This window comes from Taudactylus pleione, unplaced genomic scaffold, assembly GCF_031769625.1.
Source record: "Taudactylus pleione unplaced genomic scaffold, aTauple2 ptg000089l, whole genome shotgun sequence".
NCBI classification, from domain to species: Eukaryota; Metazoa; Chordata; class Amphibia; order Anura; family Myobatrachidae; genus Taudactylus; species Taudactylus pleione.
In genome coordinates this window covers 14070801-14142889 of record NW_028284491.1, presented here as the reverse complement: position 1 = coordinate 14142889, position 72089 = coordinate 14070801, and the positions used below count along the sequence as shown (strand labels likewise).

The following is a 72089-nucleotide window of genomic DNA, read 5'->3' as shown; positions in this document are numbered from 1 at the left end:
GATGGCTATTCAATTCAACCGTTCGCTCTTTGCGGTCTGTTCACGTCTCTATGTCTGAACGAGCGAACAAAACTTGCGGTCGTTTTTTGGACAACTACGACCCCTGGCCGCTCGCATCCTACGTCATGTCCGCTATTTATTAGATTAATCAAGTACATCGACCAGGGTATGAACTGCTCGCTATTCTGGTTGGTTGGTTTTTGCTACCACAATTTTGCGAGCAGTTCTGGCTATAAAATAACCCAGTGACGTGGTCAATGACGCTGCTGTTTTAATTATGCACACCCATAAAACGCCCGTTTTGACCTTTAAGCACGCCTGCGTTCGGATCTCCACTCCCCGTTTTCAAGCACCTTCTCCCGTTACCACCCACATACGCCTACTCCTGTCACTCAAATTATCAGGCATTCGCTATTTTGCGAGCACATGAATTTCGGCCGCACTGACTGGTTCGCGCATGCGTATAACGATCCGTACGCATGCGCAGTTGGGCAAACATCACTCGGAGTGAACGAGCGGCCGCCTACGAGCGGCTCTGAATCAGGCCCTATATCCTCTCGCGCTTCCACATTTGTAAATATTTGCTATGTTATCAGCTTCGTGGTGGTGTAGAAAGACAAAAAACTACTATATTACAAAAGATCAGTGCTATAAAATCACCACAAATAATTTGAGAATACTAGGAATCAAAAGATCTCCAGAGAATTCTTCCTCATATTAAAAAAAAGAAGAGATAATAATTATTGTTTTTTATGTACAAAGGCAAACTTAATTGATGCAAATAATTCAATCAAAATATATGGATTCAGGAAAAGAGAACTTGGTGAATAGGAAGGCCTAAAAGACTAATATAATGTTTAACTAGCAAATAGTTAATTAAAAACCCACAAAATTGCTAATTAGCAATCTATAAATCTGTCCTTAATGTGAGAGTTGCCATGATTTTTTAATAAAGCTGAAAATGACACAAAATATTTGAGACAATTGTAAGTTAATAGAACTGCATTAGATATGAAAGTCTTTAAATCAGTTTATATTTTCTGTTTAGTCTTTAATGACACCTCAGTAGACTCTCAGGGGCAGATTTACTAAAGTTTGTAAAAATGAAAAGTAGTGGTGTTGCCAATAGCAACCAATCAGATGCTAGTTATCATTTGTCTATTACATTCTAGAAAATGATAGACAGAATAGGATTGGTTGATATGGGCAATACCTCCACTTGTCTGTATTAGAAGCTTTAGTAAATTTACCCCTGAGTTCCATGCTCCATCTGTAGGATGACATTACACAAACCAGCAGTGCTTAAAGGGATACTACATCACGATCACTTACCGAGGAAAGGGGGAGCCATGGATTCAAGCTAAATACAGTTATTAGAAGGGAACTATGCAATTTCTAGTAGTATAATAACCTGTAGATTTAATTCTGTGTATACTTTAAATTATACTGAAAAGTGTGTGTGTGTGTGTGTGTGTGTGTGTGTGTGTGTGTGTGTGTGTGTGTGTGTGTGTGTGTGTGTGTGTGTGTGTGTGTGTGTGTGTGTGTTAAGAGTTCCAATCAAACAATAAAAGTACATTTACTTGATTCCTGAACAGTTTTGACCTTGGAGTTCCGTATAGATTCCACATGTCATAATAACTAAATTAAGCTTTTTCTTCAGGTGCAATCCAGTGTTACCTATTGTAATTTTATGTCATGACTTTTGGGTCCTCTCCCCTCCAGTAGATAATGGAGGATAGTCCCATGTGTCAATTGCAGAGTGCCATGACCACCATGGCATAATACCACAGAACATACAGCCAGGATATTGTAATGTTCACAACACAGATGTTAACAGACTTTAGTAGCAACATCAATAAAAATAGAAACAAAATTTATATTTAAAACATGCCTCTATAAATCAAATAGTGCATACATTCAATTATAGCTTGCAGATCTTATTTTAATAGACCAACTAGGCCTATGTTGCCAACCTCTAAATAATGCCTTGCCTGCCACAGCATCATTGTACTGACTATGTCATCATGCCGCAATGGGTAAAGCATGATGCCAATGGCACCATCATACTTGTTTTTTTTTCCCACCACTTCTCCATCTGGTCTGCCTTCAGGGAGACTGACGGACTCATTCAGGAGTCTGGGAGATCGCCCATAATTTTGGAAGTCTCAAGGTCTGTATCCACTGGCAGACTGTGAAACGACTGCACGACTTCGACATTGTAATCGTGCAGTCGTTTCACAGTTTGTGCTGTCCCTACACTGAGCGATCAGTCATTCAGTGCAGGCACTCTCCCTCATCCCCGAACATGGGCAATCTGTCGTTATCAGGCGACTGACCGTCATGTACGGGTGATGATAGATGTCAAAAACGACCGGCAGGAGTGCACCTCGCTGGTCATTTTTGACATTAAGCTGCCCAATTTGTGCTGGATTAACAAGCGTTTGAACGATAACGATGTCGTTTTCGTTCAATCCCTCTGTTTAATCGGGTGGTGGATACCCGCCTTCACAGACATGAACAAGAACCGCTGGCAATTTTACAATTAGCCGGCCCTTTTTCTGGAAATGAGGGTGATGGTATGGTACTAATGTCTACTTGCTGCTTTTCCAGCAGATTCCGCACAGTAAAATGTAACAACCCTTGTTTGTTACAGTCTCAATATAAAGTGATTGAGAAATGCATATTAAAGTTGTGCCTCAATATACTTGTTTTTCTCTGCACACTTTGATAAAAATAAGTATTTGCCAACATAACAAGCCTGCAGTCCCTCATCTGAGCCTGGACATCAGCTACGAGATTCTTTACAAATGTGTAAGTCGGTTAAGTGCAGTACTTAAGATAATCACTTGAGGGAGACAAAAGACAATTATTGCGATTCCCTGTACACAATTGTGAATGAAGTGTAATTTAATAGAATGGAAATACAATGACATTCATCTTAGGCTTATGGATAAATATATAGCACAGATATAAACAAGGCACACTACTGACATATAACATCACTGTGGCTTCAGTTGCATATTTTAACTGTTTGCTAATCAAACCTATTGGCAGGCGTGCATGTCCTATCTCTATAACATCTCCATCAGTCTCACTAGAACAAAGAGAAGCAAAATGGAGACTTTCATGCAATGTTCTCTGGGTAAAATATTCAAATAAGCCTCTACAAACTAAATACTGTACGATTCATATGGTAGGGAGTAAATATTACACTCGCTAACACAAAACATCAACCTCAAGCGGTATAAAATATTGTGGTTCATATTCATGGTTCTTTACAATGCTAGAGCAATCTGTCCTGTATTTGAGTACTTATTGCAGTTTGTCTTCCCCTATTATGATAAACTATTACCCACTGGCTTTGTTGTGTTAAATGCAATCTCAGAAATGACATGATATGCGGTGGACATTTGCATATGCTTGCTGGGGTAAGTAAATAAATAAAGCAGGCAGAGCCAGCAAACAACGCCGCAATTTCAGATGAAAGCGCAAATGCTAATGGATATGAGGACACTGGATCCAAGTGGGAATGTTTTATTTTCACATCAGTGGGTACTACACTTTATAATCCATAAAACTCCTATGATAATGCACCTGCAATGATTACTCAGCTGAATTACATACACAGCAGTGTCTTGACAAAGGACATACCGCCATGTTATTTTTATTTATTTATTTATTAAATGTTTCTTATATAGCGCAGCATATTCCGTTGCGCTTTACAATTGGAAACATAAATAGAAAAAAACTGGGTAATAACACACAGATATATAGGTAGGAAGGCCCTGCTCGTAAGCTTACAATCTATAGGGAAATAGGCATTGATACACAAGGATAGGTGCTATATATTGCAATTTCGGTCCAGCCAGAATGGAGAGTTTCTTGGTGGGCTGCATGATCCATTCACACAGGAATGTCGGCCAAATATCAGGAGGATGTGAGAGGAAGACAATGTGTGAGGTTATGTGTGGACTGTGAAAGGGGATGTAATTAGATATGGAAGCTATGAAGGTTATGTGAGCGGTTCTGGAATCTGATAAGCTTGCCTGAAGAGGTGAGTTTTCAGGGAACGCTTGAAGTATTGGAGACTAGAGAAAAGTCTTATTGTGCATGGTAAGGCATTCCATAGAGTGGGTGCAGCCCGAAGAAAGTCCTGTAACCGTGAGTGGGAGCAAGTAATGCGTGGGGATAAGAGATGCAGATCTTCTGCTGAGCAGAGAGGTCGGGTTGGGAGATATTTTGAAATGAGTGAAGAGATATATGTTGGCGTGGTTTGGTTAATAGCCTTATGTGTAGGTAAAAGTATTTTATATTGAATACGGTAGAAAACCGGCAGCCAATGGAGGGACTGACAGAGCGGGGCAGCAGACGATGAACGTTTGGCAAGGAAGATAAGCCTCGCAGCTGCATTCATAATGGATTGTAATGGCGATTGCCAGTTTTTGGGAAGGGCAGTAAGGAGACTATTGCAATAGTCAATGCGGGGAATAATGAGTGCGTGTATTAGAGTTTTAGCAATGTCTTGTGAGAGATATAGTCTAATTTTTTATATGTTTTTTAGATGTATGTAACAGGATTTAGAGACAGATTGAATGTTATAAAGCGTACTGGGAGGTTTATTGGCTTCTTACAAAATGGACCTTAATGTATAAAATACAGATTTTTCGGGTAGTCCTTCAGACCCCTGGTAGAGTGAGTGGTTCTCTAGCATCATCGCCCACTTCCTAGTAAAGTGGGCAAAATGGGGAGATAATACCGGGAATCATGGTCCCACAGGGAGGATACGATTCTGAGAATTGTATTATTGTAGCCCCACCCCCTTGCTGCAGACCCTCAATTCACCACATTTTGCTGCAATGGGGATGGGGCCTAATTATGTGAAGCACTCAATCCCGCCCCCGGAGTGGTCATATGCATCTTTTCTCCAGGCTTACTCCCGGAGAGGAGAAAAACAAGTAGGTAAGTATGCACTAATGTGTGTGTAGTAGGGACTTTAGACTGTTAGTGCCAATGGCACAGAGACCATTGAGAATTATTGAATAGAACAGGAACTGAGCATGCCCAAGATGGCTGCCTCATCTGCTGCAGCAATGCAAAGTGCTTTGTGTCCTATTGAGAAGAAGGCACTATATAAATAGAATTATTATTAGAAATTAGACACTTTAGTTAAAAACACACGTGTACTGAGGGCAGTGCTGGCAGCAAGGGTGCCAAGCAGGTGGTGAAGGGGATCCAAAGTGCCCAGGCTTACCTTGGAGGATCAGTGTAGGTGGATGGTGTTTGAGCGCCCAGCTCTGGCTCATCGATTAATCCACTGCCCATCTCAATCAGATTTGAGGCAGGAGAAATTATTTTGGAGTAATAGCCCTATGGTACATACACGTAGGATGCACATGCCACCCCAGCTTTTGCTGAAGCCAACACAGGTCGTCCTGGTACATTTTAGCTCACCCCAATATAATATTTAAAAAGATAAATTGTTGGCCAAAGCGTATTAACATGAATGTTTAGAGAGGATTGTGTAGCCTGCAATGCAGGGTTACTAAACCACAGTAAATTTCAAACTTGCATTGATTTTCCAGGTGAAATTTGCTTTTTTGGGGGGGCGCATCTCTCTGAGCAGATGAAAAGACAGGGAAACATCTTTATTTCAAGGTAAAATTGTCAGGACACAGTGCAGAACCTCTGGTGCACCCCTTCCAATGGATAATCATGCACTAGGAGGGGTTTAAATACCATAATTTGTTAAATAAAGACACGTCAGTTTTCAGGTGAATTTCTGTAAAAAGCTTAATAATGGGGTAAAAGATGTGGGGACAGGTTTGTGGAGGTGTAATGATGTGGGACAGGTATGTGGAGGTGTAAATGATGTGGGACAGGTACGTGGAGGTGTAATGATGTGGGACAGGTATGTAGAGGTATAAAAGATGTGGGACAGGTAGGTGGAGGTGTAAATGATGTGGGACAGGTATGTGGAGGTGTAAATGATGTGGGACAGGTACGTGGAGGTGTAATGATGTGGGACAGGTATGTAGAGGTATAAAAGATGTGGGACAGGTAGGTAGAGGTGTAAATGATGTGGGACAGGTATGTGGAGGTGTAAATAATGTGGGACAGGTAGGTGGAGGTGTAATGATGTGGGACAGGTATGTAGAGGTATAAAAGATGTGGGACAGGTAGGTGGAGGTGTAAATGATGTGGGACAGGTATGTGGAGGTGTAAATGATGTGGGACAGGTATGTGGAGGTGTAAATGATGTGGGACAGGTATGTGGAGGTGTAATGATGGGGGACAGGTATGTGGAGGTGTATATGATGTGGGACAGGTATGTGGAGGTGTAATGATGGGGGACAGGTATGTGGAGGTGTATATGATGTGGGACAGGTTTGTGGAGGTGTAAATGATGTGGGACAGGTACGTGGAGGTGTAAATGATATGGGACAGGTACATGGAGGTGTAATGATGTGGGACAGGTATGTGGAGGTGTAAATGATGTGGGACAGGTCTGTGGAGGTGTAAATGATGTGGGACAGGTAGGTGGAGGTGTAAACGATGTGGGACAGATATGTAGAGGTGTAAATGATGTGGGACAGGAATGTGGAGGTGTAAATGATGTGGGGCAGGTATGTAGAGGTGTAATGATGTGGGACAGGAATGTGGAGGTGTAAATGATGTGGGACAGGTAGGTGGAGGTGTAAATTATGTGGGACAGGTAGGTGGAGGTGTAAATGATGTGGGACAAGTATGTGGAAGTGTTATAATGATGGAAAAAGGTTTTTTGAAGTTGCAGATGTGAGGTAAAGTGTTTATTCTAACTTTTTACAAATTTGTATAAAAACACTGAAAAAAATTACTATATAGTCATTTTTCTGTTTAAATAATGAGAATTTTATGAAAAACACTTGATTGCTGTCATTTTTCTCACCATAAATAAAAAAGTGCAAAAATCATCCTTTTAAATACCTCCACTACTTTTCAGGGCCTCTAACAGCCTTCTATATGGTTCCGCTATCTCAGTTGCCAGGATGGTTTCCCAACCTTTTCATGCACTTCTCCCAGGTCGTATTTTGTACAGCAAATTGGCATTTCAAACTGAATCTTGATTTTCTCAGGTCCGAGCATTCGTGTGATGTCTGCATATTTCATGAAACAAACTCACTTCTCAAACTCGCTCCTAATTGAATTGACCTTGGGGACAATTCAATTATCCACAGGATATGCCCCACTTCTAATTGATCGCGCAGTGCGGGGAAAGGTTATTTGATTAATTAGCCTTTTCCCCGCACGGTAAACCAGGGGTTAACATGTGCTAACCCATTGATTCTTCATAGAGTGCGTAATCAATGGGTTTTCCCAGCAATTTAAACTCCAGAGGGTGCCTTTTCTCACATACTTTTCGTCGCAGCTCCTGAAGCTGAGGAAAAGACCACTTCTGGTTTCGACATGCGGGACGAAAATGTATACCCCACTCATTGAAATGGCTGCCGGGGGTAATTAACCACGGGGCATATCCCATTGCTAATTGAATGTCCCATGATCCATTTATAAAATGGATGTGAATGACCAAGCAGTGCCAGGGCGAGGTTCCTAGGCAAAGCTTCACATTATCGCCCCTAATTCCCTGAGCCGGCCAGCCGATTACACAGACTACGCAAGTGTGTAGGGCGCCATGCCCTACACACTGCCACCCTGCCAGCAACTCTCACCGTTCTCCCAGTCACAGCACAGAAGCTTTCCTCGCCTTCCCTTCTTGCCTCCGGGTCACTGTGGAGTGAGGGGAGAGGGAGGGGAGAAGGAGGGAGGAGGGGTTCACAGGGAGGGAGAGGGTGATCAGGAGAAGACCTGCTTACCTGCTGGATTCGGGTCTGTCCACCCCTGCTAATTCCCCAATACACTCTTCCAATCTATTTACATAAAACCACACTTACATGTTTATCAAATTCTATGTCAACGGTGTGAGTAATTTTTCATATGCATATCCTGTCTGTAAATGTATTACACTTTTTGTTGCAGAACCAACACCATTTACCAATTTACCCCCACTCAGCATCCATTAACTTTCCCCCATTAACACATTCCTCTACAAGAATCCACTAATTCAGAGGTTCTTAAACTCCACCATTATAGTCCAAGTTTTAAGAATATCCATGCTTGATTACAGTTGACTTAATTTGTATCTCCGTCAATTTGATTTAATCATGCAGATTAAGGTATGGATATCCTTAAAACCTGGACTGTAATGACGGAGTTTGGGAAACTCTGCATTTATCAATTCACCCCCACCAGCACCCGTTAACATCCCACATCCCACACCCATTCACCACCAGCACCCAGTAATCCAGTTGCCCCACACCCAGCACCCTTTAACCATTCCCTCAAGAATCCATTAATTAATTCACCCTCACAGCACCCATTATGCCCACCCTGTCAGCACTCTCTGTACCCATTAACCCCCTCACAGCACCCATTAACCTTCCCCCCCCAATACACTCACTCCCAGCCCCCATTATTCCCTCTGCACCCATTAATCCATGCACCTATTAACCCCCTATCTAGCACAATACATTTGCATGGATTAATGCACCCATTAATCCACGCCTCTTCCATTACCCCCCTTAGTTTTTCTTACTTGGGCCATGCCCAGTGCTTCTTCCAGTCCCTCTCAATAGTGTATGAATGCTGTAAGCAATCTTCGCCTCCACCAGGGACTGTCCTGTGGGTGGGAAGACGAGACAGTGCCCAAAAAGTGGGGCTGTCTCTCCAAATTTGGGACGGTTGGGAGGTATACATTGCTCCACAGCACCAAGTAAACAATTCATCCCTCCCCTCAGCAACCATTAACTCAATCACACACTAAGAAACCATTAACAAGTTCCCTTCTCTGTCTAGCTCCTGCTTATTTTGCTCCACCTTCTTGTATAACATGGGCAGTGGAGTTTGCATAATTGGCATGAGATGGGAGGGGCATTCATGTTGCCTGCCTGCTGCACCACGCACACACAGAGGCTGGCTGGCAACTTTTAACCTGGAGGGCAAATGCAATCGAGTGGCCCCAGGATTTCTAACAGCACATGGCAACGGCAAAATGGATGTGGCAAAAAACTACAGGTGTGATTTGCGGTTTAAATGTGTAATGAAATATATGAAAAATCATTAGGTCACAAGAGGGGTCTTGAGAACCTAGAAACCCATTTCCCCCCCCAGACCAATCTCCAGAGCCACATAGATTTTTTTTTGTGAGATGGATAGCTTTGTCTCTACCTACTAGTTAGGCCGCACTCGGAGCTTCAAACGAGACAAAATTGGAGTTGCCTCGCATAGGTGCAAGCTCCTTGTACTATGCAGGGAGATGGCCAATGCCATGGTAGCTACTGACTGGCATGTACAGCAGCTCCTCCTAGCTCCCATGGGCACTTGTGCCGGACAGTGACTCACTCAGCAGCTCCTCCTCAGCTCCAGTCCAAGGAGAGCAGGTTAGCCCCCATACACACTGCTAGCCCGAAACTGCCTTCACATGGCTCCTAGAAACTATCCACAGTCATTGTTTCTGCTGTCACAGACTGTGACCAGATGACCTTGCTCCTCCAATGTTTTGATTCACTGATCACAATATACCCGTCCCTGAGCAACCGGAGTTGGCCTACTTCACCACTCCTAGGGATTCCCTATCACGGTCAGTGACCACCTGTTACTGATTCCTCCCACTGCCTAGTGAGCGCGTACTTTGCTCCTACTAACAGCACCTGGAACCACCTACTTCTAGATATGTGTGCAACACTTCCGGGATAGTGTCAGCTAATTCCCACTTCTCCCTTACTGTGGATTAGTCAGCACAGGTAGCTGGCAGAGGGTTTCAGCTTGGAGACACTGGCTCAATCTAGAACAGCCTGAGAACGTAATAGCGTTTTGTGCTATTCTGGTGGTCACAGGATACAAGCAGATGTTTTGCCTTAAGGCAAGATGTTTATTGCTCTATGTTTTGAAAAAGACAATTACCCTTGCTGAAGGTGCTCAGGGTAATCACAGCATACAGATATTACAGAACTACAGTCCTTCCAGATTTTCAAAGGGTACACACTCTCAGGGCTCGTAGGCCATTTTTAGCCTGTTCCAATACCACAGAGGGTATGTCTGCCCTGCGTCTTTTTACCAATCAAGCTAAGTGCTTGTGCCTTGCAGTACCTGGAAATGCATATAATTAGCATAGTCTCTAATGGACAGTGGGGAGTGTTCACTCCTCTGAGCCTCAGCCCATCTGGACAGATACTCACTACCCAGTGCCCTGGTGCAGGCAAGTCTATAGTGAAGGGATAATTTCCTCCAAAACTTTGCTTCCAGGATTCTACTAGGGGGATTTTTTTACCTCCTCTGGTCATATCTGAGCTCCAGAGACAAGCAGACAAGATTCCCAGCCTGCAGTCTCCTGGCTACCGCGTGGAAAAAAAGGTAAGAGCATTTTACTTTAAACACATTTAGACCATTTTTACATTAAATATAAGAAATCAGGCTTTACACCTTTTAAAATACATTATACAAGTACATTTTAATTTTAAATACATTGTAAAAATACATATTTTGGGCTTAGTGCCCTGCAACAGGTTGTACACACCACAGCACTGCAATTCAGGATCTACGAGTATGTCCCGCTTACATAAAACATTATTCAGCACACACTTTTTTAAACCTTTATATATTTCTTTGTTTTCATATACGGCCCTGCAGTGCTGGGGCTCTGTGTTTTCCTACAGTGCGGCGGTTAACATACCGAATCGGCTCATTCCAGCCTGCAGCCCTCTCTCCTGTCCCCCCTCAGTGCCGTTATTACCTATTGCAGCCTGTTTGTCCATCTTTGGCTTCTGATTCTGAAATAGGAGATATTTCTTCCCAGAAATTGGGTTTATACCACTTTTTTATAGGCATACTGGTTGTTTACCCTTTTTGATCCTTACTTCACCCTCTGTTCTTGACTTTGTATTCTAATACACAACCCTACACCAAACTCAATCATTTGTACAAAAGATGTACTGGTCTGTTTACCTTTGTATTTTTCCTCCGTACCCTAAGCTGGGTACACACTGACAGATGTATTGGCCAATCAATTAATAGACATATTACATTGGCTATGCAACGCAGCCGATGGACAGATATATCAGCAGACATATCTGTCCATCGGCAAGTGTGTATGGGCGGTTTGCCGACCACCCGTACACATGCAGGGGCAGCCGCAGGGAGCGGACCAGCCCCCCAGCCAGCGGGACTCACGACTGCCTGGAAGATGATGGTCGTTCAGTGTGTATGAATGACCATCATCTACAGACATCTGCAGATCATTCGATCTGCAGATATATCTGCTAGGTGTGTACCCACCTTTAGTCTAGCAAGGTCATCGCATTGTCTGTTCTTAGTTCTATAATTCTTCAGCCTGTGGAACTTTCACTGTATCCAACAATAATACCTCCCACTGCTCAGTTTTGTAGTTTATCAAGTTTTTGTTTGGGAGTGTAAACAAATGCTTTGCACCCAAAACCTCTGATTTTATGCTATGTTTCTTACCATGCCACAGTTCACATAGAGTTTTCTCACCCAGGTCGGGATGTACTAAGCATCATATCTGCATTTTCGGGGTTTTACTGCATATTCCCCTTTAGTACATCCCACCCCCATTCTGGAAAATAATATTTTTTTCAAGTATATAGCAGTCATTAATGCTTCACCCCAAAATGTGTGAGATAATCTTAAGTCTATTACATACATATAATTCAGGGTTCAGTTCTTCCTTTCAGTTACTCCATATTGCTCTGGTGTGTATGGAATGGTCTTTTGTGCTCCCTGAGGAATGAGTTTTCTATTTTATATCCTGTAAATTTACATCCCTTGTCACTGATTCTAATGAAACGTGTTACCTTTCATTGTTACATAGTGCTTTAATTTGTCCAAAACTTAATCTTTGTTCTTCATTAGATAAGTGACTGTATGTCTTGGCTAGTCATCTGTATAAGTCACTAAAGGGCATATCCAATTACCCGCAGGACTTCTCCCGCAAGTAATTGAGGGGTGAAAGTCCTGCGGCGCGGGGTTAAGCTATTCAATATAATAGCTTTTTCCCCGCGTCATAAAAACAGGACTTCCATGCGAGAACACACTGATTCCGCGAGAACTGCGGAATCAGTGTGTTATTCACGCTCGTGCGAGGCCGAATAGGGCGGCCTCACGCAGATGTTACCTCGCACCTACATGAGGTGCAAGGTAAAGCCTGACAGCAGGGACTCGCGCGTGGAGTCCCCGCTAATTGAATCCTGACCTGCGCGATAATTAGCCGCAGGGTAAACCCCGCGGCTATTTGGATATGCCCCTATGTATCGGTTGTACGCAGTAGCAATTTCATAGGACCACAAATGTCACGGTGTAAAAGAGCGAGGGGTCATGAGGCTCTGCTCCTATTTTAGGAATTGTTTCTCTTGTGGATTTAGCTTTTATGCACCAATCATATCTCATCATTGCTAGATGAGCTGATAGTATGAGTTTGTCTGGTCCTGCCTTACAAGATCCTGTATCTTTTCCCAGTGCCTATGCCCCAGTGTGTCGCGTTACATATGAAACCAATTATCAGAACCGTAACTAGATTATTTTGGTGCCCTGTGCCAGAGAGACCATTGGCGCCCCACCCCTCATTTTTTAATAGGAACATAAGATAGTGCACCTGAAAAAGGGCCATGGCTTCATGGGGAAGGGCCAAGGAAGAGATAGGTGAGGCCAGGAGATGCTGGAGACAAAAGAAGAGGAAGCTACAAGTGAGAATAATAATAGACAGAAACACTGCCAGGCCCAAACAGCACCCCCTGCCCTGCAGTGCGCTGTGCCATGGCACAGGTCGCACTACCTTAGTTACGGCCCTGCCAATTATTGTGTCACTATGTGCTTAGACACACCTGGGACCAGTGGCATAACTAGGGTTAATGGTGACAAAGGCTAATACAAAGAATGGAACATCTTGAAAACTGTTCTTTAACATTCTGTCTGAATTCTTATATTAAGCCACAAAATACTCACACTGGAAACACAAACAAAAGGAAAAGTAAGAGCAAGGCAAACTGTCAAGAAATAATGAAAATCATGTGCACAAAATCTGACACAGAAATAAATAGAGCAAATGGCAGGCACCACCCAATCATGTCTCAAAAGCATCCTCTTCGCCCTCATTCCGAAAGCCCAGCAGTACTTCTGAGAACCTTTCAATTCTTCAATTATTTCCATATCTCCCTTTGCTGACACATGATGCTGCCTTACATACTTGAAACTAATCACTTACTCTAACCTCTTCTTTCCAAACAAAATTGTTGGCGTTACTCTTCTCTGCATTACACCATCACAGGACTCTTTCCAACAATTACAAAAAACAAACAAAAAACACCACGTAGAACTGTACAATTCTAGGGAGCCAATCGGATTGGGATTTGCACCATCTTCTTGCATCTCCCCACAAGACAGATTCATGTAAGTGTGACAGTTCTGTTAATTTTCTTATAAATAAAAAGGAAATAAATTATTTGCATAAGAATATCTTTGTATGTCCTTATTAACTGTTTTTGTGTTAAGCATTGTATCTTTTGCACATTAAACTTAATTTAATAAGATTGGTCCTGATTCTTATCAGCCTGTGGATTCAGCTTATTCTGTACTACAGGTACATATCTATACTACAGGTTATTATTTGGGCAATGATAACCAACTTAATTGTAGTTATAGGGAGGACTAAAGGCTTCCTATTTGGAGTAACTCTTGAAAACAAACTTAAGTTGTAACTTACAACTTAATATTGAGATGGTAAAATACTGGGGAGTGTAATCATATTCAGTACCAGTCAAAAGTTTGGACACACCTTCTCATTCAATGGTTTATTTAAATTACTTTCAACATAGTAGATTAATACTGAAGACATCAAAACTATGAAAGAACACATATGGAATTATGTTGTAAACAAAAAAAGTGTTAAACAAATCAAAATGTGTTTTATATTTTAGATTCCTCAAAGTAGCCCCCTTTTGCTTGGATGACAGCTTTGCACACTCTTGGCATTCTCTCAATCAGCTTCATGAGGTAGTCTCCTGGAATGGTTTTCCAACAGTCTTGAAGGAGTTCCCAGAGGAGCTGAGCACTTGTTGGCTGCTTTTCCTTCACTCTGTGGTCCAACTCATTCCAAACCAGCTCAATTGGGTTTAGGTCGGGTGATTGTGGAGGCCAGGTCATCTGACGCAGCACTCCACCACTTTCCTTCTTGGTCAAGTAGCCCTTACATAGCCTGGAGGTGTGTTTGGGGTCATTGTCTTGTTGAAAAACAAATTATGGTCCCAGTAAGCGCAAACCAGTTGGATGGCATGGTGCTGCAGAATGCTGTGGTAGCCATGCAGGTTGTGTGCCTTGAATTTTGAATAAATCACCAACAGTGTCACCAGCAAAGCACCCCCACACCATCACACCTTCTCCTCCATGCTTCACAGTGGGAACCACTCATGCAGAAACCATCCGCTCACCTTCTCTGCGTCTCACAAAGACACGGCAGTTGGAACCAAAAATCTCAAATTTGGACTCATCAGACCAAAGTACAGATTTCCACTGGTCTAGTGTCCATTGCTTGTGTTTCTTGGCCCATATAATACTCTTCTTCTTGTTATTCTTCCTCAGTAATGGCTTCTTCACAGCAATACGACCATGAAGGCCTGATTCACGCAGTCCCCTCTGAACAGTTGATTTTGAGATTTGTCTGCTACTTGAACTCTGTGAAGACTTTATGTGGTCTCTAATCTGAGGTGCTGTTAGGTAGTGGTTTCTGAGGCTGGTAACTCTAATGAACTTATCCTCTGCAGCAGAGGTAACTCTTTGTCTTCCTTTCCTGGGGCAGTCCTCATGAGAGCCAGGTTCATCATAGCATTTGATGATTTTTGCAACTGCACTTTAGGATACAAAGTTCTTGAAATTTTCCGCATCGACTGACCTTCATTTCTTAAAGTAATGATGGACTGTCGTTTCTCTTTACTGAGTTGAGTGGTTGATGCCATAATATGGATTACAATAGTAGTCAAATAGTGGTGTCCACTGTGTACTAACCTTAACTCTGCACAACACAACTGATGGTCTCAAACACATTAAGAAGACAAGTAAATCCACAGATTGACTCTTGACAAGGCACACCTGTTACTTCAAAACCATTCCAGGAGACTAACTCATGAAGCTGACTGAGAGAATGCCAAGAGTGTGCAAAGCGGTCATCAAAAGGGGGCTACTTTGAGAAATCTAAAATATAAAACATATTTTGCTTTAACACTTTTTTGTTTACAACATAATTCCATATGTGTTCTTTCATAGTTTTGATGTCTTCAGTATTTATTCCATAATGTTCAAAATAATTTAAATAAACAAAAACCATTGAAGGAGAAGGTGTGTCCAAACAGGCAGGTTCAAGTGAGTGCTGATCTTGACAAAGTTACAGACAGCAGTTAGATTGGTGTATCTTGGAACTGGGTTTGTGGCAGCAGGTGTTCATCTGCTTTGGCTCTGGCTATCACCTTTCTTACATTCAGGATAATACACTTGCATATTTGAATCTTTTACTAGCCATGTACCTTATAGAGAAGAGGCCATTGTGCTATATGGTCCTGTTTGAAGCACAGCTCTGTCATTCATATTGAGCAACATTCCTCCAGCTGTTCCAGTTTCTTGTATCCAAAACATGGTCTCATTTCCTTACTGTGTGACTTCATATCTGTAGGTTTAAGGGCCATTCTGGGTATCTTTCTAAGGCTGAGTACACACAAACAATAAATCAGAAAGACAAATCGGGCATATCGTTAAGTGTGTATGCCCAATTTGCTCGTTCCCACAGTTGCAATATCTTCTGGAACACCATGTTGCACAGTCAAACAGAAGATATCGTGTACAAAGCCATGCTGCAGAATGTAGCATAGCATCGTACATTATGCCATTGCCCCCTGCATCGTGCAATCACTTGCCGATGCAGTGTCCCGTCGGAGCATCCGGTTACACATCGTTCTGATGTGTAGTCTGCTTTATGCTGCCATGTAGAAGTTATATTCTAAGCCGTTCATGCATAAGCCTGGCTCTCACAAAGTTTAGTATTCATTCCACTTCAGGCCTTGTTTTTAAGTGCACTGTTGGTCTCAGGTAGACTGTAGCCGCTCACCCATTGATCAGAGCTGTGCTACAGTCTCTAGCCTTCCATGTATGTGCTCCTGCATGCCCTTTCTTTTCCAAAGTCTCTTTGGTATAGTTTTCTCAGTAGCAACCACTTGGAGGCTGTTGCAGAGTTGAACACAACGTAAGTATAGGCGATTCCAGTCATACACAACTCTGGGCCTGATTCAGAGTTTACTACTATGCAAAAATATGCAACTGTTGCTGGGATGTTATTGTGCAGCCCACCGTAGCTTTGCAAATCCAACATTTGCATATAAAAAACAACAACACAGAATCGGTCGCAGATCATTCACTTTTCAGTCCTGAGTGAGCCTACGGTCCCACATAATGGCAACAGAATGCTGGAGCCTTATTTCTTGTGTACGGTATTGCAGACACAGGGTGTGACACTCCCCCAAACCGGTTGTGACACGTCTGCGTTCTTTGCTGCCACTCCCTATTACCTCCCCCAAATGCTCCCTGTCTGTCAATCATTGGGAGTGACCATGGTAATGTACCTCGATGAACCAGGCCCTCAGTTGCATCTCCACTTGGGGTTGTAGTGGCATTTGCAAATAGGCAAAGTTCACTGAGGCTTATTGATGGAATTGTGGGTGATGCAGATGATTTTTCAGATGAACCGTTTGAACCATGGATAAAATAGGTGCAAGTGTGCATTGAAAATGACGGGCACGCGCTGCCTTTCGAATGATTGTTGCATTAAAAATTGAAGCAAACTTGCCGGAATTGCGCCTGAACCTGCAATACGCAGGCTAATAAATAAGGAACTAGTGTTTAAATTGGACCTTTCAAGCAGCTTTTGGAATGTATCCCCCATGTCCTTTGCTGAAGTGGTCTGAGGATTTTTTTTCTTTACTGAGGGTGACACCTCATACCCCCCAAGTGCAGGGCCCATATCAGCTGCACCACTTGCCATTATGTTGCTTCCTTGTTTTAAATATAAACAATTCCTCAAATGCTTCAATTTGGGTTAGTCAGTGTGTGTACTAGTATTTTTAAAAATGTACATTTCATGTGTATATGCACGCTGCTTAGCAAAAGGCACAACACATAAATGGTACAGAAAACAGGTGCATATCTGTAAACGAACCCTATCTCAAGGGCATTTATTAAAAAAGACAAAAAGCCATAGGGCGGGCAAAAATAGTTTGCACTGGTGACAGGGCTATGCCAGATACAGGGCGGAATTCAATTGATTCCAGCCCCTATCGCGCCAGACGGAGCTATTCAATTCTTGCTCCTGTCGGGCACGATGAGCTGCCAGCGCTACATTTCAGCTCACAGACCCTGGGGGATGAGAGCCGAAATATGCGAAAAGTGACATGTTTGGGCGCCCAAACATCACTTTCGCAATCGCGCCCAGCACTTTGGTCGGGTTTAGCTGCTTTACGCAGCTAAACCTGACCTCTATGGGCGCGATCAGCATGAAAATCTGCAACAATTGCATAGCGGCCCGCGATCTCCTGTCACTTTAGACGGGAGACGCGGGCCGCGAAAACAATTGAATACCACCCATTGATGGATAAGAGCATGGGCAAGTGTAAACAACAAGTACTGTAGCTGCACAATCAACACAATACTTGTTCTGCTATCAGCATCGGAGTATTGCTAGAATAGGAGAATTACAGAATAAAAAGCTTTAATACAAATAAAACATTCTTTTATCAATAGTTATATTTTTCTTACATATTTTAATCCATAAAGTGGAACTGAAAGGCTAAATCTGCACTTTAGATCCAATGCACATGTGTGAGAGGCTAGCCAGGTCAGACTCAGGGTCAACGTGGTAGCAAGTTAACTCTTACCACCCCAGGCCAGTTACTACTGAGACAGCAGAGTATTGCTCCACTGTTTGTGATATTTTATTGATAAAATGGAGCAGTAGGTCATTTTCTATCGCCACATATTAAATAGACCCATGAGAGAACAAATTTAATAAGTATACTATTGTTATGAATACTTCTTGTATTACTGAGTTAAACCCCCAGATTCTTCCTTTTTAATGTAGCTCCCTTAGTTAGCATTGCAGCATTAGGATAGTACATCTGTTAATACAGTTGTCAGGAACATGACTGCTGTATTTCAATTATTAAAGATAACGGCTATGTAGTACATAGAGGAACAGCTAATGTTTGCTGGAAATATGTCTGGTATAAGGTTTTAAATTATTACAGCACTTCCTTTAACATAATTGTTTCCAGATAAACACAGTCTGCTTCCTGTACAGGAGAAGGCAGGTGGAATGCCTAGATTTAACAGGACACTTGTCTCTGCAGGGGGTGCATGTCGGCTGCGGACGGTGCAAAAGAAAGAATGGAGACAAAATGGGATGAAGCTGGGTGACATAGGCAGAAGGAGTAGGTGGTAGGTAGGGGTCCGTGCACAGTGTTAACACTATATAATACCAGCTTAAAACACTGGTGTTACAGCAAGGGGGGCATTATAATGCAGGTGACATACTGAACAAAAACAACTTAAAAGCACTATTTTGAGAATACACAACAGTTAAGTGAGGGTGAGCTACATGTAGTGTCGTGGAGGTAGTGTGTATAGGGCTACATGTATGTTGGAGATATATGCATGATTACATGGCCACAGTGGTCAGTAGATACACACAATGCATGTGTTGGGGTACATGTATTCATATTGGGGTACAATCTTCATAGTGTGCTGGGGGTAATGTGTATACAGGGTATAAGGCACATATATAGTGTGTTAGAAGCATATAAGTGTAGTGTAGGATTAGCAGGCAGTGTAGAGACCATGTCAGTCATGTATGCCTGTCTTGAACGGTTGCCATAGACAGTTTCCTGTTTTCTCCCTATGAGCGGGATTCAGAGTTGGACACAATTTGCATCCAAGAGCAAAACAATATGTGCCCAGGGCAAGATTAGCATTTTGCTGCATATGCAGAGGTGGCCTCAAACATGAGATGAAAGCAACTCTGCATAGGCAGGAAACACACCTTACTCTCCATGTACAGAGGAATACCAACTGACGGATACAGAAATAAAATACACACATTTGCTTTTAATTCACTTTCCTATAATAATAATAAAAACAAAATGTAGTCATTTGTAGTACAATGTTTTTGTCACGTGAGGAGGTATAAACAAACTAAATAGGTATTTTCAAAAAATTCTATGTTTTCTGGAAAAAAAACAAAACTAATTTATGTGGATGCTGCATTAAAAAAAAATAAAAAAATAATCTGATGTTGGGTTGTGTCCAAGCTAAAAGGTGCCAAAAATAGGCCCAGCAAAGTGGTGAGAAAAGACTATGGTTTGGGACTCCAGTGTGAGTTTCTGTATTGATGCAATTTCCTTGGTTATTTCAGCTTCTTGTGTGTTATCCGTATAACGCCGATTAAAGAGATGGATAAGGTTTGATTTATTAGTAAAAGATTGTTCCTGGCTAGACAAGGGTGAATCTTCCTTTGTAAACCCAATGGAAGTTCCATGCATCCAAATGCAGCAAGGTATAAGCAGCATTGGGCTGACTAGGTCGCTACGCTGACAACATTTAATGTTAGCGAGCGAAACAAAATCACAATTAGAAAGTGAAAGCAACTGGAAGACATACAGTACATATTGTCATGTCATTTATTAATCATTGTAAAAGTTTCACCTTGTACAGCATTTTCATTGTCACAATGAGGCACAACTTCAGTACTGAAGAGCTGCTTCCAGGCTACTGTGTAATTATAGCAGAGACTCCTGTTCCTAAACAATGAACATCTTTAAGACCTAGCCTGCTACGTAACCTTGGGAACTGGGGCTGTGCTGCCCAGATACAGCCAGGTATACATGGCACACATTGTATTGGTCCACTTGGTTATATTAAACAATTTCAGTTTATATATATAAAAAAAAAAAAAAAAAAAAAAAAAAAAAAAAAAGGAGTCTTCTGTTCCCCATCTGCCAGTGTGGAGTACAGACTAGCTCTCATAACATATTTGGGCCCGGTACATGCAGTGCAAATGACAGTCATCTCAATTGGGTATGTCGCTATGTGCTTAACGTCCCATGGAGTGGAATGGGCAGCTGATGGTGAAAGCTATTCCCCGCTTTAAAGATCATGAATTTTAACTTGCAGCTTCCAATGATTATGTGATACATGAGTCTGTGTTAATGCAGCTTCGTGGCCCTTCCCTAAGAATAACATATGGTGACAATTTCAGGGCTCTCATGTGTACTTCATTTAAGCTGTTCTGCCGTTCTTACCAGCAGGACAGGAGCATAGTCACCGACTGTTCACACATAATGAACCAGTAACACATTATGGGGTTAGGTACTTTAAATAGAGGCTTTCCAAGTAACAAGGCATAACACACCAGTAGGACACTTCAGTGCCAGGAGCTATTGTCCCGTACTGGAGGTAATACACATTAGTGCCACTGCCCTAAAAACACAGGGGTTTTAAAAATAGAAGATTGGAGACAAAGTGGGACAATGGCAACCCAACGCATCACAAAGGAATGAACATGTCCTGGTACAGAAATAGCAGCTATCGTAGCAGAGACCACTTGATCTGCTCTTTTGCAGACTGCAGCACCTGAAAAGAAACAAATCAACACGGTTACTATTCTCATACAGGAGCCCCCGCTCATTCTATCAAACCCTTTATGGCTAGATAAGAGACCAAGGACAAATAAGGAAAACATTTCAATTTAAAGATTGGTTTCTTCTAAAAGGTCTGCGATGACTGGACACTAAACTGTATGCACGGCATTTAAACAGTAGAAATTAGGTGTGGGTATGATAGTATATGCTTTAGGGTCATGAAGAAGAGGTGTTGTTCTCAGGACGGTGCAGAGCGCAGATGGGGATTTAAATCAATTTTTTCTTTTATTTGAACACAATTGTATTTATTTAAGCTTTGTAAAAGGTGTGTGATCACGATGTAATGCACACCTCACCTGTGCACCTCGCTGTATCGAAGTCTCTTGCAATGACAAGGTCTTCACATTGAGACACCATGCCGTTAGTAGACCTTTCCACACATCTATAGTTGCGAAGGTGCAGAGAAGCCCTGGGCAGGGTATTTCCTGACTACTAGTGCCATAAACAAGGGAAAACTTGCCCCTGGTCTTGTCCCAATGTTGGAATGTTTTTGTGTGTGACAATATCAATGCAGTATCTCAGTGGAGAAATGCAACTTCAAGAAGGATCAGAATGAAGTTGATGAAAGGCACCAGAGGCCAACATCCCAGTCATGCAGTAATGTGTCCCGGGGCTGCATTCACAGGATGTAGAGGACTACATGGCACCTTTCACTGGATATCAAAACATTTCTACTAGTGATCGTACAATTCAGAGGTCGCTCACTGTATAGTTCTGTTAACGTCCATCCCACCCAAACTGCAATTAATAATTAGATGTCCCTGTTAGCAGTGAGTTACACTGCAGTGAAGAGAAGACATCCCATCATCTAGAATACAATTACTATATACATCATAGTATTGGTCACTGTTAGTACATAACAAAAAGGGGTTACTCAACAATAGCAGCTTCTAACCCAAACAATTGGAGCCATGCAGTCACATAAGAAAGGCAACCTACCTGTGAGACCGTTTGTTCTGTGAGTGGAACATCATCACCCTGAGGAAAAGAGAAATGTCATGAGCTGAAGATTAGCTTCCTTAGTAATATTAGAATAAGGGGATTCTAACGTTTTTCTAAATAATAATTATAAAGTTCCCTTTCTAGGTCTCTTTATATTAACCTCCACACTTCCAGGCACCCTACTGATCTTTGCTGTACTGTAGCCCACTGACACCTCTTCCATCATTCTGTAGCTCTGCAGGTGGCTCTGCCAGTAGCTGGGCACAGATTCCTAAGAGCACAGCAAACACTGTAACAGCATGCTAATGGGGCCCATAAATCTGCCTTCTCAGCAGGCATTCACAGGGAGCTGTGTGGAGGACCCAGGGGACAGATGCTGGTAAGAGAAACAACATATGGTGATACTGCACTTAACTAATTCACCACTAGCAGAAATACACTGCACACTCCGATCAAGCAGCTTCTGTGTTGCTCAGTAAGTGTCTTTAATGATAGCGGACTTAACTGCTTATTGGATGTATTAGGGGGGCATCAATATTGTGTATACTTTCTCTTATGGTAAATTCATCAGCTTTCTAAAGATAGAAAAGTGCACAAGTATATAGTGGTTTATGGTGTATATAAAGGTCATAGACAGCAGAACCGCAGATGGTATGACCAGCTCTTCTACCTCGGGTTATATAGTATGATTGTTTTCACAGTGATGTACACACATAATTGTATTAGTACTACAGAGCTAATATTGCTCTGGATATCCCAGCAAGCCTACGGCAGACCCCGTGGGTGATAAAGTAAGCAAAACCACCAAGTGAGACCTGTCTGCCTGTTTTACAGGCTCAGTGTCTGCACATACAGAGGGCCTCAATCACCAGGCTAATTAGATGCCCAGTGCAAAATGCCATTGTTCGGCACTACCGCATCTAGACGGTCTACTCAATAGTTAAAGGTCCATACTGACTCGCCGTTCCATAGGGCACCTAGGTTTACGGAGAGGCAGAACCACCTGAATAGGTGGCAGTGTGCAGAAGTGTGACACTTCCTACCCCTTTACACTCACCCCTTTCATTAAACTAAACTTTTCCAATTGTCTGCACAGTTTAGCCGCATTGATGGCTATAATTATTCAACAGAGTGAGGGAACAGTGGGATAAGTCTTACTACATGTGGACATTATTTTTGTTTTATATTGAGCAAAGTGAGAGTAGAAACAAAGTTCTCCAGTGAAATGCCACAGCAAGTTATTAACGTCATGTAGCCTAACAAAGGTCGTAGCAGTCTATTTGCAGAGTGCTAACAGCCTTCTGCAAGGAAAGCTCCTAAAATGTGCCCCTACACTCCTCTCACATGCTCTGCACCCTGGTGTGCTTACGCTGTACTCCTAGGGGACACCCTCATGCAACCTTTCTCCTCTCATCAACTGGTGCAAATGTAATCACCCTCTTGCACCACAAACCCATGTACACAGGTGTATTATCAGCTGCATGGCACCAGCGCAAACAACTTAGTCTAATGGTATAAACATCTTGTCTCTATTCTGTGCTGGCTTTCCTGTAACTATTCCCCCAATGAAGTAGGTCTAAAATACAGCAACTAAATCCACTGCGCTATAGTATTCTATCTCCATAGAGCATTTAATGTGGGAAAGCAATTAAAGATAAAGTCATTTCCACATACCCTCAAGGCAACACGATGAACCACTTGCTGGGGGTCACTCTCCAGGATGACACTGCAAAGAGGGGTAGAGGAGAATGGGGTTAAATGAAATGAAGGTTATCGTTTACCAGTCATACTAGTAAAGTCCTCCAGGCTCAGGCGAGTTAAAGAAAAGCCAATTGCTACATGTCATTATAGCTAGAGCACAGCGTCTCAATCTGCAGAAGCCTATGATGGAAGCATTCCTAATGATGTCATTACACGGATACATAGCAGCACTTAGATGGTAATGACATTGTTAGGAGCTGTTCTCCTTACAGAGTCTCTATGGTGGTAACTGCTGCGCTATCACAATTCAAACAAAAACAAGCACAGACGGGAAATGTACAACTTCCAGATTAACACTTCTATTTACAATCACAGGAGGATTTTACGGTCTTCATTGTGAATGCGAATTGCCTTGTGTTCATGCTCGATATTAACCACTACAGTGCTAGGAACGTATACAGACAATACCACGGCTTATTAACAATAGTATTTTAGTACTGAACAGACTTTATCACCTAATGCAGGTGAGAGGTTTTAGATGGTACTACAAAGTAATGCAGGAACAGATGTTATATATATATTACAGTTACAGATAAGTGTCCAATGCACACATCTAATTTCTTACCCGCCATCTATTATCTCATCAACCGCCAGGAACAGCCCTTCCATGTTCTCCAGGAGAGTTCGCTTCTCTACATTTTTTCTGCAGAAGAAGATTTGGCATTAGTTACATTTCCTTAAAGACATCAAAAGCAGGAATGACACCGGAAAGCTCTTGACATGTATTACAAACATACCAAGGAGATTTTTTGGGGGGACTCACACTAACGGGCAGATTCACTTGCACATAGGTTGTGTGGTGCGACGACTTCTCCTAGTCCAGTACCCAGAGCTATTCAATTAGAGACCCGCGAGACACAGCAGGTAACGCTGATGTCTGCTCGCACCTATGGCTATTTGAATCTGCCCCAAGAATCTAATTCTGATACAAATTTCAAACTTCAGTTACATTTTGTTTTACACCATAGATCAGGTAAATTAGGGTAATTTTATTTGAAATTCTCATTTGAAAGGGAGAGACCCTAACACCCCCTATACTACCGTATATCTCTTCATAAACCTAAGGGATCTGGGAACCTGTAGTTTCAGACATAGACCCTTGCAGGTGCCTGCATGCATAGAAGTTTCTATGCTCACAGGATAGAAAAGTTTGTTAACAGCCGAGTGCAAGGTTACTGGCTGAGAGCTACAGCTCTTCCGATCAGCATCCAACTGCCAGCCCTGGACTAATATCGGTGACGGACCCTTGCAGTTCTGCTAGTTGGAGGGATGATGTCAAAGGGAAAAAGAAATTAAAGAGCATTTAACTGCATAATGACCGCACACCCTTCCAAAATGAAGGGAAGATTTATCAACATCTTTCATGGATTTTAACTTTGAAATTAGAAAGGAATACATTTCACCTTCAATGTATTTAGTAGTCATAACAGAAAAGACTACTAAATATTGATTGCAAGATGCTATAGTACTGGGCAGCATGTCCTGGTTTCCTATGTTTGTAGAGTCTTTAACAAAATAAGGAATGCAGAGCCATCAATCCCATGAAATACATCAGTGGAGTCAAGGTTTACAATACGACAGACACTATGTAAAAATAGAAGCACAGCTTTAAAATGCGTGGAAATGTGTGATTGTGTTCACTACCATGCATATGACAGCATAATACAGCACAGGGTACAGCGATTATGTATGCAAGAAGGACTGCCACCTTGTCACTTACCGGAGCATTTGGCTTAACGAGTCAAAGAGGCAATTCAGAACAGCCATCAGCATGAGCTGTACAGGGTTAAGAGGAAATATAAGAACACACATCAGCAGAGTTTCTTTTAGCAAATTTCTACAGTAGGTCCACATGGATAGTAATTAAACCACTTCATGCCATTAACCACTGCTTTGATAATTATCAGAAAACCAGAATCTCAAGCAAGTGAAATCGTATTACTAATGGTTTTGATATTCGTTACCATCCCACCAAATACTGCAGTAGTCCCACATTCTAAAGAACAAAAAGTTATTCTGCACAAACAAAGACTTTCGGGCTATATGCCAAATAGAGTTCTTCTGAACTTCTGTAGGGGAACTGGGCATTGCTTTGACATATGTACTGGCAAAGAATATCAAAGAAAAACACCATATGGTCTGGGACACCATGGGCAAACAGACCAAATAATCACTGCACCCACTGTAGCATGGTGCCCCTAGAGCTACATTATGTCTGCATTCCAAGCCGCAGAGCGAGTCTTGGGGGGTTACACTTCTAGAGCAGCTGCAAGGTAATTTTCTTGCCATGTTAATGTAAATTTAATGCAGTCTGCATGTAGCCCACAGAGTTCAAGAACTCCGTATCATTTATTTAAATATAAAAGGACTTACTAAACAATTTGCAGTGATTCGATAAAGTCAAAGTGGCCAATTTGAAATGATTTAATGGACATCTGTGTGCCATTAAAGAGATATAAGGCTGTCAGGAATAACATTTTAAATCTAATTTAGTTACACTCAAATACTTTAACCATTCAGTGCTTGTATCTCTTATTCTGCAATGTCGTAACACAGTCTCTCACAGAGGTCAACAGAATTAGAAATGAGGAGCCAGTCAGTGACACCTAATATGTACAGCGTCTTCGGAAGCTAAGCAATAGGTAAATCCAATGAAAACACCCCAAAGCAGATGTGCTCAGTTGTGCCCAGTGTAGGTGAAGGCACACACTAGAGGTAGCAAGTACGGTGCTATCACTGTGTATGCATTTCCATTTCCCTGTTGTCAGTTTTAGGCTGTCCAAACTTGTTCACTTTGACAATGGTAAAAAGGTAACTGCAGAAATCCTTTGATTTAGAACATTCATTTGAAAAACAAAATCAATCTGAATTTGTGGCAAAGAAGATGAGGGTTTTCTAAAGGAATGATGCTAATACAGTTTCTACAAGTGGTATATAATCAGTCACCTCCTAATAATGATATTATACATTATGCCTTTAAGTTCTGCAGAAGCATTTGTCCCCTTCTTTGATAATCTTATCTTTAGCCCAGGATATGCCGCTTTAGCATTCAAATCCTAGTTAGCAGGTGGGGTCCTGTTTGTGAATGATATTACAGGTTTAGTCTCCAATATCTAAATATTCCGAATACGGAATTTTTTTGAGCATGACAGATAGTGAAAGCTTTGTTTTTTGATGGTTCAAAGTACACAAACTTTCTATAAAGCACAAAATTCTTAAAAATAAAGTTTAAAATTACTTTCAGACTGTGTGTATAAGGTGTATATGCAACATAAATGAATTTCAAATATGTACACACACTTTGTTTGAGCCACAAAATTATTGAAAAATATTGTATAAAATTACCTGCAGGCTGTGTGTATAAGGTGTATATAACACATAAATGCATCCTGTGTGTATATTTGGGTCCCATTCTCAAGATATCTAATAATGATATGCAAATATTCCAAAATACAAAACACCCCTGGTCCCAAGCATTTTGGATATGGGAGACTTAACTTGTATACGTGGGCATATCTTTCAAATCTTTGCAGAATTACAAGAACGTGAAGCGTGCTGTGACTACCTGGATCTGGTGCTCTGCTGTACAAATGGAAACGGTATGATTTACAGCCGGACCCATGCTCGGCGGTTGGAATCCCGACAGCGGCATCCCGGAAGAGGAGGAAATCCCGATCGTCCAAGGTAAGTATTGTCTAACCTAATTCTACCCCCTAACCCTCCCTTAGGGGTGCCTAACCCCCCCCTTCCCGCCGCCTAAACCCAAGTCCCTAACCTTAAGTTACCTAATGCTAACCCCCCCTTCCCCTAGCCCAAACCTATCCTCCCGGGGGGGGAGGGGCGGGGTGCCTAACCCTAAATCTCCCCCTCCTCCCGCCGCGGCTATCCGCGCCCGGCGTCCCTTAGATTGGGATGCCGGGCACTGGTCTCCCGACGTCGGTAAAATGACGGTAAGATTTAGACGCCTGTCATTTACCCCTCACCGGGATTAAGCAGTCGGGAAGCCGGCTGTCGGGATTAGGTCCGCCGGCTTCCCGACTGCATATCGTACAACTATAGAGCAGTTATTAATGGCGAGTTAGCCCCATATTGTACAGCCCTGCATAACATGTGAGCGCTTTATAAATAAGGGATAATAAAAAAGTAATTGTGAAAGTTGCGATTCATGTTTAAAGTCTTGCTCCTGTTTACTTGCATGTTATTATGAATTGGGAACAGCTAGATTATATTATCCTACTTACATGCAGACTACTTAATTTTTAGTAATAGACTCATTAATATCAGCGTTGTGGGAAGAGTCAAGAGATGGTGTAATCCAATCAAATGCTTGCACACAAGAAGTTATGAACAAGCTGTGAAACATACCTCGTTCTCATGGGAACTCCCAATGACGTAGAAGTACAGGTCAATGCTGCTCTTATACACAACGGTCAGCCCTTCTAGCAGAGCAATTTCACCTGCAAAAAGATGCAAAGATCAGCCAGATCTGCCGATTACAGAGCAGACACAGCCAGATCTGCCGATTACAGAGCAGACACAGCCAGATCTGCCGATTACAGAGCAGACACAGCCAGATCTGCCGATTACAGAGCAGACACAGCCAGATCTGCCGATTACAGAGCAGACAGCGCCAGATCTGCCGATTACAGAGCAGACAGCGCCAGATCTGCCGATTACAGAGCAGACAGCGCCAGATCTGCCGATTACAGAGCAGACAGCGCCAGATCTGCCGATTACAGAGCAGACAGCGCCAGATCTGCCGATTACAGAGCAGACACAAGAGAAACAGGCGGCCAGCTTATAAATATGTATCACCTCTACACATTATATATATATATATATATATATATATATATATATATATATATATATATATATATATACACACCAAGGATAATTACTTCTAATGTTGGGTAAGCCAGCACAGGGCTTTAACTAGGTGTATGCAAGCGGCCAGGGGAGCAGCTCCTGTTTTTGACTTCCATGGTCCCACAGGCACAATTATTATAATTTTTTTTTTTATAGGAATAGGCATGTCTGTGTATTAATAATATGCTGTTCTACTATTTTCTGGCATCTCAAATGAGCTCCCCAGATCCCCCTGTAATGCAGCACACATCCTTGGGCACAAATCGCCTGTACTGCAACACACTTTCTTGGGCACAAATCACCTGTACTGCATTGGGTACACAGCCATCAGTGCGATGGAAAGCAGTGTCCATTTTCTTGTAGTGTATATCCTCCTAATTCTGATTTCTTTCCTCCATGATGGGCGGAGTGTAATTGAGTCATCACCATGCTGCGCCCACCTAGCCTGACTTCAGGGGGATTACTAGGCCTGGCTTCAGCGGAGGGGGGGAAATCACCCACTATTTCAGAAAGTCTCCCTGACATTTAGCGAGAGTTGCAAGTATAATGTAACCGTGCATGCTTTATGTGTTGTTCGGTTAGGGTATGTATCCATTCATTTAAATAAAAAAAGAAATAAGTCCTTAGAGATATACAACAGACATTTTGCAGCAATACTACAGATGAGTCCTCATACATCTAGCTTTTTTGCACGTGACTCGGTAGTGCCGAGCGTCTTTTCGTGCGACTTTTTACCTTAAAATAAATAGATATTTTAATCAGCAGAAGCTGCTTGTGCCGCTATGCAGCATGCCTATGTCCTGTGAGTGAGTGCGTGTGCCGCTATGCAGCATGCCTATGTCCTGTGAGTGCGTGTGCCGATATGCAGCATGCCTATGTCCTGTGAGTGAGTGTGCCGCTATGCAGCATGCCTATGTCCTGTGAGTGAGTGCTTGTGCCGCTATGCAGCATGCCTATGTCCTGTGAGTGAGTGCCGCTATGCAGCATGCCTATGTCCTGTGAGTGCGTGTGCCGCTATGCAGCATGCCTATGTTCTGTGAGTGCTTGTGCCGATATGCAGCATGCCTATGTTTCTGTGAGTGAGTGCTTGTGCCGATATGCAGCATGCCTATGTTTCTGTGAGTGAGTGCTTGTGCCGATATGCAGCATGCCTATGTTTCTGTGAGTGAGTGCTTGTGCCGATATGCAGCATGCCTATGTTTCTGTGAGTGAGTGCTTGTGCCGATATGCAGCATGCCTATGTTTCTGTGAGTGAGTGCTTGTGCCGCTATGCAGCATGCCTATGTCCTGTGAGTGAGTGCGTGTGCCGCTATGCAGCATGCCTATGTCCTGTGAGTGAGTGCGGATGTATCTGCATGTGAAATGCTACGATACAGTATCACCGTTTCGCATGCAGATACACCGGCAGTCGCACACAGAACATAGGCATGCTGCATATCATTTTAATCAACATAAGCTGCTTGTGCTATCTATTCGCATCGCTGTGCAAATAAGATGCATTTGAAGGTAGAAAGTAGCAGAAAAGACGCTCGGCGCTACAGAGTCGCACGGAGCTCCCACGTTGTGTCGCGACTTGTGGCGAAAGGAGGCTAAATGTATGTGGACACATCTGTAAATGTTCATAAAACACAAACACTTACTGTCTGTCCGATGAGTTTTATTGAAAATATTCTTCTCAAAGGCCTTCTGTTCCTTCACCGTGGGATATGTCTCATCATAGTACTTTGGCGAAAACAGACAGGCATAATATAAAAATAGGTCTAAAAACACTGAAGCAACAAACTTTAACCAATACTTGTGTCACTGAAAACTTTTGGCCACGGCTGTATGTATACTTTTTATAACTGGATAATAGACCATGAAGTACTACTACTGTAACAGTTGTCAGTCATAATCAGACTAATGGCGCATATCCACTACACGATTAGCTCCATGAGCGATATAGCGTAGCGTGTCCCCAGCAGTGGTGTGCTCAATGACCTTAATGACATTGAGCACACACAAACACTGAACGATATCTTTCACGAAATCGTTCAGTGCCGGCACCCTCCCTCATCTCCGAACCTGCACAACCTGACGATATCGTCAGGTTGGACAGCAGGTTCGGGCGATGAGTGACATAGTGATGCATTTCCACTGGACAATATAATGAACGATTACGATACAGTTACCGTTCATTATATCGTCTAGTGGATATGCGGCTATAAATAGATAAATAAACAGACCAATGAATTTTATCTGTCTGTCTGGTTATGCACTCAGACACCCCTGCACCGACTGGGATGAAACCAACGCAAGGTGGTCCAGTTACTTCCTGGCCAGTTACTTCCTGGGTTTAGAGTCCCGTTCGGACCTCCCGCTGGTGTACGCTGGGCAGAACCTTGAGCTGGGGAACCTGTTCTGGGCATTCCACTGGATGGAAACTTCACAGTGGGGTGGCAATTGGTCTGGGATGCCTAACTTAATAATTAGAAGACTTAAACCTGGGCAATGCTGGGTACTTCAGCTAATAATATATTATTACAAAAATAAACACACACTTAAAATACTGCACTGCAGAGAGTGATTCAGCAGTTTATCCTCTAGTCCAGTATTTCCCTAACTCATTCCTCAGGGAGCACAAACAGTGCAAGTTTTCCAGGTCTCCTCACAGGATCACAAGTGAAATAATTAGCACCACCTGTTGATCTTTTAAAGTCTGTCAGCCAGAAATACACCTGTGCACCAACTAGGAAAATGGAAACTGTGCACTGTTAGTGCTCCCTGAGGAATGAGTTTGAGAAACAGTGCTCTAATCAAATAGTAACAGAAAATGAGTGTATTCATGGTTATGTGTAAAAAAAATAAAATAAATAAATAATAGTCATGAAAATGAATAAAGAACAAACATTAATCTGTACACAGTAAACAATGATGACATACTGTTACAGAAGTCATCAAAAACGCTCCCAAATGAAGCCCTACTGATCTAAAAACATTGGAATTTCAAAAACCAAAGTACAATTCTCCTGTAACTGGCAAGGAGTGAGCGATAATAAAAAAGTCAGTGTCTGCACAAATTAAGAAGCAAGCCATGAAGCCCATAGAAGCCAGCTGTGTGTGAGCTTGAGCACCCCCATATTTGTGCAGCCACAATTTTCAGCTATATGGGTGGCACCACTCAATCCTTTAAGAAAAGTTGTCTCTAATGGTAGTACCGGTTTAAGCAAGGTGTTGAAAGCCAGTTACAGAGATGTAGTGGTGCTCCAAGATCCCGCCTCACAGTGAATGTCCTGTCGCAGGCTTGGCTGAGAAAAATAATTTCCTTTTCACCCACTATGTCCCACATGGAAAGACTTGTAAACAAGTTTGGAGATAGTTAAGAAATGTATATGACCTTTGTATCGCCAGACCCTCCAACATGACCCGTTCCATTAGGTACAAAATGCTCTGCTCCTGTACTTCCCTCTTAATTTATGATTGCAGCCACCTGTGGTGAAACATCTGTCTCCTCAATTAGTTCACTACAGGTGACTGCAATCATACATTAGGTGGGAAGTCCAGAAGCAGAGAGAGTGTTTTGTACCTAATGGAACGGGTCATGTTGGAGGGTAGGTATCGCTATAAGAAGGAAGCGGCATGTAAATCGCTAGTTTCTAAAATGACACTTGACAGGTTCAGCAGGTGTCGGAGACACTGACTGGTTTCTTCATGCAGACTCACGATTTCGTCTGTTTTTTATGACCATTACGAAAAATGTTTTTATTTTTTTTTGTAACCATTTGACTAGAGCTGGCCTAGCCAACCTGTGGCTCTCCAGCTGCTGTGAAACTACTAGTCCCAGCATGCCCTGTCACAGTTTTGATATTAGAGAATGCTAAAATTGTGGCAGGGCATGCTGAGATGTGTAGTTTCACAACAGCTGGAGAGCCACAGGTTGGCCTGGTTTGGACTAGGGGATAAACAGTTATAATCCACTCACTGCAGTACAGCAGCATGATATGAGGGATACAGAGTTTATTGATTTTGTACAGGCTTTTCCTCACAGCGTCACTAGTGGTCTCATAGGTTGATCCCTGTGACAACCAATTTTATTCACCGACAGTTTAGTGAGAGTTGTACACCGTGTGTATAAGACGCCATGGTGTATTTTATATGAGTAAGAGCTGTACACGCCACAAGTTGTAAGAAAGTAAAAGGGGTGATGGCTCCAACAATCATGCAGCCCGTGAAACAATGTAAGAGCAAAGGGCAGATACACTGAGTCATTGTTGGTAAATCTGTAATATGACAGTGAATACTGTACATACCTTAGCAAACAGCCTCTCTCCATCGTTGTCTAATATGAGAACAGCTTTCACTGTGTACAATGAGGGATCCTGCCAGGAGAAACACAAAATTATCCTATCACTCAGCATCCACCCCCCCACCTCCCTCCCCACACGCCTAATGGAGAAACAGCCTTGATGAATGGGTCATGGAATATATAGATTTATTTATTTTAAACTTATGAGATGTAAAACTAGTACAATGTTGTAGTTGCTATAAGAAAAAGAATAGTATTAAGTTAGTCACTGACTAGATATAGACACACTGCAAGTTGTGTAATAAAAAGGAGATGGAGTAGTAGGCTTTGGCAAGGGGGGGGGGGATATACTTGGCTATCTGCCCCCCGTCACAGTGTAACCCTCCAGTCAGATTCAGGCTTTTTCCAGATGTACTAGAGCCCTCGAGACAAAGTTCTGTGATGCACTGACTTCCACATACTCACAGCCTGAGTGTATAACAGAACTTCACCTCAAACGCTGACTGGCCATCACTTCCAGCGGGTGTATAAGGAACATCAATTATCACAGCGGTGTTCACCAAAATCCCGATACGCACAAGGGTCACTTTATAAGGAACATAAAGTTATCATTCACTAGGCGTAGAGGTAAATACAGACACCATGGAAATACAGGGCCCGATTCAGAGATTGACACTAATGCCATTGCAGCTACGATTTCGCACGCAACGCAGGAGCAAAAATATGCTGTCTGCAAAGATCACCTGAGTATAAGGACACCCACTTGTGCAACGACGCATATCTTCGTAAATATCGGTAACATCGCTGCACATAGGCGGCCATCTTGGCCTTGCGGCAGGTCTGACCTGCTGCAGCCCTGGGTGCTCTTCAGACATGCAGAGCTGCATATGCACTCGCAGTGGCTAATTTATGCACGCCCATGTAACAGCATTTCAGCGGACAGACGCCTGCGTTTCTCGGACCACCCCCTTGTTACCACCCCCAAACGCTGACAACCTGTCACTCACTCTGTGATGGATTCCTATGTGCGTCCGCGATCAGAGTGTGATCGCTGCATACGCGCAGTGCTGCTTATACGCATGCGCAATGGCAAACAATCGCTCAATTGTGTGCGTAACCGCCTTTGCGTCCATCTCTGAATCAGGCCCACAGTTAGTACTCACAGTACTTAGTGCAAATGTCAGACATACCGGCAGGTATTATTCAGGCTAGCTAGCATTTAAGAATTTTTTATTGCTCACTACGCTGAGGCCTATGGATATGGTGCAGGAATACACACTATGGGTGACTCTATAACCGAAGGCATTCCATGTATATTTGTACAACACTGTTAAACCTCTACTCCAGCACACCATTCGCTCCAATGGTCTTGATGACAGGACCTACCCACAAGCTCCTATGGCACATACTGCACTACCACTGTACCACTCTGGCCCTCTGCTTATCTCACTGTACACCTGTTTTCTTGGTGAACCAACTTGCTGCATCACTCTCACTTACTGACAAACCCTCAACAATCTCCCCCCTTAATAACTGTCAAATCTCACCTTGGTATATTCTCCCTCACAACCACTTAGATCTACCAGTCTGGTATCCACCTCTCACTTCCTTGTACAAGACTTCTCTTGTGCGGAGACCCACATATTCCATGTTTAAAGCATTTAAGGCCATATCCACCTATACTACTCACACTGATAGACCTTTATAACTGCCCAAACTGCACTCGCAGGCGTACTCACTCCTCTGGCCCAAGCTCTTTACCTATGTGATTGTAGCCCTACTCATGAGCACAACCTTTAATACCTTTTGTTTTCGAGTCTGCATTTATTATGTCTACCTGGCATATTCCCATTTTCGATATGTCCTGTTTACCTGTCTATGCAGGCATATGGAGCACTGACACCTTACAAATCAACGGTAATAATAATAAAAGGTTTAGTCAAATTAAAGATCTCTGTTCAATTCAACGCGAATTGAATAGCGCCGGAATGAGCTCTTGAGAAAACACCGTTTAAGGCAGGAGAACGAGCATTCCCCGACCTAACAGTGCGCGTGCGCAGAATAGAATAGCTCCGGGACTGAAGTGTAATAAAATTATAACACACACACACAAAGCTGCGAGGTAGGCAAGTTCTGATGCCATTGCCAGGATTTCAGCGAGGCACCGCACCCTGCCCAATTTCTAGAGGGCAGAAAGCACACTGCCCTCCGGCACCCCAATGAAACAGCCTGCGGGTTCTGTCCCCTCCCGCTGGCCGCAGCATCCCACAGGTGGGGAAAACAGTGGTGCAGCGGTTACTGCCGGTGAATGGATGCCGTGTGGAATGGATCAATTCACAGTGACCAAAGCTTAGGGGCTGCCCGGTATGTCTAAGTGCCAGGCACAGCCCCCAAGAGTGACGTTAAGGGGACGTGTCACAAAGAAACGCCCCCTTTTCATTGGTCACTTCACGTTTTGGGACATGCGCAGAAGTGCCCTTTCCCTAAATGTCTGGCGCCGGACCTAGGGGTTAACACACACACACACACACACACACACAGTCAGGTCCATAAATATTGGGACATTGACAGAATTTTCATATTTTGGCCTCTATTCACCACCACAATGGCTTTGAAATGAAACACACAAGATGTGATTTAACTGCAGACTTTCAGATTGAATTTGAGGGTATTTACATCCAAATCAGGTGAACGGTGTAGGAATTACAACGGTTTCTATATGTGCCTCCCACTTTTTAAGGGGCCAAAAGTAATGGGACAAACTAAGCAATCCTAAATCTAACTTTCACTTTTTAATACTTTGTTGCAAATCCTTTGCAGGCAATTACAGCCTGAAGTCTGGAACGCATAGACATCACCAGACGCTGGGTTTCATCCCTGGTGATGCTCTGCCAGGCCTCTACTGCAAATGTCTTCAGTTCCTGCTTGTTCTTGGGGCATTTTCCCTTCAGTTTTGTCTTCATCAAGTGAAATGCATGCTCAAATCGGATTCAGGTCATGGGATTGACTTGGCCATTGCATAACATTCCACTTTTTAGCCTTAAAAAAACTCTTTGGTTGCTTTTGCAGTATGTCCAATGAGTTCTGAAGCATTTGACTGAATATGAGCATATAATATTGCCCGAAACACTTCAGAATTCATTCTGCTGCTTTTGTCAGCAGTCACATCATCAATAAATACAAGGGAACCAGTTCCATTGGCAGCCAGACATGCCCACGCCATGACACTACCACCACCATGCTTCAATGATGAGGTGGTATGTTTTGGATCATGAGCAGTTCCTTTCCTTTTCCATACTCTTCTCTTCCCATCACTCTGGTACAAGTCTCATCTGTCCATAGGATGTTGTTCCAGAACTGTAATGGCTTTTTTAGATGTTGTTGAGCAAACTCTAATCTGGTCTTCCTGTTTTTGTGGCTCACCAATGGTTTGCATCTTGTGGTGAACCCTCTATATTCACTCTTGTGAAGTCTTCTCTTGATTGTTGACTTTGACACATATACATCTACCTCCTGGAGAGTGTTCTTGATTTGGCTAACTGTTGTGAAGGGGTTTTTCTTCACCAGGGAAATAATTATTTTGTCATCCACCACAGTTGTTTTCCGTGGTCTTCCGGGTCTTTTGGTGTTGCTGAGCTCTCCGGTGCGTTCTTTCTTTTTAAGAATGTTCCAAACAGTTGATTTGGCCACACCTAATGTTTTTGCTATCTCTCTGATGGGTTTGTTTTGATTTTTCAGCTTAATGATGTCTTGCTTCACTGATCGTGACAGCTCTTTGGATCTCATATTGAGAGTTTACAGCAACTGATTCCAAATGCAAATGTCACACCTAGAATCAACTCCAGACCTTTTACCTGCTTAATTGATAATGAAATAACGAGGGAATAGCCCACACCTGTCCATGAAATAGCTTTTGAGTCGATAGTCCCATTACTTTTGGCCCCTTAAAAGGTGGGAGGCACATATTGAAACTGTTGTAAATCCTACACCGTTCACCCGATTTGGATGTAATTACCCTCAAATTAAATCTGAAAGTATGCAGTTAAAGCACATCTTGTTTGTTTCATTTCAAAACCATTGTGGTGGTGAATAGAGGCCAAAATCTGAAAATTCTGTCAATGTCCCAATATTTATGGACCGGACTGTATATATACATACATATACATTAAAGTTAAAAGTTCTGAGTACCTTTGAATCTTTAGGGGGGAGAAGCGGGATTGCATTCACACATATACAAGCATCAGGTACCTTGCAATATTCCAGCAGTCCTCAGGACCACTATACTGCATTTCACATCTCAGTGCCATATTTAAGGTCATTAAAATACTTGGTCTGTATTGACTACTGCTGCCAGATCAGCAGCCAAGCATCTTATATGCCAGGCCAAAGCCACTTCATATCCTCATTCATTACCATGGGGCTTTTGTATTAATTAAATCAGAAAACATCTCATTACTAATAAACCAAGTACATTTAAAAAGCCTGTTTAATCATTTCATAAATCTATGGCGACTGGGCCAGAACAGCTACAAGCAGCTCAGCACTTGATTAATCTCACTCTGGAGATGAAAGATGAGTGACTTGGATCAGATAGTTATGCTGCTGCTGTAAGGTGGAGGGTAAGTAATTAATTCTTATGTGCACATTATTTACTAGTAGTTCAATTAGCGCTCAAAAGCTGATGTAAATAAATACTGACCCAGGCATTAAAGGCTGGACAGGCTGCGACATTGCTATATGACATACAGTTAATTGTGTCTGGAACTTAATATCATTCAATCAAATTGCTCCTAAACATAAGGACTATTTATGCTCTGCCATAACTCAATAAACCTGGGTTTCAAAACTTAAATTCACAATTCTTATAGTCCCAAGTAATCACACCAGCCCCATGCTAGCTCCAGGTTTCATCCAACTCAAAATTAGGGATGAGCGGGTTCGGTTCTCAGGGAGACGAACCCACCCGAGTTTCGGGGACCCGGGGCGATCCGAGCCAAGCTTGGATCTCCCTGCCTGCCCTGGATCCCTCACCCGATGCAAAACCTTGCGATGCCGCTGTCGGGTCGCGAGTTGTATTGAGCGGGCTTAACACTGATTGGCTGAGAGAGCCGTCTGTCACGGCTCTCATCCAATCAGCGTTAAGCCCATTTAATATGCAGACGGGAAGCAAAAAATGATGGCGCCCACCATCGCTCGCTGCCTGACACCGCCGGCAGCCCCTGCAGCCAACACCCCCACTGGCAGCATCCCCCGCTGCCAACACCCCTGCAATGCTGCCCCACGTACTGAGGACACCGTTAGCGACCCCTACACTGCCGACTCTCCCACACTGAGGACACCACCAGCACCCCTGCACTGCCGACACTGTCAGCAAACATGCACTGAGGACACCGTTGGCACCCCCGCTCTGCCGCCACCACCACCCTGCATTGAGAACACCCCTGCACTGCTGACTCAAACAGTACACCTGCACTGTGGACACCGCTGGCACCCCCGCACTGCTAACATCGCAGAACTGAGGACACTGCCAGCACCGCCATTCCATGTACCGAGAACACAGTCGGCAACCCCGCTCTGCCGACACTGCTGTCACAGTAAGTGCACTATTGGTGTATCCAACCCACACTGTATAACACACTGTATCCGTGTTGGAAATTGGAAGCTGAACTGCCACATGTTAGTGCCGCCCACTGTGTCACTTAGCTTAGTCAGCCAGCTAGCTGAATGCAACCTTTTGGCTTTAACTAGATGAAAAATAGAATATTGTGAGGTGGTCAAAATTGATTGGAAATGACTAGAAATAAATGTTATTGAGGTTAATAATACTGTAGGAACAAAAATAGGCCCATTTTATTGATTTTAGCTGTTTTTATGATATTTTAAGAAAAAAATCCAGATCCAAAACTAAAACCCGAAAAACAAAAAACAAAAAGGAAAACAATCTGGGGAGATCCAGATCCAAAACACGAAGTTCGGCGCACATCTCTACTCAAAATACAGATGTGTCCTCACTCGTCTTTGCTGCAGTTGTACCAAACAGCCCCTCTTGGTGCACCTGGTCCTGTGAGACTGCTAGCGTCGGACGCCTTTTTTTGCCGCAAATGTGGCGTGACCAGGACACACCAGGAGAATGTGCTTACTAATTTGATGTGTGACACTTGTATATCTGTGTGCGACTGAGTCTCTGAATCAGCATGCAAAGTGCTACGAGGCAGCGGCCACAGCTTTTTTCCATATGAAGTTCCGTTTACAGACTCACCTGCACACAGATATACAAGTGTCACATATCAGCACGGTCTCCTGGTACGTCCTAGTCACATCGCTTTGTTAGATGCATTTTTGGCAAAAGGATGCAAAATAAAAAAAAAAAAAAAGATTCCCGGCGACACCAAAGGGGTTTTTGATGAATCCCGGAAATGCATAGTCTCGTGGCAATCCCAAAGAGGCAATGCGCTGCACTGGAGTGCAAGGGACAGGTTGCAGCAAGGAGAGTGGCTACCATGCCTCTGAAGGGGATTTCAGTTTTGAGAAGGCACTAGAACCAGGAGCAGGTATTCTGGAAAATACATCGGTCTGGAGATTTAAAGATAAATCTGCCAAACCAGTGATCAACACACCTAAGTGCATATTTTACCACATATTACAGTTAAGAGACTAATCTACATGTGCTACTAACAATTACATTATAGATTTTATGTTCATTCTATTTATCTATTGGGGATGAATTTACTGTGAATGGTGCACAGTCCAAGGTCATTCAGATGCAGATCCTTATTCTAGGATTATGCTACTCATCCAATGAGAGAGCTCCCCTTTGACAGGTCAGGATGCAGGGAGAGTCATGGGGCTGCTATCTCTCTGCCTTGTGACAGTGGTATCCCTGCCTCTGTGCCTCTAGTCTGTGTACACAGCCCTGCTGGGAGGTGACAGCACAAGGCTCCTCTGCTATTCCACCAAACCAATCATCTCCTTCCTCTGTGGGTCGTTATCCTAACTGCCCGCCATCAGTAGACCCCTCAAGTAGTAGGACTTATTGTTGCTGAGTGACTTGTGTTATATTCACCATGTAACTTTTATATTACAATAGGATGCAGATTGGCAATTTGAATTTTTGAGCTACTTGTAGTGTCACACTTGTAGCTGAATTAATAGATGTAGCACAGGCAGGCAGTATGTGCACATTACAGGACACAAAGCATACTACTGGCAGTATGCATTAAACTTCAAACTCAAAAGGGAGCAATTGCATGAGATATTGTCATCAGCTATGCGAGAAATGCAATGTATTAATCAAGCATGCCAGTGTTAGACACTTAGAGGGTGTTAGGGGGTAATTTACTTAACAGTGGTTTTAAAACTCCTGATTTTGGGTGATTTGTCATCAGCATTTAGAGAGGATTTTTTTTTCTTTTTTAACCACAACACACGGCAACAAATTAGCTTTTTGCAATTTAAAAACATCTGTATGAGCTTTCGGGGAGGGGGGGGGGGGGGGGGGAGAATTTTTACTGAAGTCCTGAGATCAAGCCATAAAGAAGAGTTTGCCAACTGTAGCAATACCCATCAGCTCAGCTATTCATGTATCAAATCTGCTTCTCGCAACAAAATGTCAGATCACATATTAAAACAATTACTGCTGAGATCTTTAATAGATATTGCTGATAAAATTGTGCTAAGCCATGACTTGGTGGATAAGGTTGGTGTTAAGACTTTGTATTGGCTGAGATTTCCTCATTACCGATACCAAGGCACAGCTAACAACACACTCAGATCGACAGCATTTTCAAAGATACCAGAAAGAATGGGGCTGGGCAGCATGGAAAAAGAAAACAGAAAAAGAAAACAGAAAAAGAAAACAGAAAAAGAAAACAGAAAAAGAAAACAGAAAAAGAAAACAGAAAAAGAAAACAGAAAACAGAAACAGAAAACAGAAAAAGAAAACAGAAAAAGAAAACAGAAAAAGAAAACAGAAAAAGAAAACAGAAAAAGAAAACAGAAAAAGAAAACAGAAAAAGAAAACAGAAAAAGAAAACAGAAAAAGAAAACAGAAACAGAAACAGAAAACAGAAAAAGAAAACAGAAAAAGAAAACAGAAAAACAGCTAGTTATTAGCAGATGCTAGTGTCATTTATTACTGAATAGGCTGCCTGAGCGGTTCAAAGCATAAAGAGAGACATGGAAAGCCCTATAAAGTATTTACGTCATTATCACAATTTGTTTGGGGTTTTTTTAGGCATTTTTCTACAGTCTCTGAAGTGCTTTATTAGATCTATTTGCCCCCTTTAAGCTTAATGATTCCTCATGGATTAGATGGATAGGGCATATACAATAATAATGAGGAATACTAATTGTACACAGCCTGCCTTAGGATGAAACATTCAGTGACCCATTCTGGCTGGAAAAGGCAAGCCTGAAAGAAGTGCCAGCAGTCACACTACATTCTGATCAGACTGCAACAGGCAGATCACCAAGTTAGACCAATGACTGTATCCATACGCCCATGTGAGCATATTTTACCAAGCATGCCTGAATAATTACTATTGGATTTCAAAAGAAGTCTGATAGTTTGCAGACCATAAATGTACTGATCAAGTGACAAAATTGGTAAAATATAAAATTCACTATCAAGAATCCTTGCTACTTTTTTTTCCTCAGACTTTCAAACCTAAAACATAGTAAATTACATTGTTTAAACTGACTATAGTAGGAGCCACTTGGAGATCATATCTGGGTTAGAAATGATAAAATGTGCAGCATCAATTATTAACCTTTCTTTCCTCTTTCTGTCTATCAGATATTTCTGTACAACTACTTTAAAAAAAAATAAAAAAAAAATAAGAGGACATAAACCGTTTACTAGATGAATTAATTATGCATGAAATCTAGAACATATAGATTCCTGTGACTAAAGTCCAGTCCATTTTGCTGAAAGCACTGCTAGATTGTCAGAGCATCTCATTATTTCCCCAAGCAGTTTCTTTTTTGGCTCAAAGAGAAGGGCCCCAAAACTACTGTACTTCTTATTGATTAGATTTTACACTGCTAGCACTGCAACAAAGCATATGCTATCATGGGAATTCAGACAGGAACTGAGTTCATGAAACTTCAGTAAATTGTGGAATAGATATAAAGACTGACAGGGTTGGACTGGACCACAGGGGTACAGGGCAATCCCCCGATAGGCCTCACTGCCTGAGGGCCCACCCCCTGCTCTAGGGATCAGGTTCAAGACTGTGCACTTGAACTATATATTATACATATGTTACATTATACTGCAAAGGACTATGAAGTATTTTCTATAATACATTGCTGTTATTAATCTGGTACATGATCATGCATGTTCTAGTAGTATTTACTATATATACACATTTTAAGGGGCCCAGTCCATCCACTCTCTAATGGTTAGCCAAGTCTCTGTGGAGGCTGGCCACACCCCTAAATATGGGCCCCTATCACTGACTTCCCCTGGTAGGCCCTTCATTCCCCAGTCCGACACTGAAGACTGATAATTATAAGTCAACCTTAGTTTCTTCTCCAAATATTTAGGGGCATTAAACATATGGAAGTAGATCAGATAGCAAGAAAGCTACTGTTTAAAGTTGGATCTGTCACCTAAATATAACAAGAGTGTCTAAACAAATTCAAAGAGGATTTTTCACTTGATCATGTGAATTGTATTTCCTCCTATACATAAAGCTGCAAGGAAAGCCGGCTTACCTGTCTCTCACATCTCATTTACATAGAACGCCGCTGGCACCCCCATTTCCGGTGTGTGTGTGTGTATATATGAGTGTGTTGCAAGCTATTTGATCCAGGATATGTATTCTCTCTCACTTTTGGACTACTCACTTTTTCACTTTGCTGTCTAATATCAGCGGCTCCATTATGCAAATGAGAGGGAACAGACAGATTAGGCAGCCCTCTGGTAGTAAAGTAAGAAAGACGGTCTCTGACACTGCACTTTGAGAAGAGGAAAGGACAGAAACAGTAATTACAAAAGTTCCTTTATATTGTTAACATGTAATTGTGTGTTCTACGCAAAGAACAAGATCTGAGAATGTACAAGATGACAGAAATCAAGATGCAGACCATAAATAGCTGGAATAGTTAACATTTGGGAAAAAAATACATTGCATAATATATATTTAGTACTAAAAAAGAAATTTTCAGTTAAACAAAAAGAGGAAAGCATAATATTTCAGGTCAATAGCTTAGCACAACTAAAACCGGATACACACTAGACGATATGTCGTCTGATCCGTCCTCATCGACCAGTGTGTACCGGTTATCTCGCTGACGATGCACGCTCCCATGCATCGCCAGTCGGACCTGCATGCAGGTCCGACAGGCGATATTGTCAGCGGGAACCATGTTGCCAAATGCAACATTGCCCCCGCTGTCGCTCCGTAATAAACACTTACTTCTCATCTGCAAGTTCAGAAATCCCTCTCCCATCAATATGACACATTCACATACCTGTCCCCACATCATTTACAGCCCCCCCCATACCTGTCCCCCCCATCATTTACAGTCCCCCCCATACCTGTCCCCCCATCATTTACACCCCCACCCCTGTCCCCCCATCATTTACACCCCCACCCCCCATACCTGTCCCCCCATCATTTACACCCCCACCCCCCATACCTGTCCCCCCATAATTTACACCCCCCATACCTGTCCCCCCCATCATTTACACCCCCCATACCTGTCCCCCCCATCATTTACACCCCCCCCATACCTGTCCCCCCCATCATTTACACCCCCCCCATACCTGTCCCCCCCATCATTTACACCCCCCCCATACCTGTCCCCCCCATCATTTACACCCCCCCATACCTGTCCCCCCCATCATTTACACCCCCCCCATACCTGTCCCCCCCATCATTTACACCCCCCCCATACCTGTCCCCCCCATCATTTACACCCCCCCCCATACCTGTCCCCCCCATCATTTACACCCCCCCCATACCTGTCCCCCCCATCATTTACACCCCCCCCATACCTGTCCCCCCCCATCATTTACACCCCCCCATACCTGTCCCCCCCATCATTTACACCCCCCCATACCTGTCCCCCCCATCATTTACACCCCCCCCATACCTGTCCCCCCCATCATTTACACCCCCCCCATACCTGTCCCCCCCATCATTTACACCCCCCCATACCTGTCCCCCCCATCATTTACACCCCCCCATACCTGTCCCCCCCATCATTTACACCCCCCCATACCTGTCCCCCCCATCATTTACACCCCCCCATACCTGTCCCCCCCATCATTTACACCCCCCCATACCTGTCCCCACATCATTTACACCCCCCATACCTGTCCACACATCATTTACACCCCCCATACCTGTCCACACATCATTTACACCCCCCCATACCTGTCCACACAAGAGAAATTCACTTGAAAACTGACATGTCTTTAAGTTATGCTATTTAAGCCCCTCCAAGTCCGTAATTATCCATTGAGAGGGGTACACCAGAGGTTCTGCACTGTATCCCAAAATGTTACCTTAGAATAACATTTTCCCTACCTTTTCTCCAGCTGAGGGAAAGTGCACAAAAACAAAAGCCAATTTCCTCCCAAAAAATCACCGCGCAATTTGAATTGCAATGTAATTTGCAGTGAGTTCGCCGTGAGAACGGCTCGCAGGACCCAACTCACACCTAACTGAATTTACCCCATAGCTTTTTCCCTGTGCATCCGGTACACAGTTTGAGCAGTTAGCCTTGTAAGAATTTGAATGCTGGGAGACAACAACCTGACTACACACAGACATATGAAAATGTGATACTCTGGCTCAGTACATCCTCCAAACACGGATGTGCAGCTTGTGGTTACTCACTATGGGAAGTAACCTTGCACAGGCTTCACATGAACAGCCAATGTTTGTATAGCATATTACTATCCATTTGACACAGCACGGAGCTTACACTGCTTATTGTAGACAGGAAAATATAGCATAAAAATGTATAAGAATAATGGGCCATAAAGAGCTTGCAACAGTCTGGCTGGATAACCATGGTGCTGTGATGCCGCTGACAGCCTGGTTTTCTGGTGACAGGGAGGGGACAATTAACTAGAAGTTATGGCCATGAAGTACTGGGAGTAATAGTCAAAATGTGGTCACCCCACGGCCACCAATATACTACAGGGAATTGTGCACTGTTGCGCTGCTGTAATCCTCTGTGATATGTGCAGCTGCACTTTACCAAGAAATGAATTGTCCCCAAAGCTGTGAGAAGACTACAAATCACAATATTTATTGCAATTTGCCTTGTAAGAGCTAGGGGATCAGCATATGTAATCCATGCAATGTACTGTTCAGGACCAAATCTGATGTCTGCAGATAAGCAGCTGGAATGGGACATTTATAGAATATGGAATGATAATATATAGTGAGATTTTTGGTATCGTCAGAATTAAACTGCAGAAATCCTTATAAGATCAGCTGGAATTCGTGGCCTGTATATAACCATTGACCCAATGTAATCACATATTTGTAAGGTGTACAAATGAGGATTATTACCCCATAGTCACACATCAGTCACATATGGGGTGCATTACCCCATTACACCTACAGTAGTTTACAGCTGGGGGACCACTAGACCATGTACCCTGCAACACACTATACTGAGCAGACATATGCCAGTTGTCAAGATCTGGGCAAAGCCCTAATCTCCACACTGCACAGGCACAACCCAGCTCAAGTCCCAGAGATACACATCCGCACAGCGCTCACAAGCCCACTATCTTCAGGCTGAAAGCCAGGGAACTAGCAGCTGCCTTCTGCGGCCTCACTCACCAGCAGCACCGCGTCCATTTTCCTCAGTCCTGCCGACGTGGAGCAATGCGCGAGTTGGCCAACCGAGCTGTCAATCTACAGATAATATCCCGCCCCCTCCCCTATCTGGTTGGACAGAGTCAGAGTGAGGATGGGACGTTGCGCTCTGAGCTCTCCCATTGGTTACGTCACTGACAGTAAGGTGTACGTCTTCACAATCTACGGGCGGAAGCTATTGCTATTGGTTGATCAGTTTCTATGGTGGTTTTCGAAGTCGTCGCTGATTGCTTCGCTGTAACGCCACTCATCGCTTACTGTCCGGCTCGGCGCTAATTGGTTCAACTACGTCACGAAAGGCAGTTCCGGTTTCTGATTGGTACTTTACCAATGAAAGCAGATGTTCAGTTGCTATGGTAACTGATTGCTGGAGAAATGGCTTCCGGCGCAATCATGTTCCGGTCTATTATAGGATATCTGGAATCAATACACTACTATCGCCATACGTAGTGGAGACAGCCTGTGTCATACTGTCATTGTCATTTATCATGTGATAGGCTCTGCCTCTTGTACATATGTTGTTCCACCCACAATATGGCTGCCTGTAGGTAACAGGTGCGCTTTGCATACAGTACCAGTCAAAAGTTTGGACACACCTTCTCGTTCAATGGGATTTGTTTATTTAAATTATTTTCAACATCGCTTAATACTGAAGATATCAAAACTATAAAAGAACACATATGGAATTACATACCTCCCAACATTTCCAAATGGAAAAGAGGGACAGGGCGTGCGCATCCAAAAAGGGGAGCGGAGCCTCGCGGCTTCCCCCGTCTTTGCCACTTTGGGGGAGTGCCCAGCACTCTCCGAGATAATGGGCAGTCCCTAGGCTCTCCGTACAGAAGAGAACAGATGCTTTGTGCAGAGCAGCGGTTTGTGCTCTCCCAACATCTCCCCCACAGCGGGACACTGCGGCCCGCGGGCGGGACAGTCCCAGAAAAACGGGACTGTCCCGATGGATGCAGGACAGTTGGGAGGAATGGAATTATGTTGTAAACAAAATGTTAAATCAAAATATGTTTTATATTTTAGATTCCTCAAAGTAGCCCACTTTTGCTTTGATGACAGCTTTGCACACTCTTGGCATTCTCTCAATCAGTTTCATGAGGTAGTCTCCTGGAATGGTTTTGAAGTAACAGGTGTGCCTTGTCAAGAATCAATCTGTGGAATTACTTGTCTTCTTAATGTGTTTGAGACCATCAGTTGTGTTTTGCAGAGTTAGGGTTAGTACACAGTGGACACCACTATTTGACTACTGTTGTAATCCATATTATGGCACCAACCACTCAACTCAGTAAAGAGAAACGACAGTCCATCATTACTTTAAGACATGAAGGTCAGTCGATACGGAACATTTCAAGAACTTTGAATGTATCCTCAAGTGCACTTGCAAAAACCATCAAACGCCATGATGAAACTGGCTCTCATGAGGACCGCCCCAGGAAAGCAAGACCAAGAGTTACCTCTGCTGCAGAGGATAAGTTCATTAGAGTTACCAGCCTCAGAAACCGCTACTTAACAGCACCTCAGATTAGAGACCACATAAAGTCTTCACAGAGTTCAAGTAGCAGACAAATCTCAACATCAACTGTTCAGAGGTGACTGTGTGAATCAGGCCTTCATGGTCGTATTGCTGCGAAGAAGCCACTACTGAGGGTGAACAACAAGAAGAAAAGAATTGTTTGGGCCAAGAAACACAAGGAATGGATATTAGACCAGTGCAAATCTGTATTTTGGTCTGATGAGTCCAAATTTGAGATTTTTGGTTCCAACCGCCGTGTCTTTGTGAGACGTAGAGAAGGTGAGTGGATGGTTTCTGCATGTGTGGTTCCCACTGTGAAGCATGGAGGAGGAGGTGTAATGGTGTGGGGGTGCTTTGCTGGTGATTTATTAAAAATTCAAGGCACACTTAACCAGCATGGCTACCACAGCATTCTGCAGCACTATGCCATCCTATTTGGTTTGCGCTTACTGGGACCATCATTTTTTTTTCAACAAGACAATGACCCCAAACACACCTCCCAGCTATGTAAGGGCTACTTGACCAAGAAGGAAAGTGATGGAGTGCTGTGTCAGATGACCTGGCCTCCACAATCACCCGACCTAAACCCAATTGAGCTGGTTTGGGATGAGTTGGACTGCAGAGTGATGGAAAAGCAGCCAACAAGTGCTCAGCACCTCTGGGAACTCCTTCAAAACTGTTGGAAAACCATTCCAGGAGACTACCAAATGAAGCTGATTGAGAGAATGCTTTGGAGGAATCTAAAATATAAAACATATTTTGATTTGTTTAATACTTTTTTGTTTACAACATAATTCCATATGTGTTCTTTCATAGTTTAGATGTTTTCAGTATTAATCTATGTTGAAAATAATTTAAATAAACAAAAACCATTGAATGAGAAGGTGTGTCCATACTTTTGACTGATACTGAATATTTTGTCAGACTACAGCCATGATCTCATGTTTCACTATTATTATATTATCATTTATATGGCGCCACAAGTTTTCCGCAGCGCCTTACAAAATACATAAATAAGTAACCAGTGACTTACAATACAAAGCAGGACACGGACATGTATAATAAACATTGCTATATTAGTGACCTTTACACCCACATAAGCAGCCAAGTGTTAGTTGCCCTAGTGGGGAGTAAGAGATAAATGAAATTACATTACAGTAGGGAGAAGCACAAGAGGGTAGAGGTTCGTGCTTGAAAGAGCTTACATTCTTTAAGGGAGGGGCAGAAAAACAGGAGTGACACAGATGGGGTAGGCAGGGAGGAAGGAAGATGTAGCAGCAAGTTAGGATTAGAGCTGGAAGGCTTTAATGAAGTAATGGGTCTTAAGAGCTCATTTTAATGATTGTAGAGAGGTGCAGAGTCTGATGGGGAGAGGGAAAGAGTTCCAAAGATGGGGAGCAGCACGGGCAAAATCTTGGAGGCGGGAGTGGGAGGAAGTAATCAATTGGCATGAAAGGCAGCAAGTATGAAGTGAACGAAGAGGGCGGATAGTAGAATGTAGGGAGATGAGATCAGAGATGTAAATGGGTGAGGGCTTTGTAAGTGAGTGTGAGAACCTTTAATTGGGTTCTGAAAGGGAAGGGGAGCCAGTGGAGGGCTTGTAAGAGAGGGGAGGTAGATGCAGAGCATTTGGAGAGGAAGATAAGCCGAGCAGCAGCATTGAGCACAGACTGGAGAGAAGAGAGATAGGATTTGGGGAAGCCAGATAGGAGGAGTTACAGTAGTCCAATCTGGAGATGACCAGTGAATGTACGAGGGTTTTGGTGGCATCCTGGGTGAGAAAGGGTCTGATCTTGGAAATAATCTTGAGATGGAAATGACAGGACTGCGAGAGGTTCTGATTATGTGGTTTGAAGGAGAGGGAAGAGTCCAGGATGACTCCAAGACAACGCACTTTGGGACTAGATGAGATAGTTATGCCATCTATTGATAAATAAATAGTGGGAAATGATGTTATGTGGGAGAGTGGAAAGACAATCAGCTCAGTCTTAGAATATTAAGTTTGAGAAATCCCTGGGACATCCAGGAAGAGATAGCAGAGAGACAGTTGGATTTACGGGTTAGTAAAGAGGGGGAAAGATCAGGTGAGGAAAGGTGGATCTGAGTATCATCAGCATATAGATGATAATGGAGGTCAAATGAGCGGATGAGTTTACCTAGAAAGGACGTATAGAGGGAATAGCAGAGGTCCAAGAACAGAACCTTGGGGAACACCTGCTGTGGGGGGCAGGAGGAGTCGTGAGAGGAAACAGAGAAGGAATGGTCAGAGAGGTAGGAGAACAGCCAGGAGAGAGCAGTGTCACGTAGACCAAGGGAGTGAAGGATATGCAGCAGTAGAGGGTGGTCCACAGTGTCAAAAGCAGCAGAGAGGCTAGGAGAATGAGCAGGGAGTAGTGGCCCTTGGATTTGGCAGCAAGGAGGTCGTTGCTGACTTTCGTGAGGGCAGTTTCAGTGGAGTGGAGAGAACGGAAGCCAGACTGAAAAGGGTCAAGGAGGGAGTAGGAGGAACTCCTATGTGGTGAGGCGGTTGTAAACAATACGCTCAAGGAGTTTGGAGGCAAAAAGGAGGAGAGAGATTGGTCAGTAGTTAGAGAGAATGTTAGGATCAAGGTTAGTTTTTTTTAAGAATTGGGGAGACAAGGGCATGCTTGAATGCAGAAGGAACAATGCCAGAAGAGAGGGAGAGATTAAGGAGGTGGGCAAGATGGGAGCAGGCAGAAGGAGAGAGGTAGCGGAGGAGGCGGGATGGGATAGGGGAGAGGTGGAAGCGGGGGAGGACTGGATAAGGGCCTTAACTTCCTCTCCAGTCACAGGGGAGAAGAATGTCAGAGTCAGTAAAATGGATGGGGAGGAGTGATCCCGGAAAGGAGGAGGTGGACAGCTGGGGGACTGGTTGGCTATGATGTCCTGACATATGGAATCAATTTTAGATGTGAAATAGGTAGCAAAGTCAATGGCAGAGAGCAAGGAGGAGTTGGTGGGCAGAGGAGGGAGTTGAGGGTGGAAAAGAGACGTTGTGGATTTGAGGACTAGGAGGAGATGAGGTTCTTGAAATATGACTGTTTAGAGAGGGAAAGGGCAGCACTGTAGGATGACAGCAGGAATTTGAAACGGAGAAAATCTGCCTGAGAGCGTGATGTTCTCCACTGTCGCTCGGCGGTTCGTGAACATTTTTGTAGGTATCTGGTGCATTTGGAATGCCAGGGTTGAGGTGTGGATTTGCGAGGGTGAGCAGTGATCGCCGGAGCAACAGACATTGTATAGGGAAGCAGCTTGTTCAGCGCAGGAGAAAGAGAAGATAGGGGAGAGAAGTGAGTCAAGTAGGGAAGAAAAGAAACCAGTGTTGATAGCTTCAATGTTATGCTTAGTAATGGTGGCTTTTGGAGGTAGAGGAGGGGAAGGAGAGAGGGATAGGTTAAAAGAGAGAAGATGATGGTCAGAGAGGGGGAATAGGGAATTGGAGTAGGCAGAAATATCACAACAGTGAGTGAATCCCAGATCAAGGGAATGCCCACTCGCAAGGGAGGGTGAGGAGGTCCATTGGGAGAGGCCACATGAGGAACTGAGGGTGAGTAGTTTGGAGGCAGCGGATTCTGTGGGGATATCAATTGGAATATTGAAGTCACCTAGGATAAAAGAGGGAAGGTCTGAGGAGATAAAGTGAGTGAGCCAGGAAGCAAAGTTGTCAAGGAACTTGGAGGGAGGGCTAGGGGGACGGGAGATGACAGCTACTCTGAGGTGTACTGGTTGGAAGAGGCATATAACATTAACTTCAAATGTGGAGAATGTAATAGATGGTTCTGAGTGTATGAGTTGGTATGAGTAACCAGGGTATGGAAGGACCCCAACACCACCTCCATGGTTCCCCCAGGCCTGGGGGTGTGGGAGAAGGTGAGGCCCCCGTAGGAGAGAGCTGCAGAAGAAGTGATGTCAGAGGGTAAAATCCAGGTTTCAGTAATGGCAAGGAGATTCAGGGAGTTGGAGATTAAAAGGTCATGGGTGGGGGCCAGTTTGTTACAGACTGATCTGGCATTCCAGAGAACACAGGATAGAGTGAAAGAGTTGATAGGAGAGATGTGAATGAGATTATCAGGGTTGCTATGGCGTGGAGATGAGATTACTTTGGGAGACTGAGATGAATAGAGTGTAGGGCTCCTGTGCTAGGAGGGGACCCTGTAGGAGGTGGGCAGGGAGGGAAATTAAGGAGACATGGATGGAGGTGGGATGAAGTAACAGGGAGAGAAGTGAGGGTGGAAAGATTAGCAGAGGGGTAGTAGGATCCTGGGGGGTATAAGAGGAAGAAAAAGGAGTAATGGGAGAAGAAGGGGATGAAGGTAGAGAGATGAGATAGGAGGAGGTGGAGGAGACCAGGGGAAAAGGATAGAGGTGGAATCAGGGGGCAGAACAAAAGATTAGGTAGAAACTGAGTGAAGGGAGGAGTTGAAGACATCATGGTCATGGTAAGGATGAGGTAAAGTGTCAGTACAACAAAAATATATTATTAAGTATAGAAAAAGTGTAGATTAGATGGGAGCAGAAATTGAATATTAGAATAGAGCGTAGACAGTGGTAGTAGCTAGATGATGTAAGACTAGGCAAAAGAGCTAAGGTAAAAAGACATTATTAGAGAGGTAAACTTACATTAACAGTATTCATTAAGATTATCTGTTAAGCACATCTGTAAATGGGGCCCATACATTGCACAAAAAATATGAGATCCAATTAGAAATGGCAATTTGCGGTACTCTCATTGAGGGTGTGCGAATTTTGTACAAGGGTGTGCGAATTTTGTACAAATGCGACCTGGGAAAACTGCATGAAAAAGTGGTAAAAAAATCTTGGACCCCAAAAGTGACAATTTAGACAGCAGGACCATTGGGAAGGCTGTAATTGGCCATACTGGAGGTTTTTAAATGGTGTCAAATGGCTGATTTTTGCACTTTTTATTAATGGTGGAAAAATATCGAGCAAGTGTTTTTCAGCAAATTAAAGCTTTTATGTAATTTTGGGGCACAGAAAAATGTAAAAAGTTGAATAAACACTTTTACCTCTCATCTGCAAGTTCTAAAAGCCCATTCCCATCAATACAACGCATCCACGTATTGTACCGGACCCAAGTCATTTAACCCATTATTGAGCTTTTTAGATAAATTCATCTGAAACTGACATGTCATTATTGACCAAATTATGCTATTTAAGCTCCAAGTGCATGATTATACATTGGGAGGGGTGCACTACAGGATCTGCACATACTTGCCTACTTTAAATTTTTTCTCCCCGGGAGAAGCCTGGGGATTAGAAGCAGGTAGGCAGCGATGGGGGAGGGGCTAATGGTTTGGATAATTAAGCCCCACCCCCTCAGTAAATTGATGCAAATAGTGCATATTTAAATAGGGGGCGGGGCCAAATGGCGTGATTCTTGCAGAATTGCATCATTAAGCCCCGTCCCCTACTCGAGGACCCCCGATATCCATGAAAATTCTCCCCATTCTGCCCACTTCATTAGGAAGTGGGCAGGAATGCGGGAAACTGTCTACTCAACCGGGGGTGTGGGGGGTTACACAGAAAATCGTGAGTCTCCCGCAACTAGGCATGTATGGATCTGCACTGTGTCCTAACATGTGTACCTTAAAGTTGAGATTTTCCCTACCTTTTCACTCCTCGGCGGCTGCGCACAATACAATGGAAATTTCCTCTGAAAAATGAATGCCAGTCTGGAATTGTATTAAATTTGCAGTGCAAGTTCATTGTGAGTACATCTCGTTGTACCTAACTCGCACTTAATTGGATTGACCCCTTAGATGTCAGTAACTTCTTAAAATAATTAGTATTTCATTAATAAATCTAGATGGAGTATACTATATTGTATGCATACTAATTTATTAGAGCTATTAATGTCTGCGTCCACCAGGGGCGTATCTATAAGTGTGAGGGGCACACACTGCACCCATGTTTTTAATACTTACCACTCCACCTCCGGAGACCTGGTATCATCGCTGTCAAAATCGCTTTGAAAATGCCCGCCCCTACCATTTTCTCGGCCTTTTGCGCATGCGCAGTAGGGAAAATGCCAGGAAAATGGCCACGGCACCATTTTCTGGGTGACCTGCACTGTAGACTTTGGGCACACTCTAGTGCCGAGAGTCTACTGGTGCGGCACTGAGCATTGCTGGCCGCCGGAGAGAGAGGAGGGAGCCCGACAGAGACTGCCCATGGGTCCCCTTCTCTCTAGAAATGCTCATGGCGACCGCTCTTTTTGAAACCTTTTTTACACAGATTTGCTTTAGTGGTGTGAATAAGGCACACATTTTAAGATGCTTGGTGTGAGTATTTGGCATGATTAGAGCAAAGGCATATGAGGACACATCTGTACCAGTATGTTTATGGATTTCAAGAGAAAACCAGATACCCAGAGAAAACCCACGCAAATATTGCCATCATGCTGTCCAGATTGAAGTATTGGTGTTTATGTTTCAATTTATTTAATTTTTATATATCTACTAGTTCATTATATTGTATTTAAGTCTTATTTTTGGAAGAAAAAAAAATTGTGGAAAGTCAGATTATATATATATATATAAGGAAAACACAAAGTGCCCGCACTCCAATAAATTAAAAGGCAACTTGCTCCGGTGCATCCAGTATCACAAACAACATCCAGAGGCATCAATAACTGGCACTCGGAGACAGCAAATGGACAAAAATGATGTATAATATCAAACGTTTTCGAGGTTACCACCCCGTCATCAGGACAAAATACATACAGCCACAAACAACACTTACCCCACCAATAAATACCCCACCAGTAGCCGTCTTCCATCACCGAGCACCACGGGCGCACGCACCCCCCACCGGATGTAGCCACCGCCGAACTTCCGGAACACCTTCCGGCCGTCGCCATAGGAACTGCAAGCTTGCGTTCAACTAGCCGGCTTCATGCGTTACAGTCCTGTTCAAGCTTAGAACTATCACCCGCGGCTTAATGCTGAGCTACCCGTATGTGAAACAGCTACAGAAAACAAAGAATAGCCATAAATACACCACCCTTACAAATACATAAAAACATCAAACAGTACAAACAGCTTAGATCTAATTCACATCAACATATTTAAAGGAACAGATCTGATAATAATATCGAAGCGATAACACCTGTAGTGTCAATGTCTCTGTCATCCCCACACTCCCACAGAAGAGTAACTGTAACCCAAACATATACACACAAAGAAAGCACAGACCTCATATATTATAAAAGACTATTCCAGTTAATTTTATCATTGAGCCCCCCTGGTTTAGTAGTACCTAGCTTAATAATCCAACGGGATTCTTTAAATAGCAGTGATCGAGCCCGTTCACCACCCCATACTGAGGCAGGGACATGATCAATGATAAAATATCGCAATTAATCTAAAGTATGCCCGGCTTCCCGGAAATGGCGTGCCACAGGTTGGTCAATATCCCTACCATTTAATATCATCCTAATTGCCGACCGGTGTGCTGTCATCCTTTCCCTAAATTTCCTGGTAGTCTGACCAACATAATGTAATCTACACGGACACAAAACAATGTATACAACATAAGTTGAAAGACAAGTAATAACATATCTTATATCAAAAACCGTATCCTTGTGTGGATGCTTAAACATTTTGCATGGTATAAAAAATTTACAAGTAGTGCAACCGCTACATTTGTAACATCCAGGTGGTTTAAAATACACATTAGGACAGGGAGATTTTCCTAACTCAGAGATATCAGACCGCACTAGTCTGTCTCTAAGATTCTGGCCTCTCCTAAAGGCTGCTAGAGGTCTTTTATTACAGAGCATCGGTAGATCTTTGTCAGTACTCACACTTGGCCATAACGCTTGCGTAGCTCTCCTAATTATCGGACTGGCCACCGTGTAATCACTGATCCACAGAATCACATTAGCCTCATCCCTCCTCGTGGGGTTTAACAAAAGTGATCTCTCCATCCCCAAGACCTCCATTTTTTGTTCCTGCAGCATCTTACTATCATAACCCCTGGAGGCATATTTGTCAATCAATATGTCTAACTCGAATTCTATCCTAGCAGGGTCACTAGTAATACGTGCCACCCTCATCATTTGTGAACGTGGCAATCCTTTCTTTAAAGATGGTGGGTGATGGCTATTAGCCATCAGCAAAGTATTCCTATCCGTAGGTTTACGGAACACCTCTGTCTGTATCCTACCATCATTGATCTTCACATTCACATCCAAAAAATTTACCTGGCTGGTACTGTAACAATATGTAAATTTTATGAGTGAGTTAAGTGCATTGATCTCACGCATCAGCACTTCAAAATTTTCAGCATCTCCAAGCCAAATCAAAAACACATAGTCTATGTAACGGGTGTACAAGTAAATATGTCTACCAATATCTGGATTACTAAAAAACATATGTTGCTCCTGATTAAACATATCTACATTGGCATACGAGGGTGCCATGGAAGAGCCCATGGCGCACCCTCGTAGCTGTAAGAAGAAGGATCCATCGAACAGAAAGTAATTACGGCGTAATGTAAGTTCTAGCAAAGTCAGAAATAACTTATGGTCGAACACTGAAGAAGGTAGGTTATTTTCCAGAACTTTCTGCATAGCACACATCCCCCCATCATGAGGGATAGACGTGTACAAGCTGCATACGTCCAAGCAGCAAAGTAGTGCATTATCAGGTAATACATCTATCGCCAGTAATTTCTTCAAAAAGCTTCTGGTGTCCTTCAAAAAAGTCACTTGTTGGTGTAATAGTGGTTGAAGAATACAGTCAAGCAACTGGGACACCGGTTGTAGTAATGAGCCACGGGCCGATATAATTGGCCTCCCTGGTAGTCTAATGGGGTCCTTGTGTTATTTAGGTAACGTATAAATGACTGGCACAATGGGGTGCTGAACACATAAAGCCTTAAATACTTTCAAATCAATGGTCTCATTATCCCTTGCTTCTGTCAAAATAGTCATCAATTCTTTTTGGTAATCCAGAGTAGGGTCAGAAACAAGTTTCAAGTACACATCACTGTCCGACAATTGGTTATAAATCTCTCTCTTATAATCATCCAATCCTTGGATCACAATGGCCCCGCCCTTGTCGGCGGGCCTAATAATGATGTCATTATATCTCTCAAGATTATGCAATGCCTGAGATTCCAATCTAGTGAGATTAGACCGTATTTTACACTTAGTTGATATATATCTGTGAACAGAATTGTCAAGCAGTCTATTAAATGTCTTTAATGAGGAGTTAGTGGAGACAGGGTCAAAATTATACCGTGAGGTTTTACAGAGGAAGGTATCCAAAACTGAAGGCACCTTCAAGGAGTTGTCATCTTTATACAATTCTTTCAATCTCAATTTCCTAGAAAACTTGTGTAAATTGAGTTTCCAATTGAATTCATCATGTATATTGGTAGGTACAAAACTTAATCCTTTACTCAGCACCTTAAATTCAGTTGGAGTCAACTCACGCTCAGAGAGATTGAAGATTAAGGTTTCTTCCTTGGTGCCAATTTTCTTGTACCTCTTCCCTTGCCCCCATCGACGGGTGGGAGGTCGTCTCTGATACTTGCAGAGGCCGTAGTTGCCATCTCTAAAGGGATCATCGGTCTGGATACAGTGTCATCAGTTTCAGAGATAATAAAATCACTATCACTACTTGATTTATATTTATCCTGATGAACACCTTGAACTTTCCTCTGCCAAGGACGCCTCCTCCTCATCCCTGCCTTAGTAGAGGGATGCAAGTCCTCACCTACTAGCCACTTGTACACTCTATTATCCTCATAGTCAGAGTCTACTGCCATCTTCTTCCTACGTTTGAACTTCAATAGTTCCTTACGATACTGATCACATTGAGCATTCAATTTGGACATCCAATCGTAGTTGTTATCTTCCTGTAAAATTTTAATATGTTCTTTCTCAAAGGCAGCAATCTTAGATCTAGTAGACACCAATTCCTTGTAATGTTCCTCCACCACAAGGATCATCAGATCGAACGCACATTTATTTAAAATCGCAATCCATTTGCGAACAAATTCAGGATTGTTCCTACCAATGGTCGGCACGTTGTGCACTCTAAATCCCCGGGGAATTTTATGTTCCCTGAAATAGTCTGAAAGGGAGGTACTGTGCAACAAAAAATCTATCTCTCGTCGTTTTAACTTGAGAATTTGAAAGTACAATTCTTCAATGTTGAATGTAGGGTCACAAATAGGCACTGACTCCTTGGACAGAATCTGATCTATTTCTGTCTGTGTAAAACTAAAAGTCTCTCCCAAAGGTGTAGTTAACACACTATGGTGTCCTATAGAATCAAATCCCTGTGTGGAGCTGCGTGAAGGATCCATATCACTGCCTGAAACACTCAACTTGAACTATTCCAAACCACTAAATGTATAGGCCAAAGTCCAGAGTAATCCACAAAGTAGAAAAAACACTGAGGTGCCTTGCAACGGGTGCTAAACGCACAAATACAAGGAAAACACAAACTGCCGGCACTCCAATAAATCAAAAGGCAACTTGCTTCGGTGCATCCAGTATCACAAACAAAATCCAGAGGAATCAATAACTGGCACTCGGAGACAGCAAATGGACAAAAATGATGTATAATATCAAACGTTTTCGAGGTTACCACCCCGTCATCAGGACAAAATACATACAGCCACAAACAACACTTACCCCACCAATAAATACCCCACCAGTAGCCGTCTTCCATCACCGAGCACCATGGGCGCACGCACCCCCACCGGATGTAGTCACCGCCGAACTTCCGGAACACCTTCCGGCCGTCGCCATAGAAACTGCAAGCTTGCGTTCCACTAGCCGGCTTCATGCGTTCCAGTCCTGTTCAAGCTTAGAACTATCACCCGCGGCTTAATGCTGAGCTACCCGTATGTGAAACAGCTACAGAAAACAAAGAATAGCTATAAATACACCACCCTTACAAATACATAAAAACATCAAACAGTACAAACAGCTTAGATCTAATTCACATCAACATATTTAAAGGAACAGATCTGATAATAATATCGAAGCGATAACACCTGTAGTGTCAATGTCTCTGTCATCCCCACACTCCCACAGAAGAGTAACTGTAACCCAAACATATACACACAAAGAAAGCACAGACCTCATATATTATAAAAGACTATTCCAGTTAATTTTATCATTGAGCCCCCCTGGTTTAGTAGTACCTAGCTTAATAATCCAACGGGATTCTTTAAATAGCAGTGATCGAGCCCGGTCACCACCCCGTACTGAGGCAGGGACATGATCAATGATAAAATATCGCAATGAATCTAAAGTATGCCCGGCTTCCCGGAAATGGCGTGCCACAGGTTGGTCAATATCCATACCATTTAATATCATCCTAATTGCCGACCGGTGTGCTGTCATCCTTTCCCTAAATTACAAATGTAGCGGTTGCACTACTTGTAAATTTTTGATACCGTGCAAAACGTTTAAGCATCCACACAAGGATACGGTTTTTGATATAAGATATGTTCTTACTTGTCTTTCAACTTATGTTGTATACATTGTTTTGTGTCCGTGTGGATTACATTATGTTGGTCAGACTACCAGGAAATTTAGGGAAAGGATGACAGCACACCGGTTGGCAATTAGGATGATATTAAATGGTAGGGATATTGACCAACCTGTGGCATGCCATTTCCATAATCCCGTTGGATTATTAAGATAGGTACTACTAAACCAGGGGGGCTCAATGATAAAATTAACTGGAATAGTCTTTTATAATATATGAGGTCTGTGCTTTCTTTGTGTGTATATGTTTGGGTTACAGTTACTCTTCTGTGGGAGTGTGGGGATGACAGAGACATTGACACTACAGGTGTTATCGCTTCGATATTATTATCAGATCTGTTCCTTTAAATATGTTGATGTGAATTAGGTCTAAGCTGTTTGTACTGTTTGATGTTTTTATGTATTTGTAAGGGTGGTGTATTTATAGCTATTCTTTGTTTTCTGTAGCTGTTTCACATACGGGTAGCTCAGCATTAAGCCGCGGGTGATAGTTCTAAGTTTGAGCAGGACTGGAACGTATGAAGCCGGCTAGTGGAACGCAAGCTTGCAGTTCCTATGGCGACGGCCGGAAGGTGTTCCGGAAGTTCGCTGGTGACTACATCCGGTGGGGGGTGCGTGCGCCCGTGGTGCTCGGTGATGGAAGACGGCTACTGGTGGGGTATTAATTGGTGGGGTAAGTGTTGTTTGTGGCTGTATGTATTATGTCCTGATGACGGGGTGGTAACCTCGAAAACGTTTCATATTATACATCATTTTTGTCCATTTGCTGTCTCCGAGTGCCAGTTATTGATTCCTCTATATATATATATTTTGGATCTGGATCTTTCTTCGTATTTTGGATCTGGATTGGTTTTGCCAAAACCACCCTTCCGTGTTTTGGGTTCTGGGTTTTGTGTTTTGGATCTGTATTTTTTTTTAAAAAAGCATAAAAACAGCTAAAATCACAGAATTTGTTGGTTTCTCTGCTCCTATGCTATTATTAACCTCAATAACCTTAATTTCCACTCATTTCCAGTCTATTCTGAACACCTCACACCTCACAATAGTGTTTTTATGTCCAAAAGGTTGCACCGAGGTAGCTGGATGACTATGCTAAGCGACACGAGTGGGCGGCACAAACACGTGACCCATCTAGGAGTGACACTGCAGTGGCAGACAGGATGGCAGTTAGAAAAACTAGGCCCCAAACTGTACATAATGCAAAGAAAAAAAAGAAGTGCAAGATGGAATTGTCCTTGGGCCCTCCCACCCACCCTTATGTTGTATAAACAGGACATGCACACTTTAACAAATCAATCATTTCAGCGCCAGGGTCTGCCACACAACTGTGGCTGAAATGATTGGTTCGTTTGGGCCCCCACAAAACAAGCTGGCAATTAATGTGTCCCTGCACAAACTGGCTCTACGGAGGCAAGATGTCATCCTCATCCTCCTCATCCACCGATTTCTCACCCTCTTCAGTGTGTACATCCTCATCCTCACAAAGTATTAACTCGTCCCCACTTGAATCCACCACCACAGGTCCCTCTGTACCTTCTGGAGGCTGGTCTCCCTGGAAGAGCTGATAATTCATTTTGATGAACATCATCTTCTCCACATTCTGTGGAAGCAACCTCCTACGCCTTTCGCTGACAAGGTTCCCGGCTGCACTAAACACTCTTTCGGAGTACACACTGGAGGGGGGGCAACTCAGGTAAAATAGAGCCAGCTTGTACAGGGGCCTCCAAATTGCCTCTTTTTCCTGCCAGTACAGGTATGGACTGTCTGACATGCCTACTTGGATGCTGTCACCGATGTAATCCTCCACCATTCTGTCAATGGTGACAGTATCATATGCAGTGACAGTAGACATGTCAGAAATTGTTGCCAGGTCCTTCAGTCCGGACCAGATGTCCAAACTTGGTCCTGCCTGCCCTGAATCACCGCCAGCGGGTTGCTTAGGATACCTAAGTTTTTTCCTGGCAGCCCCAGTTGCGGGACAAAATGAAGAAGGAGCCGTTGACGTGTCACGTTCCGCTTCAGCTGACAGTGTGTTCACCAGCAGGTCTTTGCACCTCTGCAGGCTTGTGTCGGCCGGAAAGAGAGACACCACATAGGCTTTAAACCTAGGATCAAGCACGGTGGCCAAAATGTAGTGGTCTGATTTCAACAGATTGACCACCCTGGAATCCTGGCAAAGCGAATGAAGGGCTTCATCCACAAGTCCCACATGCCAAGCGGAATCGCTCCGTCTTAGCTCCTCCTTCACTTTCTCCAGCTGCTTCTGCAAAAGCCTGATGAGGGGAATGACCTGACTCAAGCTGGCTGTGTCTGAACTGACTTCACGTGTGGCAAGTTCGAAGGGCTGGAGAACCTTGCACAACACGGAAATCATTCTCCACTGCGCTTGAGTCAGGTGCATACCCCCTCCTTTGCCTATGTCATAGGTGGATGTATAGGCTTGTATGGCCTTTTGCTGCTCCTCCATCCTCTGAAGCATATAGAGGGTTGAGTTCCACCGCGTCACAACCTCTTGCTTCAGGTGATGGCGGGGCAGGTTCAAGAGTGTTTGCTGGCGCTCCAGTCTTCGGCACGCAGTCGCTGAATGGCGAAAGTGGTCAGAAATTTTTCGGGCCACCCAAAGCGTCTCCTGCACGCCCCTGTCGCTTTTCAGAAAATTCTGCACCACCAAGTTTATTGTGTGAGCAAAACATGGGACGTGCTGGAATTTGCCCAGATGTAATGCCCGCACAATATTGGTGGCGTTGTCAGATATCACAAATCCCCAGGAGAGTCTAAGTGGGGTAAGCCACTGGGCGATGATTTCCCTCAGTTTCTCTAAGAGGTTGTCGGCGGTGTGCCTCTTACTGAAACCGGTGATACACAGCGTAGCCTGCCTTGTAACGAGCTGGCATTTCTGAGATGCTGCTACTGGTGACGCTGCTGCTGTTGCTGCGTAAGGTGATACATCTACCCAGTGGGCTGTCACAGTCATATAGTCCTTAGTCTGCCCTGTTCCACTTGTCCACATGTCCGTGGTTAAGTGGACATTGTGTACAACGGCATTTTTCAGGACACTGAGGACACTTTTTCTGACGTTTCTGTACAGTCTCGGTATCGCCTGCCTAGTGAAGTGGAATCTAGACGGGATTTGGAACCGGGGACACACTACCTCCATCAATTGTCTAAATCCCACTGCACTAATGGCGGATACCGGACACACGTCTAACACCAACATAGCAGTCAAGGCCTCAGTTAAACGTTTTGCTTCAGGATGACTGCTGTCGTACTTCATCCTCCTCGCTAAGGACTGTTGGAGGGTCAATTGTTTAGTAAAAGTAGTGGTGTTCCTACTTCCTCTCTGGGATGATGAACGCCTCCCAGCAGCAGCAACAGCAGCAGTGGCAGCAGTAGGCGTAGCAATGCAGGATCCTCCAGAGGAATCCCGGATAGGAGAGTCAGTCATGCCAGTGACATGGCCTGCAGGACTACTTCCGATCCTGACTAAGGAGGAAATTGACGAGGAGGGAGTTGACGGTGTGGTTTGCAGGCGCTTGGATACAACAGGACAACGGGATTTAGGTGTCCCTGGACTGCTTACGGTCTTAGCCAAAGTTTCTGAACTTGACAGTAACTTTTTATGAACGCGCTGCAGGTGCCGTATAAGGGAGGATGTTCCTAGGTGGTTGACGTCCCTACCCCTACTTATTTCACCTTTACATATGGTACATATGGCAAGACAGTTGTTGTCCGGATTTGGATAGAAATATTGCCAGACCAAAGAGGTGGAATGTTTGGTCTTCTGCCCAGGCATGACCGTGATGGGCTTTTTCATCCCACGGACAACAACTGTCTCCCGCGGAGCCTGATTTAAACAAACCACATCACCATCAGAATCCTCCTCGCCAACTTCCTCCTCAGCGCCAGCTACACCAGTATCCTCATCCTGTTGTACTTCAACAGTGACATCTTCAATTTGCATATCAGCAAGTGGACTGTGGGTGCTCCTTTCAGCACTTGCAGGGGGCGTGCAAATGGTGGAAAGAGCCACCTCTTCCCGTCCAGTGCTGGGAAGGTCAGGCATCGCAACCACCACCACCACACTTGGACTCTCCTTGGGGATTTGTGATATCTTCTTAGAAAGCACAGTTCTTCGCTGTGCTTTTGCCAGCTTAACTCTTTTGATTTTTTTAGTGGGAGGAGGGCTTCCATCGTCATGTGAAGCTGAACCACTAGTCATGAACATACTAGGGATCGACCTTAGCCGTTCCTTGCCACTCCGTGTCGTAAATGGCATATTGTCAAGTTTACGTTTCTCTTCAGCTGATTTAAATGTCTTTTTCAAGGTCATTTTCCTGAACTTTGCCATTTGGGATTGTATGTGCCCTCTACTATGACATTGGGCATCGGCCTTGGCAGACGACTTTGATGGCATGTTATCGTCTATGTCATGACTAGTGGCAGCAGCTTCAGCACTAGGAGGAAGTGGTTCTTGATCTTTCTCTATTTTATTTTTATCGGAGAAAGTTTGGTCCTCCATTTATGTTATATCGATTTGATATATACGTGCGGCTAAACACAGAAAATAATTTTTTTTTTGGTTTGGACTGGAGTGTACTTTCGGGGGTTACAGCACCCTTAACGGTCAAGCCATCCGGCCCTTTACTTATGACACAGGCGCACGCTTGGCACTACTTTGTTGATGCACGTGCGGCTACTGCGCACACAATTCACAAACACAGAAAATAATTTTTTTTGGGTTTGGACTGGAGTGTACTTTCGGGGGTTACAGCACCCTTAACGGTCAAGCCAGCCGGCCCTTTACTTATGACACAGGCGCACGCTTGGCACTACTTTGTTGATGCACGTGCGGCTACTGCGCACACAATTCACAAACACAGAAAATAATTTTTTTTTGGTTTGGACTGGAGTGTACTTTCGGGGGTTACAGCACCCTTTAACGGTCAAGCCAGCCGGCCCTTTACTTATGACACAGGCGCACGCTTGGCACTACTTTGTTGATGCACGTGCGGCTACTGCGCACACAATTCACAAACACAGAAAATATTTTTTTTTTTGGTTTGGACTGGAGTGTACTTTCGGGGGTTACAGCACCCTTAACGGTCAAGCCAGCCGGCCCTTTACTTATGACACAGGCGCACGCTTGGCACTACTTTGTTGATGCACGTGCGGCTACTGCGCACACAATTCACAAACACAGAAAATAATTTTTTTTTTGGTTTGGACTGGAGTGTACTTTCGGGGGTTACAGCACCCTTAACGGTCAAGCCAGCCGGCCCTTTACTTATGACACAGGCGCACGCTTGGCACTACTTTGTTGATGCACGTGCGGCTACTGCGCACACAATTCACAAACACAGAAAATAATTTTTTTTTGGTTTGGATTGGAGTGTACTTTCGGGGGTTACAGCACCCTTTAACGGTCAAGCCAGCCGGCCCTTTACTTATGACACAGGCGCACGCTTGGCACTACTTTGTTGATGCACGTGCGGCTACTGCGCACACAATTCACAAACACAGAAAATAATTTTTTTTTTGGTTTGGACTGGAGTGTACTTTCGGGGGTTACAGCACCCTTAACGGTCAAGCCAGCCGGCCCTTTACTTATGACACAGGCGCACGCTTGGCACTACTTTGTTGATGCACGTGCGGCTACTGCACACACAATTCACAAACACAGAAAATAATTTTTTTTTTGGTTTGGACTGGAGTGTACTTTCTGGGGTTACAGCACCCTTAACGGTCAAGCCAGCCGGCCCTTTACTTATGACACAGGCGCACGCTTGGCACTACTTTGTTGATGCACGTGCGGCTACTGCGCACACAATTCACAAACACAGAAAATAATTTTTTTTTGGTTTGGACTGGAGTGTACTTTCGGGGGTTACAGCACCCTTAACGGTCAAGCCAGCCGGCCCTTTACTTATGACACAGGCGCACGCTTGGCACTACTTTGTTGATGCACATGCGGCTACTGCGCACACAATTCACAAACACAGAAAATATATTATTTTTTTAGCACTTGGGGGGGAGCACCCCTGATGGACAGAGCACCCCCTGGACAACACTACAGCACCCCTTTAGGACTGGGACACTGCACAGGACTTTGGAGTGGACACAGCCCCTATGGAGAACTGACTGCACAACACAGTCCAGCCAGCCCCTATGGACTTTGAAGTAGTGGACACAGCCCCTATTAACAACAGCAGCACAGCACAACACAGCCAGCCCCTATGGACTTTGAAGTAGTGGACAACAGCAGCACTACACTACACTACACTACACAGCCCTAACTCCCACCCTCCCTCTTCACTGTCCACAGCCGAGTGAGAAAATGGCGCCGACGCGGGTACCTTATATAGGATCCAAAACCCGCGAGACTCGGAAGGTGGGATGATGACGTTTTGCCTCGATTTCAGATCCGAGTCAGGCGGGAAAAGTCGAGCCTGACTCGGATTGGACTCGGATCGGGGGGGCTCGGGGGGGTTCGGATTTCAGAAATCCGAACCCGCTCACCCCTAATATATATATATAAAATCCAGATAGGCGGCACTCCACAAAATCAAAAACCACACAGGAATGTGTATTAATCACATTCCCGTGTGGTTTTTGATTTTGTGGAGTGCCGCCTATCTGGATTTTATATTGGGAGACAGTCACGATTGTCTTTCTTTGGAGGGCACCTGCTACATTACTTTTACTTTATTAAATTCCAATAAGGCCCGCACTCACTGCAGCAATACCATCTATTAGGGGTGCAACCTGAATTACACCATCAGAAAAAATCTGGGAGGTCCACTTGTATCCAAAAAATCACAGACTGTGAGGGCACTCACCATTGCAAAAAAACATTCTTTTAATTACATACCACCAGTGTTATATGAAAGGCTAGATCCGACGTTTCGGTCCCATTAGAGACCTTTGTCAAGGTTCAGAATTGTCACATAATGTTCAGAATTGTCACATAATGTTCAAGCCAACACTCCTGTCTTGATGGCTTGAACATTATGTGACAATTCTGAACGTTGACAAAGGTCTCTCATGGGACCGAAATGTCGGATCTAGCCTTTCATATAACACTGGTGGTATGTAATTAAAAGGATGTTTTTTTGCAGTGGTGAGTGCCCTCACAGTCTGTGATTTTATATATATATATATATATATATATATAAAATGAACAAGGGGGGTGCACTCACCAGTCTTCTAAAATGACAAAGGTCCATGGCTAGGACCGAAACGTCAGAGCTTTACTATGATGCTGTAAAAATTTTTTAAAAAGATGAAATAAAAACTAATTTTAGAAGACTGGTGAGTGCACCCCCCTTGTTCATTTTTTGTATGCAGGGATACAGGTGATCCCATTTGGGTGGCTACCCCAGCAATTGGATTTTCAGACGTGAGTGTGGACTAATACTGGACTTTATATATATATATATATATATATAGTCAAAAATACACTGCACTCACCACTCCCAGATTTGAGGTGCAGACCTGCACTTGCCATTCCCAGGAATGGGGTGCAAGTGGCTTGTGACAACATTGCTTAAATAAATAAAATCAGAAAACTCAGCACTCACCATGTTTAAACACTCACAATAATATATAAATAAATAATGGGGTTTTGGTTCATGGATTGATCAATGCATTTAAGCCTGCAGCCCACATCACGGGATCCCAGTTCTCTGCAGGTCCTACACTATCTGTCACACTGATGAAAACCTGGTAGCTGCTATAACATAGTTTAAACTGAAAAAAATGTTACCTGGTTTAAAGCTCACCTGCCAGCTAATGGCTTTTAAAGGCAAGACAGTCACCAAACATAGCTTCTATCATACTACCAAAGAGGCAGCTGACACAGGTTATTATAAACGAGTTTGCATATGGGGTGCATGAGAAAGCTATGATCACAAAAGGTTAATTAAAAATTAACCACATAAACAAAGTCAAAGATCCACTGCACTCGCCACTCCCAGATTTGGGGTGCAGACCTGCACTCGCCATTCCCAGGAATGGGGTGCAAGTGGCTTGTGACCACATTGCTTAAATAAATAATATCAGAAAACTCAGCACTCACCGTGTTTAAACACTCACAATAATGTATAAATAAATAATGGGGTTTTGGTTCATGGATTGATCAATGCATTTAAGCCTGCAGCCCACATCATGGGACCCCATTTCTCTTCAGGTCCTACACTATATATCATACTTATGGGAACCTGGTAGCTGCTATCACATAGTTTAAACTGGAAAAAATGTTACCTGGTTTAAAGCTCACCTGCCAGCTAATGGCTTTTAAAGGCAAGACAGTCACCATACATAGCTTCTATCATACTACCAAAGAGGCAGCTGACACAGGTTATTATAAACGAGTTTGCACATGGGGTGCATGAGAAAGCTATGATCACAAAAGGTTAATTAAAAATTAACCACATAAACAAAGTAAAAAATCCACTGCACTCGCCACTCCCAGATTTGGGGTGCAGACCTGCACTCGCCATTCCCAGGAATGGGGTGCAAGTGGCTTGTGACCACATTGCTTAAATAAATAAAATCAGAAAACTCAGCACTCACCGTGTTTAAACACTCACAATAATGTATAAATAAATAATGGGGTTTTGGTTCATGGATTGATCAATGCATTTAAGCCTGCAGCCCACATCACGGGACCCCATTTCTCTTCAGGTCCTACACTATATATCATACTTATGGGAACCTGGTAGATGCTATCACATAGTTTAAACTGAAAAAAATGTTACCTGGTTTAAAGCTCACCTGCCAGCTAATGGCTTTTAAAGGCAAGACAGTCACCATACATAGCTTCTATCATACTACCAAAGAGGCAGCTGACACAGGTTATTATAAACGAGTTTGCACATGGGGTGCATGAGAAAGCTATGATCACAAAAGGTTAATTAAAAATTAACCACATAAACAAAGCCGTCGTTATGGGTCTCGCACCAAAGGGGGCGTGCTGTTGATGGTGATTGACAGCACGCCCCTTTTGGTGGGCGTGCCGGGGGCGTTGCTGCCCAGATGGAGGCGTTCCCATGGGAACGCCTTCCGTCTGGAGCCGGCCCCACTGACATCAGAGCCAAAAGCACTCCTGGGCTTGCGGCAGCGAGACCCTACTGCAGGGTCTCGTCGCAAGCCCGATGGTCGCAATGGTCTTGACCATCGCTACCATCTTTTTGGGCGCTCACATAAGCTGTGGGTGGTCACCCACAGCTATGCGAGCGGCCAGGAGGCCGCTCCAATTTTAGGTAGGAGGGCCCTGATTCAGAGCGAGCGCTCTTGTCAGAGCGTCCGGCTCTGAATCAGGCCCTGAGACCAAATGATAGTGATTCGATCTCAGCATGTGACTGTCTAGTTGCTCAAACAATATAATGTGGGTAAGGGTAAGGTAAATAGAGGAGGATGGCACAGGGACAAATTGAAGGAAATAAAAGAGGGGTCAAGAAAGACAAGGGGATAGTGAGCACCAGGGCCAGATTTACCATTTTGTAACCTAGGCGCCCGCCTAGGGCCTGTCACATTCCAAAGGGCCCGTGGTCGGGCCCCCTCCCCTCAAAGTCCAGACCTGTACAGTCAGTGTGAGCTGTTGCATTCACACCACTGTGACTCAGGGTAGCCGGTCTCCTCCACGTCCCCCCCCTCCACAGTGTAGCGTAGCCACTAGCCAGTGCCTCCTCTCAGCTGCATCTAGCCAGCGGCGCACCATCCAGCCAATCCACAAACACAGCCAGAACAATCCTTTCTCTCCATTACAGTCCCCTCTGTCCGGCGCCGACCACCTACCTCGGCAATGTACCGAGCAGTCTACTCTGGCTACAAATCCCCCACAGCACATTGTAGCAAGCAGCTTTCTCCATCCAGCTCCAACAGTGTGGTAAGCAGCTTCCTCCGGCTCTGACCACCTGCCCAGACCCTCCCCCCTGCGCAGTGTAGCGAGCAGCTTTGATGGCTCCGGCCACATCCATCCCTCCCCCCAACCCCCGCATTGTAGCAAGCAGCCTCCTGCATCCAGCTTCGACCACCATGTTGCAACTTGCAAGCAACATCCTCCGGCTCTGACCACCTGCCCAGCCTTCCCCCCCAGAGCAGTATAGCAAGCAGGCTCCAACTTTACATCCCCATGGTTGTGGGAACCACGGAGACCTCTGTTCTCCTGAGCTAAGATACAAAGATGGTACTTTGGCAAGTTCAACTGAAATATCTCATAGCTCTCATATAAAATGTGTATCTATACATTGTGTATATATACTGTCTACATATATATATATTTATTCGCTGAGTTCTTCCTCCTTTCCTTCTATCTCACCATGTTCTTCTTCCCCTTTCCTCCCTTCCCTCTTTTCCTCTTGTCTCCCTCTGTTTGACCAAAATTCCTCTCGTCTCCCTCTGTTTGTCCTCTTCTCCTCTATCTCCGTCTGTTTGTCCCATCTCCCTCTATTTGTCCTCCCTCCTCCTGTCTCTCTCTGTCTGTACCCCTCTCCTACTGTCTCCCTGTTTGTCCCCTCTCCTCCCTTCTCCCTCTATTTGTCCCCCTCTCCTCCCTTCTCTCTCTATTTGTCCCTTCTCCTCCCTTCTCCCTCTATTTGTCCCCCTCTCCTCCCTTCTCCCTCTATTTGTCCCCTCTCCTCCCTTCTCCCTCTATTTGTCCCCTCTCCTCCCTTCTCCCTCTATTTGTCCCCCTCTCCTCCCTTCTCCCTCTATTTGTCCCCCTCTACTCCCTTCTCCCTCTGTTTGTCCCCTTCTCTTCCCATCTCCGTCTATTTGTCCCATCTCCCTCTATTTGTCCTCCCTCCTCCTGTCTCTCTCTGTCTGTACCCCTCTCCTACTGTCTCCCTGTTTGTCCCCTCTCCTCCCTTCTCCCTCTATTTGTCCCCTCTCCTCCCTTCTCTCTCTATTTGTCCCTTCTCCTCCCTTCTCCCTCTATTTGTCCCCCTCTCCTCCCTTTTCCCTCTATTTGTCCCCCTCTCCTCCCTTCTCCCTCTATTTGTCCCTTCTCCTCCCTTCTTTCTATTTGTCCCCTCTCCTCCCTTCTCCCTCTATTTGTCCCCCTCTCCTCCCTTCTCCCTCTATTTGTCCCTTCTCCTCCCTTCTCCCTCTATTTGTCCCCCTCTCCTCCCTTCTCCCTCTATTTGTCCCCTCTCCTCCCTTCTCCCTCTATTTGTCCCCCTCTCCTCCCTTCTCCCTCTATTTGTCCCCTCTTCTACCTCCATTTATCCTCCCTTCTCCCTCTATTTGTCCCCTCTTCTACCTCCATTTATCCTCCCTTCTCCCTCTATTTGTCCCCTCTCCTCCCTTCTCCCTCTATTTGTTCCCTCTCCTCTCTCTCTATTTGTCCCCTCTCCTCTCCTCCCTTCTCCCTCTATTTGTCCCCCCTCTCCTTCCTCTATTTATCCTCCCTTCTCCCTCTATTTGTCCCCCTCTCCTCCTTTCTCTATCTATTTGTCCCCTCTCCTCCCTTCTCTCTCTATTTGTCCCCTCTCCTCCCGTTTCTCTCTATTTGTCCCCTCTCCTCTCTTCTCCCTCTATTTGTCCCCCTCTCCTCCCTTCTCTATCTATTTGTCCCCTCTCCTCCCTTCTCCCTCTATTTGTCCCCTCTCCTCCATTCTCCCTCTGTCTGTCCCCTCTCCTCCCTTCTCCCTCTGTTTGTCCCACTCTCCTCCCTTCTCTATTTGTCCCCTCTCCTCGCTTCTCCCTCTATTTGTCCCCCTCCCCTCCCTTCTCTCTCTATTTGTCCCCTCTCCTCCCTTCTCCCTCTATTTGTCCCCTCTCCTCCCTTCTCTCTCTATTTGTCCCCCCCTCCTTCCTTCTCTATCTATTTGTCCCCTCTCCTCCCTTCTCTCTCTATTTGTCCCCCTCTCCTCCCTTCTCTCTCTATTTGTCCCCCTCTCCTCCCTTCTCTATCTATTTGTCCCCTCTCCTCCCTTCTCCCTCTATTCGTCCCCTCTCCTCCCTTCTCTCTCTATTTGTCCCCTCTCCTCCCTTCTCCCTCTATTTGTCCCCCTCTCCTCCCTTCTCCCTCTATTTGTCCCCTCTTCTACCTCCATTTATCCTCCCTTCTCCCTCTATTTGTCCCCTCTCCTCCCTTCTCCCTCTATTTGTTCCCTCTCCTCTCTCTCTATTTGTCCCCTCTCCTCTCCTCCCTTCTCCCTCTATTTGTCCCCCTCTCCTCCCTCTATTTATCCTCCCTTCTCCCTCTATTTGTCCCCCTCTCCTCCTTTCTCTATCTATTTGTCCCCTCTCCTCCCTTCTCTCTCTATTTGTCCCCTCTCCTCCCGTTTCTCTCTATTTGTCCCCTCTCCTCTCTTCTCCCTCTATTTGTCCCCCTCTCCTCCCTTCTCTATCTATTTGTCCCCTCTCCTCCCTTCTCCCTCTATTTGTCCCCTCTCCTCCATTCTCCCTCTGTCTGTCCCCTCTCCTCCCTTCTCCCTCTGTTTGTCCCCCTCTCCTCCCTTCTCTATTTGTCCCCTCTCCTCGCTTCTCCCTCTATTTGTCCCCCTCCCCTCCCTTCTCTCTCTATTTGTCCCCTCTCCTCCCTTCTCTTTCTATTTGTCCCCCTCTCCTCCCTTCTATATCTATTTGTCCCCTCTCCTCCCTTCTCCCTCTATTTGTCCCCCTCTCCTCCCTTCTCCCTCTATTTGTCCCCCTTTCCTCCCTTATCCCTCTATTTGTCCCCTCTCCTCCCTTCTCCCTCTATTTCTCCCTCTCTTCCCTTCTCCTTCTATTTGTCTCCTCTCCTCCCTTCTCCCTCTATTTGTCCCCTCTCCTCCCTTCTCCCTCTATTTGTCCCCTCTCCTCCCTTCTCCCTCTATTTGTCCCCTCTCCTCCCTTCTCTATCTATTTGTCCCCTCTCCTCCCTTCTCTCTCTATTTGTCCCCCTCTCCTTCCTTCTCTATCTATTTGTCCCCTCTCCTCCCTTCTCTCTCTATTTGTCCCCCTCTCCTCCCTTCTCTATCTATTTGTCCCCTCTCCTCCCTTCTCCCTCTATTCGTCCCCTCTCCTCCCTTCTCTCTCTATTTGTCCCCTCTCCTCCCTTCTCTCTCTGTTTATCCCCTCTCCTCCTGTCCCCTATTCCTCCCGTCTCCCTCTGTCTGTCCCCCTCTCCTACTGTCTCCCACTGTTTGTCCCCCATTTCTCCCTCTACTTCTGTTCCCCATTCTTCCCGTTATATACTGCAGGCTTGCAAAAGGAGGGCCTTGGCGGTTCACTTAAAATTTCCATTCTATAACTGTGTGTATATGCGTTTGCGCAAGTGGAATTAATCTGTGTCATATTTGATGTTTTGCCATAAAGGGCCCATACACTAGCGACAGATCACCGCTTTCCTGCGATCCTGCAACCCGGCATCTCAGGATCGGAGAAATCCAACATGTTGTGTTTCACTGATTTGCCGATCACGATCAAAATATGATATGATTTGCAAATAGGTGAAATTTAACATATATAATGTCACCGACCCTCCGACGAA

The 72089-nt window shown here is 44.0% G+C and overlaps 1 protein-coding gene across 2 annotated transcripts; it reads right to left on the bottom strand.

The window, feature by feature from the left end:
• Positions 1 to 19800: 19800 nt before the first annotated feature.
• COPZ1 (coat protein complex I subunit zeta 1) lies at positions 19801 to 45606 on the bottom strand. Of its 2 annotated transcripts, XM_088469205.1 has the most exons (10): positions 45501 to 45596; positions 42541 to 42651; positions 32696 to 32764; positions 30047 to 30128; positions 27903 to 27994; positions 25258 to 25313; positions 24103 to 24180; positions 23451 to 23502; positions 21774 to 21812; positions 19801 to 20766 (listed from the first exon to the last, which is right to left on the bottom strand). In XM_088469205.1, exons 1-10 carry the CDS (start codon positions 45516 to 45518, stop codon positions 20719 to 20721), a joined length of 645 nt encoding a protein of 214 aa, XP_088325331.1. In that variant the 5' UTR covers positions 45519 to 45596; the 3' UTR covers positions 19801 to 20718. The 2 variants fall into 2 exon arrangements, with proteins under 2 accessions (XP_088325331.1, XP_088325332.1); XM_088469206.1 differs by lacking the exon at positions 42541 to 42651 and having other exon boundaries at positions 45501 to 45606.
• Positions 45607 to 72089: the final 26483 nt, after the last annotated feature.

Bases quoted from the DNA above. Each gene is read 5' to 3' on its own strand.
- COPZ1 (XM_088469205.1), bottom strand. The intron at 23,503-24,102 runs GTAAGAAATTAG...CCCTCTTTGCAG, and splicing joins GATGAGATAATAGATGGCGG to TGTCATCCTGGAGAGTGACC. The intron at 20,767-21,773 runs GTAGGTTGCCTT...GTTTCTTTTCAG, and splicing joins CAGAACAAACGGTCTCACAG to GTGCTGCAGTCTGCAAAAGA.